This window comes from Rhipicephalus sanguineus, chromosome 8 (assembly GCF_013339695.2).
Source record: "Rhipicephalus sanguineus isolate Rsan-2018 chromosome 8, BIME_Rsan_1.4, whole genome shotgun sequence".
NCBI lineage: Eukaryota > Metazoa > Arthropoda > Arachnida > Ixodida > Ixodidae > Rhipicephalus > Rhipicephalus sanguineus.
The window spans coordinates 153,471,565-153,543,653 of NC_051183.1; the positions used below are offsets into that span (position 1 = coordinate 153,471,565).

General features: G+C 45.5%; 3 protein-coding genes across 3 annotated transcripts in view; 2 read left to right on the forward strand and 1 right to left on the reverse strand.

Annotated features, from left to right (window-relative positions):
* LOC119403602 (vacuolar protein sorting-associated protein 4A) overlaps window positions 1-4,351 on the reverse strand; it is a 9,393-nt gene extending 5,042 nt beyond the window's left edge. Inside the window, exon 1 of the mRNA XM_037670527.1 lies at window positions 4,095-4,351. Within this exon, the coding sequence (XP_037526455.1) occupies window positions 4,095-4,351 (257 nt within the window). The remainder of the gene's footprint in view (window positions 1-4,094) is intronic.
* An 11,252-nt stretch (window positions 4,352-15,603) lies between these two features.
* Window positions 15,604-42,955, forward strand: LOC119403603 (vacuolar protein sorting-associated protein 4B). Its single transcript, XM_037670529.2, has 5 exons — window positions 15,604-15,693; window positions 16,671-16,861; window positions 31,820-31,949; window positions 40,326-40,555; window positions 42,678-42,955. Exons 1-5 carry the CDS (start codon window positions 15,604-15,606, stop codon window positions 42,925-42,927), a joined length of 891 nt encoding a protein of 296 aa, XP_037526457.1. The 3' UTR covers window positions 42,928-42,955.
* Window positions 42,956-45,654: 2,699 nt separating this feature from the next.
* On the forward strand, window positions 45,655-46,344 carry LOC119402405 (achaete-scute homolog 2). Its single transcript, XM_037669546.2, has one exon. The coding sequence runs from the start codon at window positions 45,695-45,697 to the stop codon at window positions 46,307-46,309; it is 615 nt and encodes a 204-aa protein (XP_037525474.1). The 5' UTR covers window positions 45,655-45,694; the 3' UTR covers window positions 46,310-46,344.
* The last annotated feature ends 25,745 nt before the right edge of the window (window positions 46,345-72,089 follow it).

Genomic DNA, 72,089 nt, shown 5'->3' on the forward strand with positions numbered 1-72,089 from the left:
GCGAACATTTTTTTAACACGAGTGTGCTTTATGCCGGGGTCCACCAAGACTTTCATGACGTATTTCCGTCACGAAAGTACGTCAGCAAAATGAACGCCATCAGATGGCAAAGAAAAAACATACAGAAATAGTTCCGTTGACGGGAGCCGAACCCATGACCTTAAGGTCCGCGACGATGGCTGAGCCGACTGAGCTATCCCCAAACACATTACGGAGGCTACATGAACGCGCCTTTTATCTTTCACACTTTCCTGTCATAGTTCCCTTGGATGGACGGATGGATTCTATGAGCGTCCGCTTTATAACGGAGCGGTGACATCTGTGCCACCCGAATCGAAAAAAAACGAGAAAAAAAATCACAGCATATCCACGGAGTGAATGATGATGAGTGGGCGAAGCTGCGGAGGTTCATCGGTAAACCGTGAATCTTCCGTGAATTCTGCCCAGTACATCATCACCGACGTGAGATCGGGCGCGTTTATACTAAAGGTTCGATGAGTTATGACGACTTGCAGCTCACTTTAATTTTACATGTACGCTGTGAATTTTCATTGTTTAGAAAAGCATTGCTTTAGAAAAATCTGGCGTCTTTCGTTAAGCAGCTGGCGTCTTTTCGTTTTGCTTTAGAATCATCTGGCGTTCTTTCGTTCTGCTTTTACAAAACATCTGGCGTCTTTCGTTGGTTTATTTCACCAATCAACGGCGTTTTGAACAAAATTTTTATTGTTTAATCACGCACAGGAGAAATCTCACCAGGCACTACCTTGGAGGTAAACAATGGCTGCTAATGGGAATGAGAGACAGAAGAAGTCGGCTTTTAGCTAACACTTACACTTCTACTTCTACTAACGTTTCCTACTGGAACATGCCAATGGCTGCTAATGGGGAATGAGAGACAGAAGAATGCGGCTTTTAGTTAACGCGCACGCTGCGAATTTTTTATTGTTCAACAACGCACAGGAAAAATCTCCCACCGGCACCACCTTGGAGGTCAAAGCGTAAGACTTATTACGCACTACGACTACTACTACGACTACGAGGGACGAACGGGTGCCGCCTTAAGGAGCTTCGCCCCTAAAAACGCGCCGTTGCTACGACCGTCCCATTCGCTTGTTTCCAATACAAGTTTAATTTCGTCAACGCTTTAACACACCGTGAGGTGGCAGCTTTAGCCCAAGCCTCGCTCATAGCATTTATCGATATTGAAAAATAGCTCTCCGACGCTCGACTGGGTGTCGCACCGCGCTCCCCGCTCGCCCCATAAGAAGTAGCGGCCAGGCTAGAGGGAAGACACGACGCGCGTAGCGTTTCTCTTCGCATTTCACGACGCTTTGAAGGAGTGCATATTGAGGATCAGTTTTTATGATGTGCTTGTTGATGCCATCTTTGCGCGGGATTCACCATATGCGGTGTCCACATATATGCTAAAAATTTCAGCTACCGCAAGGGTTAAATCATGATCATGGGCGTTACTTGTCGGTATGGAGATGTGCCACTAGGCGTCAATGTTAGTGAGATGCGTCTACATCAAGCGGTGCTACATCTGTCCAAAAACAGTAGACAAGCTCTCATATACCAATGCATTATAAACAATAAACTACCTCTGTGACGACACGTTTCATTTTCGAGTAATACCGATTCCTATCACGGAGGGATCAGCCATCATTTCTTTTTCCTTATCTTGTAACCGAGCATAGGTTTTATTCATAGTATATCAAGTAAAGCTCTTGCTCCTAACGGCTATTTTGCATGGATGCCACGGCGCACGCTGAATATCATCGCAAGCACGTGAGAGGCGGCCACATGAATGCAAGACATGTAAGCGGAGACAGTGCTGGTCATTCACAGTCATTGTGAATTATGTAGCTATATGTTGTTCTCCCATAGGACACAAAGCTGTTTATTGCAAACATATGCACGTTGGAATGTAGCTAGAGTTTTATTTTACAAGAAAAATGTCTTCAACTGTGCTGCAGCTACACTACAAAACAGTTGTGCAATGTTTTGTTTTACGTTGTACAACAGAACGTTGTGAAGCAATGTGCACACTTTCTTTGAACAAAGCTCAGTTCGAGATCCCTGCTGGAGACGAAATTATATGCTTACTAGTCCGCGGAAGCAAAACGTTGCGTAATGTTGATAGAATTCTCAAGTAGCAAACAAAAAAAAACTTCGGCACGTTGAGAACATCCTATGCTATAGTTCCAAAAATATATCGTTTTGTGGCTATTAGAAATTAGTATCAATATGTCTGATTTTTATGTACATTTGTCATTTCGTTTATAAAGTACAATTTGGAGTGTTTCAGATCTCAAAGTTTTTCAGATGCGCCCAGAACACAGAAACGGATGCAGTCGTAAAAAGAAAAGGTGCTTGCTGCACCTTTGAGCTACGGCTATTCTTTCTCCCAAAATTAGTATTTGCAGTTCCATCTTTTCTCGGTCAGTATCAGCAAAGAGACGTTGGTTTCGATAGTTACGGTAAACAAGAAATGCGCGAAACATTGGAAAGTTTGAATGAATGAAACAACTTTATTGCGAGATCCGGCTAGTTGCTGGTCCGGGCCAGACCGCTCAAATGGAGGACGGAAGACCTTGTCTTCCACCAGCCTCCCTGGCCTGCTGGATAGCCTAGGTTCGGTCCTGTAGATCGGAGCTGAGCAGCGTTTTCCGCCATCGCTCCCGCAGGTTGCTGATTGAGACACCCCCATAGCATGTGGCTTAGGGAAGCCTTGTCTATTCTACATGCTTTACATATTGAGTCTGGCTAGATCTCTGGGAACATCCTGTGTAACTGAACAGGGTTGGGATAAGAATTGGTTTGCAATGTGCGCCACTCGGTCGCCTGTTTTCTATCTAATTTTGGGCGAGGTGGAGGGAAAATCCTCCTCAAGTCTCGATAGTACTTTGTGTATTCTCCATAGCTGGTTATTCTGTCTTTCATTAGTAGGTTTGGGCAACAGCATGTCCCGACGAGGGTACCCCTTGGGCTGCGCGGCGGGTTAGTTCTCGCGACAGCGCCGGGACCGTTTCGTTCGGGTTGTAGGTGGCTGTGTTTGTGTGTGGGGGGAACCAAATTAGATATCTACGTTCTTCCGAACACGTCAATTCCTGTCTCTGGGTTAGAATTCTCAGGGCATGTTGCGAAATACGTCCGTGCGCACAATTCCTGATCGCGACTTGTGAATGGCTCAGAATGAAGCTGTGCTTAGTGGAGGTGAGGGCCATGGCGATGGCCACCTCTTCAGCTTCCTCTATTTTTGTAGTTAGGACAGTACATGCGTTAATGCATATTCCGGTAGCGTCTACAGCCACTGCAGCATGTGCTCTCTGCTTGGCGTATGGGCTCGCGTCTACAAACAGGGATATTTCACTCGTGCCGTGTATCTTGAGCAACGCTTTTGCTCTGTGGCGTCTGCGTTCTACGTTGGTGGTGGGGTTCATGTTTCTAGGGAGTGGATTTATCCCGATTTTGTTACGGATTGGGTTGGGAATGTCTCGTTTCTCTCCGTACTGAACGTGGTATGTAATATCCAATTTTGTCAATATGTTCTGCCCGTTTTCATCGCGGACAGCCTTTCTAACTGCGAGACGCGCTGGGCTTCGGCAATCTCCTCTAGCGTGTTGTGAACGCCTAGTTTCAGAAATAGTTCCGTGTTCGCATATCCTGGAACACATAAGGCCTGTTTGTACACTTTCCTGATCAGGGCGTTGATTTTGTTGCTTTCCGCTTTGTACCAATTCTGGAAGGCCGCTACGTATGCAATGTGGCTAATTACAAACGCCTGTATTAGGCGCATGACGCTGCTTTCCCCCATGCCTCGGTGTCTATTTGTAACTCTGCGCACTAGCCTCATTGCGTTAGCGACTTTAGTTTCTAGCTTGTGGACGGTTTTCCCGTTGGTTCCCTTGGATTCAATGATTAGTCCTAGGACCCGTGTATGCGGGATTGTGGGTATAATTTTGCCATCGGCCATATAGACTATAATGTCTTCGTACTGGCGGCTGCCTACGCATGATTTGGGCGGCCTGCTTTTAGCGTTGGTCTATACAGAAGAAGTTCCAATTTTTCTGGCCAACATCGAAGACCCGTACCATCTAGGTATCTCTCCACATAGAGCAGAGGCTTCTTGCAGCCTCTGATCTATGTAGCCGTCGCTACCATCGCCTATCCAGATGGTGATATCATCTGCACAGATGGAGTGATGAATTCCGGGAATTTTGTCGAGTTCCTTCGGAAGACCTACCATTATCAAATTGAAAAGCATAGGCGAGATCACGGAGCCCTGTGGCGTTCCGTTGCTGCCCAGCTCGTAGAGATCTGATGTAAGATCCCCTATAGAGATCCTCATTTTCCTGTTTGACAGGAAGTTTCTGAGATAGTTGTACTGCTTTCTCTCCCATGTTGAGACTCGAGATTCGACCTAGAATCGCGCCATGTGCTGCGTTATCGAACGCCTTTTTGAGATCCAACCCGGGGATGGCGCGGGTGGATCTGGATTTATTGTCGAGGATTTGGTGTTTAAGCTGCAGCATGGCGTCCTACGTAGACAAATGCTGCCGGAAGCCTAGCATTGTATCTGGGTAGTGACCACCGTCATCTAGGTAGTTGTTTACTCTACTGAGAAAGGCGTGCTCCATTAGCTTCCCCACGCACGACGTGAGCGAGATGGGCCTGAGGTTTGCACTGTTGATTGGTTTTCCCGGCTTAGGTATCAGAATCGTTTTGGCTTCTTTCCATGCCTCGGGTATCTCTCCGCTGAGCCAACACTCATTGATATACTCAGTTAAGAATTCTATCGAATCCTCGTCCAGGTTTCGGAGCATGCGATTGGTTACGCCGTCTGGCCCCGGTGCCGATTTAAGATTTAGCTTGTGAAATACTGCCCTGATCTCTGCCGTGGTGAATTTCTGGTCTAGCTTTGGATTGGCGCCTCCCGAGTAATCTGGGTGTCGCACGGGCGGGCTCTGTGCAACGTATATGGCCTTTGGGTCTTCGAATAACTGGCCCTCGTTTCCCTTGTGATCGTGCGTTAATTTGCGAATGGTGTGCCTCTGTTCCGTTTTGGTGTTTGTCGGGTCGAGAAGGAATCTCAGCAACTTCCACGTCTAGGAAGCGCCGAGCTGCCTGTCCATGTCTCTGCATATCTCTTCCCATTGTTGCTCGTTTAGTTGCCTGCAATATGCCTCAATGTCCTTGTTTAGTTGGGCGATCTTTTTCCGTAGCCCTCTTTGGTGTCTCTGCTTCCTCCATCTCGCTTGGAGTGATTCTTTCGCCTGCCATAGGTGCATAAGCTTCCTGTCTAGCCTGTCGAGGAGAATGTCCGCCGCCATTACCTGCGTGGCCTCCCTGACGTTGCTTATTACGTTTTCACACCAGCTCTTAATGTTCGATGTGGGCGGGGAAGTCGACTGTCGTCTTATCTCCCTGAATTTGTCCCAGTCGACTAGGCGTTTTGTTTGATTGGATGACTGAATTTCGTCGTTTGCGCGCCGGATGTGCGTTACTAGAATTTTGTGGTCACTACCCAGATCGTCGAAGGTGCTATGCCACGTCGCTCCTGGGGCGTTTTCGGTCATAGTGAGATCCGGGGTCGCGTCCCTTTGGACTCTTGTACCTATGCGCGTGTGCGCATTGGGCTCGATGGTTAACGTTAAGTTCTCGTTTTGTATACACTGCCATTGATATTCACCCTTGGTAGAGGTGAAGCCGTAGCCCCAAGCTTTGTGTGGAGCGTTGAAGTTCCTTATTTCCGCAATGTTGATTAATATTTGCATTTTGTTTTGATACGTGTGATCTATGACAATTATTATAGCGCAAAGCAAGACGAAGACAAAAAAGGTTCACAAAGACTTCGTCTTGCTTTGCGCTATAATAATTGTCATGACCTACCAACTAGCCCAAGCCGCTACCCTTCTAAGTGTGATCTATAGTATGCACGCTGGATCAGTGTAGTAAAAATTCCGAAACACATGCTGTCATTGAAATATAGTCTTCGTTGCATTTGTACCAATTATTCCCTTTTAGGGCGCTATTTATTTGAGCTTCTTTACTGGATTATTAGAATACGTTACTTGCAGTCTTTTAGGGCGAAGACTTGAGCGCTACAAAGGACGAACCACAAACAAGAGAAGAGACTAGCACTGATGCTGACTAACAACTGCTTAAGTTATTAGTGTGAAGTAGTTGTCGGTCAGCGTCAGTGCTTGTCTCACCTCGGACCACCCACACACAAGCGCCGTGTGCGCAGCGACAAGTACGCAGCGCTTGTGTGTACGGGTCGTTTATTCTCTCCTGGGTGTCTGTTCGCGCTCGTAGCTCCTTGCTCCATAGTGAACGAACCCGCCCGAAAAGAAGTGTTGATGTCTCACATCTTCTTTGTGGTCCGTCGTGGTTTGCGCTGAAGTGTTCACCTTAAAATTTATATAGCAATTAGGCCCAAGCGAAGTTTTGTTGATGCCCCACTTCAGGGCTCCAACCACCGCAACGTACGTAAGCCCTCATGCCCTTTTAAGTGGTTTGCACCCGCTTCAGGAAACATCATGACTGCTCTCTCAAATGCGATAATTGATTGGTTTGTTTTTTTTTTCACTGATGGTAGATATCTTCAAATTGTGAAAGATTCTGTGAAGTATGAAGGCGCACTAGAAAACAGTTGAGCGTTTAGCTGAGTTTTAGCTGAGTTCAGGTTCGCAAGAGCTTTCGTTGACCGAGTTCCCCAATAGCGAAATATTATCGTACCGTGTTATCACTAAGGTAATTGCGCCAATTTATTGTGCTTTCCTGAGTGAAACCTGAGCAGGAAATCAGCACCGTCAATTCGCTCGCCTTCATCTTCTTTAGGTTATACCGAGTAGTTTTCACAATCTTTCAAGACAGGAAAGATGATTACGTAAATAGGAATCGGCTACTACCAGCTCCGGATTCGAGGAGCAGTTATGGGCAGTCCAACGGACCCGCGACGCAGCAGAGAGACTTGTTCCAGCGTGGGAGCGGCCCGCCACATGCTAGAGCGCGTTCCGAGAGAGACCAAAATAAAGTGTATTCATCCATCCATGGGCTGACGCAATACATTGTCACAGACTACATTGGATAGGGAATAGTCGCACAACAGGCTGATCTTAAATGGTGGCCACAAAGGTCCAACGCTTATTTCCCGGCGTTTTAACAGCGGGGCTGTTAAAGCTGGCCGTAAGAACGTTGGTGTCCGCCAAGAACCACAGGCCCTTGCACAGGCGAGTATGCGCCACATGAATTTGCCAAGCCCCACTTCCGAGTGCAGCAAGTGCGAGCGTTAAACGGAAACTGCTCGGCGAAGTGGAGCGCGTGAAAGAGACAGATAATGAGAGAGAGAAAGAAATAGAGAAAAAGAGAGAGAGAGAAAAAGAAAGCTATAGAAGAAAGACAAAAAAAGAGAGAAATACAGAGAAAGGCATAGGCAGAGAGAGAAAGAAACGTACACAAAAAAAAAGATAGAAAGAAATAGAGAGTAAGACAGGAATAGAAAGAAAAAGAGAAATAAAGAGAAAGAAAGAAAGAAAGAAAGAGAGAGGAAGAAGAGGAAATAGAAAGTAAGAAAGAAGGAAAGAAAGAAAGAAAGAAAGAAAGAAAGAAAGAAAGAAAGAAAGAAAGAAAGAAAGAAAGAAAGAAAGAAAGAAAGAAAGAAAGAAAGAAATAGAAAGCAACAGGTACAAAAGCAGGTACAAGAAACGGAGAGAAAAACAGAGAAAGAGAATAAATAAAGAGAAAAATAAAGAGAAACAAAGAAGGGCACCCAGCTGCGCTCTTACTTCAGGCTTGGCACCGCTAGTTCGAAGCTGCAGTTATTTTGTTATTTTATAATGTAATCCTTCATTCAAATGGTGTCACTTCTCAATTACACACTGCACTTTTCGCGGTTATATCTTTCGAGGTTTATTTTCTTGAAGCCGCTGTCTGCATGTAAAACCACAATCTGCAGCTGTCAGCCAGTGTTACATATTGATTACCATTGCCATCATCACAATCATGTTCCACGCGTTCTAGCAGCATCCAGGCGTTGAGGCACGCGAGTTCTCTTTGAAGAAGAAGACGCTAAACGCGGCGAAGATGGCGGAGCTGGAGTCCTTGATGCGGAAGGCCCAGGAGCAGGTCCAGCGGGCGGTGCGTGCCGAGGTGATGGAAGGCAACATCAGCAAGGCCGTCACCCTGTACGCGCTAGCCGGGGGAACCTACCTGGATGCACTCCGAGAGGTATACCACTATAAATGCCACAACCTAGTATTAGTGGCATTAGGAAAACATACCAGCAGAAACGATGCGGTGGATATCTTGGCTTGTTGATCATCCGTTGTTTCGGGAACAATAGGGCATGGTCCGAAAATTTTCAGACGGTTTGGACTAGTTGGTGTTCATTCATTACTGTTACAGTTACCAAAAACAACGGGGCGAGACGATGTAGGCACACGAAAAAATGGAGGCGATCCTCATGAATGACTAGAGTGTCGGGTAGTGGCACGTAAGCGTTCGCATGCTCTGGTGAATTTTTTCAGTTCGTGTTTCCTGGCACTGCCGAAGGTGATCTCAGACGCCACGTAGAAGGAAGCGCGTAGTTGAGGTCTGCTCCGCCAGGGGCCGCAACAATTCGAGCTGTTCATAAGAAAACCGTCTGCTACTTCAGTGAACTGGTTCAATTCATTTTCATAACTGACAGCTAATTGGCTCGTATCTTAAATAAACCTATGCTCCGATATCATAAGTACGCAACATTACTCTTAGCTTGAACCATAACCGTCAATTTCTCGCCCATTTTATATCTTAAATCACATTTTCTGAATATTCGTAAATCGGAAGTGTTCGGCCTGAAGCGCTTGAAAACCAAACAAGAGCGTCTCATTTTCCTCGCGCCACTTAAAAATGGAACGCATCTCATCGAAGTGAATGATGACGTGTGGGCGAAGCTACGTCCTAAGGTCCATAATGTCTACGTTGTAGTCGCCGACTAGTATAAAGTGTTTGTGCTTGTACGAGTATTGTATTGTCCTGTCACAAATATGATTCATATTAATGTACTGTTCAACCTTTTTTGTGTCTAACATATGTTTCCGAGTGTTGCCCCATATAATGTAAACTGAGTGACATAAACTGGCAAAGAGTCGACGACAATGCTCGGTCCTAAGGTCCATAATGTGTACGATGAAGCCGCCAACTAGTATAAAGGGTTTATGCTTGTAGGTGTTTTATATTGCTTTGTCATAATTAGGATTGTTGCTCGTCTATTGTAAACCTTTTTTATTCACATACACACATATGTTTCGAATATCGCAATGGTTTTCTAACCACCATGGCAGCAGACAGGGAGCGTCGACGACAAAGCTAGGTGCTAGGGTACCAAATGTCTATGTTAAAATTGCCGACTAGTATAAAGGGTTCGTGCTTCATATTGTTCTGTCACAATTGCGATTAATATTAGTCTATTGTTAATGCTTTTTAGGGGATATAACACTGTGCTGTGTGCGAGCACGGACACTACACAACGGACAAGCCTAGACTCTAAGGTGCTTCGCCCGTAAAAGTGGAGGCAACCAGAATTTTGGACTTAGGCGGGCACCCACACCTCGGCATTGGTATGCCCGGGTGTATTCCTGGGTTTAACCGGTTTAACTCTCCGTTTCTTCGCGCTGCAGAAGGGGATCGCAGGGCGCGTGCTTGAGATATGTTCCGGGTCAGCAGCCAAACACCGTAACCACAGTATACCCGAGGCGGACGCCATAGAAGGTTTGCGTAAGGCATATGTGCAATATTTTGTAAATACTTCGGCACGAATAGCGGGCTTTGGCCGGCCGGTGGTCGCCTGCGGTCACCGCTGTATCTTGACAGGGATCAGCAGACGGCACAAACTTTTTCATGTGCTGTGTTCTTATCGCAAAGTTTGTGCTGAAGCCGTCGACATCAAGGACTTCGCTTTGCTTGCTGCGTCGGCCACGTTTCATTACGCCAGTGTTTGGGCGAGTTACGCCAGATCAGATTCTGAACGAGTTAGCGGCCAGCCTTTCTTTGTTTAGCATTCCAGTTCTCTTGCTATATCGCACTGATTGCTTCGAATTTGTGGCCAAACTGCCTTTTGTTTTTTCTTTCGTATGCAGGTGCGAGCTCGCTGTACCAGCTGCATGAACCGGCTGCGTGAGCTGAAACGTTACGCGACGCCTCGTCGCCGTGGTCCTGCCGCGGTAGAAGCTGCCGCAGAAGGCGCTCCTCGCAAGACTGAGGAATCTGATTCTGGATCGGACGATGACGACGATGAGGCTGGCCTGGTCACCGGACCGGACTTGTGAGCGTCTTCGCAATACCGCTTGAGAACACTTTGTGTCATACAAGGCGCATAGGAACAGATAAGTTCAAGCCTCGCATATTTTCGAGCATTGTTCATAAACATTCCGGGCAAGTATGGCATGCGACGAAGAAAGACAACTATCATCCCCATCGGCCCGCGGGTTGTGGTCCGTGGGCTTGACTATTTGCGTCATGCGCGTACTCTTCAGAGAATGATCTCAAACCATAGCGAAACTTACCAATACTGCAGCGCGGTCTGCGCCGAGTATTGCTGACAGTTTTTGAGGGGCAAACCCAAGTACATCAAAATGAAGCAATAAACACGCGTGGCAATATATATATGTACAGTGGCGACAGTCAAAGGCCACGAACTCGCCGTCATGACTACTGGCGGCGCTGACTGACGCTCCCACGTTTAAATACACATGTATACCCCATAAAGTGGACGGGGAGATGGCCGCCGCGGTATCTCAGTTGGTAGAGCATCGAACGCGTTATTCGAAGGTCGCAGGTTCGGTCCCTGCCCGCGGCAAGGTATCTTTTCGTCCACTTTTCCTTCTTCACATTTACATTACACTTACTACTAATAACGTCCCCTATACTTTCCTTGGCATTATTGTCTGTTAGTGCTCATTAATATTCTGGCACATGTAACAGGCTAAAGAAATGTTCGGCTATTCCCTTTGGAGCATGTCCAACGTTGTCTGACTCCGTCATGCCACTGGGAACTTTAAAACAAAGCCAACAGAATTTTACAGCAAAGCTGGTATGCTGGAGGTTGGCCGTGGGTCGCAGATAGAGAATTATCATCATTATGAACCCGCACGTGCTCTCTTCTTCATTGTCGTTATCTTCTTCCTCTTCTGCTTCTCTCCTAAAACACGTACTCACAGTTCTCCGGCGTGCTAAGATTTGACAAATTTCTGTGGCACGTACGTTCTTGTCCGCGGAAGGCTTCTTCGTTTTTAGTTGCGATGTGGTGAGTAGGGAGGCTTGCTCAGCTTCTGTGGCACATATGAGCTAGGAGTTCTTACAGCAAAGCTCGAGGTTGGCCATGTGTCGTACACAGGAAATTATCTTCATTAGGAACCGGCACGCTATCTCTTGTTCATTGTCGTCTTCTGCTTCGCTCGCAGAACACGTGCGCCCATTTCCCTGGCGTGGGATGCAATAACTCTGGTGAGCGAGGGAACGAGTAGAGAAAGATATAAAGAAAGAGATAGAGAGAGAGAGAAGAAGAGAAAGAAATAGAAATAGAGATGGAGAAAAAGAGATATTCTTTCTTGGCGAGAGGAAGCATAGCCATGTGTAGTATAGTATACAAATGGGTGGGAAAGAGAGGTGAGAGGGTAAAAGCCTAGCCAAGCTAGGACCAGTTAGGTGGCCACCAGCTCTGTTGTGCCCCAGCCTTGCGCGACTTAGTGCAAGCTGCGCTAAGTTTTTATAGTTGGATACCGACTGTTCCGTGGACGACGTCTCTGCACAGGACGGCACTTCTTTCTTTGCTGCTCTATTCGGACCCGTGTTCTCTCCGAAAGGATCGTACAGTTTTTACTGACATGTCTGCCGACATCCAATCTCGCCACGAGGTTCTCCACGATATCTCTGCCACGCTTTTGAGAAATAAAAAAGACAGAAACTTCTAGGCGTGGCTTTACTGTCGCAAACGCCAATGGACAGCGGAGCAGAGCGAAAGCCTCATTGACGAATGTCCAACGCCGCTTTGCTATGCTTTACTCTCTCCTTACCAGCTCCGCTGCAAGAACAGCCTGTTCCCCTGCACGAGTGAGCGTTCTCGATGACTGTGCTCACTGTGCGATAGAAACTTTCGGCAATGTTTAACGCCATCACACGTGCCTCAACATGTTTCGGCGTCTTGCGGAAGCGTAAGGACGATTGCTGTTGTTGCTCTTGCAGTTGGCTCTGCTGGTACATGCTCGGGCTCTTCTCATATTAATGACAGCACATATAAACGACCACAGCACATCTTGCGCCCTGTACAGCTGTCGAATTGTAACGGGGAGACAACAAAGTAGAAAGGATAGGAATAACACGTTTTGAGCTAGTTGGTTGTTCATACCGAGGCGAAAACAGCGCGTACAGACCAGTACGAACAGACACAAGAAAAGGCACAGACACAGGCGCTGACTAACAACTGAAGTTTATTGCTCATACGCCACGAAAATAAATAGCACGTATCAACAAAAAAAGCAATACGAAGAGAGGCACAGCAACAGAAGCAAGGCTTGATAGGACACTCAAAGCAGTTAGCCAGTGGGATCGTGTTTATCTAGCCCCCGATAGGAAGGCTAGCTCTTTATCTAAAAGGATAGAACGCCTTAAAATGTGTACAAGGCAGATATACAGTAGTGCTGACCAGGGGTTGTGGCTATGGTAACATTTCCTTCGTCTTATACAGAAATGCTGTTAGGGTCGAGTTTTGCCGTGTGTCGTAGATAGAAAATTATCATCATCATGAACCGCCACGTGCTCTCTTCGTCCTCTTCTTCATACCCTTCCTCTTTCTCTTCTGCTTTGCTGCCAAAACAAGTGCGCCTATTTGTCCGGCGTGGTATGCAATGACCTTGGTGAGTAAGAAAACAAGTACACACAGAGTGAAATAAACAGAGAAAGAGAGAAAGAAAAAAGGCAGCTATAGAAAGCGAGACGTTCTTGGCGAAAAAAAGTTCTTGGCGAGGCGAGATGCGAACCCGCGTTCCCATGATGGGAAGGTGGGCGTCGTAACCACTCGGCTATCCAGGCACGCTAACAGAGCATACCATAGCCTTCCATAGTATACTATAGCAAGGGGGTGGGAAAGGGAAGTGATGATGATGAGGAGGGAAAGGAGGAGTTGAGAACGAGTACACACAGGGAGAAAGATATAGAAAGAGGAGAAACAGGAAAGAAGGATGGAAGGCGAGAGAACGACTACGGGTAGATAGAGAGAGAGAGACATAGCAAGAAAGAGAAAAGTATAGACAAGGAAAGGAAAGAAAGCGAGAAAAATATACAAAGACAGAGAAAGAAATAGACAAAAGATAGAAAGCAACAGACACAAAAAAGAGATAAAGAACAGTGAAAGCATAGCCATGTATATTTAGTATAGCAAGCATAGACTATTTTACGGATTGGTTTCGGAGCCGCAATATTGGGCTGTTTACTTCTGCATCTATAACAAACAAATGAACAGTGCTACGTTTTACGTATGCACATGAGAATGGTTGGGTTGATGCATTCGATATTTCTTAACCTTAGCAATTCACATCGCGAAATAAGAAAATAAGGAAACATTCGTTTAACAGCCCAATGTGGCGGCGGCCACATGTCTGACGTAAAGTAATGTATACATAGTTTGTCGTGTGGCGTAGAAGGAAAGAAATGATCATCAAGAAGCAGCACGCGCTCTCTTCTTCTTTTGTGATCCATGCAGGCTGCATGGATCACTGAATATCTTTCGCAAGCTTCTTGTGGGAAACACTTCGCCACATGAATGACATATAGAGGGTGCCCTTTTACATGTAAAAGAGCATTAAGTAGGAAAAGCCATAACTATACGCCTGCACTGTGCGAATTCATGGGTAAAAAAATCTCACTCTAGAGATGTTCATCTTAGGAGGCGGGGGGGGGGAGGGGGTAAGGAAATAATGAAATTATTGCTTTGTGGAATTACAGTTCTTGCTGCATAACGGGAGGTTTTATATTTACGATTTACAAAATACATCACCTACCAAACAAAGCTTCAGTTTGGGCTAGTTGGTACGGCATTGTAATGTAGATGCGCTGAGCGAAATGCACAAACGAGTAACGTAACAAGAGGACAGGACCAGTTGCGGACAGGACTAGTGGTGCGCACCACTAGTCCTGTACTCTTGTTACGTTACTCAATTGTGCATTTCGCTCAGCGCATCTACATTACATCGCCTACCAAACTGAACCATATGCACAAAAGATATAGCACGGGTTTAAAGTTGCAGACATTTTCAACTTTTATTGAACTACGCGTGTGGCTCGTATTTCCCAAGGTGAGCGTTTTAGGCGGTGTAGCACGCACAGACCGTGAAATAAACTGTACTGTTTATGGATTCTGAAAACGAATAGCTTCGCACTTCTTGAATTTTCAGCACATATATAACACAAATACTGCAATATAAATTTCCACCAATCGAAACATTATATTGTGAAAGTACACATATGAGGGCTGCCCAAAAATTTGCGCAGGTGCCGATGATTTTTTAATGCAAGGACACCTGTGTTCGTCCACTCTATACTTGTTCCGTTAAGCGTTTCTTTTTATTTGACACTGTGAGCTTCCTTACTCAGAGATAATTATTGATCTGTAGAGCGTGGCAAATAAATTAAATATTATTCCGAGGATATGGCAAAGAAAATATATGGCATTATGTCCTAGGGATCTCTTTATGTCGATATTAATTTTATACACCCATCCAACAACAAACATTGCTTCTTTAAACAACAATTTTTGTAGCTTATTGTAGGAGGATGTCATGGCGGCAGCTTGTGAAAAGGCCATGCGCGGTTGCACCACCTGCGATGTGGTATATTATTAGCTTATCCACCATTCCCAGTTCTTGAATCATAGTAATGACGAACAGAAATCGTCTTCGCACCTTAGACGCAATGGGAATGATTGGAATATGATGGTAAGCTCGTCGTGCTTATCTATTTAAATATATTGAACCACCTAGTAATCGATGCGATCGATGAGTGGAAGAGTGACGGCTGTCGGCCAAATGACAAAGGAGGAAAGAATCATTACTCATGCCACTGTAGCCACAATTTCCTTTCTCATGTGTGACAAAGCTGTTTTATTTCGCCGAGCAAGAGCAAGCTAACAAGGTTGGTTTTTCACAACCGTGGAGCGCGTCCTGCGGGGAACGCGTCCTGCGGCGCCTACAGACAAACACGCTGCTTTGTCCAGCGGTACTAAAACATTACGACCCAAAAATAAGTGGGCAGTGCCAGTACTGTGGTGCAGTGGCCGACACTTACCATATGGTCTGGGCCTGCCAACTCAACCCAAACTTAACCCCAATCCCCAACCCCACCAAACAGGACTGGGAGGCGACCCTGCTCAATTGCTCAGGACTAGAGGAACAGCGAACTCTGGTCCAGCGGGCTCGGGCGGCGGCTTCGACTAATGACGTCCCGGACTAGGGATGTCGACCAGTCCGGTGGGGATAAGGGGCATCACCTGCTTCAATAAAGGTTCCTCTCTCTCTCTCTCTCTCTCACACAACCGTCTCGCTGTAATTATTCTACCGCAGTGAGATGATCTGTCACCTGGAGGGCGTGCTCATTCTCGGCAAATCATCTTACGGCCCCTGCAGTGACACCGGGCTGGTCCAGCTTGTTCCCAAGGCAAGCTGTTCACCAATCACTTCAATTACGTTGTTGAATAGAATCAGTGTACATACGGCGAAGAGGAAAACAAACACCCTGGTTTGAATCGAACAGCTTGTGTTTAAAGTTTTGGCCATTAGGTTGTTAAACAACTATATAAAATACTGTTATAATGTGTTTTCAAGCCATTTGTCAGGTTTGGTAAAACTAATCATTCGGCGGATAAGATTCCTTGGAGATCTATAGTTGCGCGACTGGGGATGTTCTTCTCAAAGTGAAGCCTTCATGTATCCCACTCGTTCATACTGTCTTGTAATTTTCAAGGAGTTCAGAATATTATCTGAAACTTATTCTCACTGTCGCGGTACGCGTTATTCATATATTGGGGTGTCAATTAAATCGGATTTTGTTTAAAATAGACGGTGTACTCGAACTCTGAGTTATAACTTTAACAAAGCCTGTTTACTTAAAATTGAATGCTGTCCGTGAAACGAAAAGTTTGTACGCTTGACATGTTTTCAAATATAGATTTGGAAAAAGCAGAAACACTGTTTTACTATGCATGGACAAACCCCGCAATAAGGCTGAAGCATTATTCTGATTGCGTTACCAATAAGTACAACACAAAGCTGATTGTGAACACTCGCTTCCGATATTTTCTCTTTTAAGAAACGCAGTGGACACCTACAATTTGATAACGCTGCGCTTACAGTGTTAAATTGTAATTAGGAATTTTTAAAATCTGGTAACCTGGGATCGAGTTTCTCCTTGAGTTTCAAAGATCTTAAAAGAAGCCCCTAGAACTTTAAGAATTATTTTGGCTTTACATTATTAAAACTTGCAGGATTGCAATGACTTGAATTCAAACGCTATTTGTAGGCAGTGACGGAGTACATATCAATGTGTTGGTGCGACAGAACATGCGCGGGGAAATAATTTCACGTAATATGGTGTGCTACTAACTGCTGAAGTATCCTACACCCTACGTGGCCCAGGTGCTACGGTTGGCAGGCCTAGCGTCCACCCACTCGAAGCACCGTTGTCGGTCTCCCGACCGGCGCCCTGTGCGCAAGGTGCTTCTGTATGGGCCTTCTGTGACAGGCAAGACATGCTTGGCTAGCGCCATCGTTGCACGCAGCAGCAACGCCACCGTCTACTACGTGTCCACGCCCGTGCTGCTCAACAGGCAAGTGCCTCTCGTGCCGTCCGGGCAGGAAGGCAAGCCAACGTGGTTTATGTAGCAGGTTCTGCTCTCCCTTACACACGTAGCACACTCTTGTTCATTAGTCCTCTCTAATGCAGTGAGCTTCACGTAGATGGTCCCGCAAAAAAGATAAGAGGTATATAGCTAAGCGTACGGTTCGCATTCGTTATCATGTGCCACGAATATTCATGTTCCAGCAAAAAAGAGTTCATGATACTGCAAAAAATGATTACGCGTCATAGTGACACCATCTTGTGCCGTGATACTCTAACATACCGCAGCGGCGTAACCAGCGGATGGCACACAGAGCCCGTGCACCTCTCGCTCGCCCCCCCCCCCCCCCGCTCCCGAAATTTTTTTCTCCCATGGAATATAGAGCACAAACTGAAACTTGACCACACTTACCTGCCTGGACCCCATGTCGGATCAAGGGCGTGCAAGAAAGATTTAGTGCAAATAGAAAGTAATATTAGAACTATCCGTGACAAAACGACGCTATCGAGGAGCACGGCGTTGTGAAGGACCACTGGTTAATTTGATGTATTTTAACGTACACCTTTCTTAAATACATGGAGTGTTTTGCATTTTGCCTTCATTAAAATGTGGCCTCGACTAGAAATCGAATCTGGTGCCTTCTGCTCAGGAGGACAACGCCGGAGTCGTTAGGCCACTCCAAGTGCTAATAAAGAATTCAAGGTATTCTTTCGTTATTTAGCTCTTTACCTGCTGCTGTAGCTCGGTGGCTACAGCATTTTGCCTTATTTAGCTCGAAGTCACGAGAGCTAAGTAGCCGGAAGCGGCGGCCGCATTTTGATTAGAGCAAAATGGGAGGATATGCGAAAATGCTGGTCTATTTAGGTTTATGTGCGTCTTTAGGGAACTCCCGACGTTAAAAATTATGCCAAGCCTTCCACTAAATGGCGTCTCTCCCAACGCTGGAATTGCTTTATTATGTGAAGCAACAATAAGTCACATTTAGCCATCAAGCTTCTGCATCAAGATCGTGCAGCTCGTGTTAGCATTCTAGGTTGTCTATTGGCCGCGAGATCGAGCGGAGTCGCCGCCTGGCGGCTACTGGCTGAAGCGCGCCTAGTGTGGATTGCTCCCTGCGTCATCTGCTAGCCACGTCGTGTTTGCATGTGCGCGTACGTCCTGCACGTTCTCAAAGAGCGGTTTATTCTGTCATGTTAGCGCGAGTTTAACTGCTCATACGTATACCTAACATAGTGTACAGAAGCAAATGGGCTTGCTCGGCTCCATGCGCATTGTAATTAGATTAGTGAGTGCGACTTCCGAGAGGGCTGTGTATTGGTGTCGTACGCCAGAATCATTTCAGTGTTGATGCCGCTTTGTGGTTCAAGCACACCCTAAAGTGCGCTTGTCATAGTCCCAAACATGAGGGACATTAAATAGTGTGCGAATGCAGCGTTTCAGCGGCTCGGTGGTAAACAAAAACGAGGCTCATGCACTTTCGCGTTGTTGTTAAGTGTATAACCGCGGCACTCCAGTTCATGATGAGCTTTAGTTGTGCTTAAGATGTCATTTTATCGTACGGTCGTGGTCCTGCTACAGTGAAATACTTCTATCAAGTGAAGTCTGAGACTTCGGTACTCAAACTGTCCCTAATAAAAAAAAAAGAAAAGAAAAAACAGACAATGGAATGACACATACTGCAGTGTTAAAACGGAGTTGCCGCGCGCAATTTTAACTAGGGGCGAAATTTATGCAGAACCACCCGCGTGCTTAGATTTAGGTACCCTTTGAAGGACCCAGATGTTCAAAATTAATCCCGACGGCGTGCGTTACATTTATGTCGTGTAATTTCACGCAAAACCTCATTCTTTCTTTGTATATTATCTTGATCGTTTGTATGGAGTTGTTATAAATTGATGGAAGGCGGCGGACATTATTAGTTTGAAAAAAAAATACACACTTCTTCCACAAAATAACCGAACCTTTGTTGCATCACTGTCGTGCACGTAATCAATGGATGAAATCTCTGTGCTAAACTCCTACCTGTGTATATATGCGTATTCGCGTGAACAGTGCTATTGAACTGATTGCACAGGAATATGGGCTGGTATACAAATAAACAAGAAGTAAACACTTAAACAGTTCAGTCGTGCGTAGTACACAAAACACAAGCTAAACACGTACAGAGAAAACAACAAAAAACGTCATATAGTGCGTAAGCGCAGACTGTCATCCAGGGCGAGCATCCCTTTCATCGGCAGATTGCGCTTCTCTCACTAGTAATAGTAACGTTGGATGATCTTCATGCATCGATTCAACAATGAAGAGCGTGTATATTAGCAGTATGCTGCAATCAACGCATTTTATTCGCCTACAATCGGCTAAAACCGCTCACAACGAAGCGCCGCTGTGTGCATTTGTATACGCGCCTCCTACCGCCTCTCCACACTAACGCGGCGACGGTGCTGTCACTTATAGGTCGATCTCGCGGCGAATATCCTTTTTCATTCAATTTAACAACTTGTTTTTGTGTGACGTTCCAAAGGATAATTCTTTTAGCACGAGCAGCCCTGTCCACACGTGAAACGCCTAGCAGAAGCTTCATAATGGAGCTTCGATCTAAGCGCGGGGAAATCATTATATACAATATCTCGTGAGTTCTTCGTGAACAATAAATACTTAACATAACGCGTACAATAAAAAATGAAAAAGAAAAGCCTGACAGGATTTATTTGCGATGATTCCCATGTTATGTGAGAGCCCCATTCGCGCAGTACATACACCATTTCACTTGTATGAAAGTCGATTGAACGCAAAGGGGATATCTCTTTGGCCTCAGCAAAACGCACTTTGTGTCCGCATGAATACCTTTTAACCATCCAAGCGCAAGATGCATATACCGTTGCACCCGGTTCAGCAGAGAGGTGCGACGCGTTCAGTAGGCCAAGTCGATTCAGAAGCCTAATTCACTGCTTTTCTATAGATCTTCCATGGGCGAGCCCTGTATGTGTGTATATTGTCACGAAGTCGTGACGTCGACGAAGACAGCAGTCGCCGTGTTCAAAATGCAACTCTTTTATTTGGCCGAACTTGTGGCCGGGAAATGAAAACTCAAACTACAGCAATACACGCTGTACACTGATAGCGGCGAACATGGCGTCGGCCGTCGGTAAACTGCTCATGGCTGGGACGCGCCGTCTTTTATACATCACGCATCGAACTTTCCAGTATTACCACTGGTGGTCGCGCATGCTCTGGAATAATCTAGAGTATTCGTGTCCTGCGCGCAATCTTAACAAAGTGATCTACTAGAATCTCGAAGCTTCTCGAACACTGCGGCGCGGTCAGCGTCGAGCGTTGCTAACCGTCCTTGCTGGTCAAACCCGAATACATCAAAATAAAGCAAGAGGCGGGCGTGACAATATCGAGATGACATAACTGTGCCAATGGGCCGATTTTAAGTGTTCCATAAATCAGGCTTTTGTTCGTTGGTGCAAAGGACTGTACTTTCGCAACGTGCTACAGCGAGCTCTCAAAAAATATCAGTAGTTGTTTTAGGAGAGCGAAGGAGCTTATTTTGCAACCCATAAGGTGGTACGGCTCCTTGTCGTTAGGGGGAGCGGAATGAGAGCGAAAGCAGAGCGATAGAAAACGATGGATAATATTCTGATTGAATGTGGAGACATCCACCCAGGTGTACGTTAGGGCACGAGCCTACATGACGCCTTAGGTTTTAGGGACAACAATGGAAAGCTGAACACGTCCGCGACAGAAATATGTAAAAGACGGTTAGAGTATTGGTGGCAGAAAAGGAGAAAGGACAAAAATAAATAGTGGGAAAATGACTTTCTGCCGTAAGGGGCAAAGAACTGGGCAGTGACTCTGTTTTCTATAGTAACATCCATTTAATCGATGTAGACAAGACATTAGGCCAAAATAAGAAAAGTTTTTTTGTCGAGCCTTGTTGCAGACATGGCACAGCCCCATTATAAAGGGGACGCTCATACCATTCATCTAGGGGCGTGAAAAATTTTCTCTGGGGGGTGGGGGCACTTCTTTTATCTCAAGTGCGGGCCGGGCAGGTAGATATGGTCGAGTGTGGCAGTTTGTGCTCTGTATGCCATGGCAAAAAAAAATTGGGGGGAGTGGGGGGAGCACGTCTGGTGTGCCACACCCAGGCTACGCCATTGCATCCATCCATCCACCCAGTGGAGCGCGCAAAGCAGAACCCACCTTCTTGAGAATTCGACACCCACCAAAACGCGCGCCAGGCAGTGATACCTCCCTCCCCACTAGAAAAACCGGTAAGCGCCCGTCAGAACAGGAAACATTTTCAACTAGAAGCATGTGGCAACAAGTTTTCTGACCATGAGCAGCAGCGATGGGGTACCATATGACTTCTCAATGCTTACAGGCCTGCACTAAAGCCCCTTTTATGCCAACATCAAGGGTTATGGCTTGCACCGCCTGCGGCGCACCCGCAGGGCTGTATTTCACTGTGAACTGAATGCAAAGCAACACCGGCAGTGTTTCACTACAATACTCTTTCTGTAGTAATTAAAAGATTGCAACACTGCGTTCCTGAGTGGCTGTTGAGGGTAGAACTTCTGATGGGGCTCAAGCAAGTCGAAGTCGACGAATGCACCACATTCTAGAACAATTTAAAAGTGTTGATTGTTCTACGATAGTCGTGCTATCTGATCGGCCGATTTGTAGTTATCGACAACCCGTAATGATTATCGTATTGACGCTACCCGAAGGATATGTGGTGGTGAAATAATTTATTGACACACAATGTAGATATGCGCTGTGAAGGGAATCTTTAATCCGGGACTCCTTCGGAGAGAGTGGCTCCCTGGGCTATCTCGGTCACTCCTGGAAGCTGTCTCTAGATATCGGAGACAGACACGGCTGCCTAACGCCTGTCAACTTTTCGCCGGTTTATGGGAACTATTGTTCCCGGCAGGCCCGTACTATATTCTAAATGTCCGCACCTTCTCATAAAAATCAAGAATTTTAGTTTGTATGTAGACTTCTTACCGTTTACGTTTATGCAGGTTACCGGACCCGTTGACGGCGGTGGCAGTAGTAGCGGCATGTTGTGGCGTTTTGTCCAACCACAATACCTTTCCAAAAATTTTCGATTGTGTCAGTGTTCTTGTCAAAACAAAATAATGAAAGTATTGTGAGGCAATGATTATCTAACTAGCAGTGCCTTACACAAGTCGTAAAGCGCGCAAATCACCGCAATATTAGGTTTGTGTATCTCTAGTCAGGGTTTGCATCACAAGGTGTCTACCAGCATTGTTCATCTTGTATACTTCTCCGGAAACCCATAAAAATGTAAACCATAAGAAGTCTATGGACAAACTAAAGCTCGCAAATATTCGCAATTTGCACTGTAAAAGACTGCGCTTGCCATGTGGTTGGCCTCAGTTGAGATCTTCATAGGGGCTAGATTTCGTTAAGGTTGAAGATTTCGTTGTTTCTTTTATTTGTTATTTTTATCGCTCACAGTATGAAATCCAGACAACCATCCAAGACAATTAGAAAAAAAGAACAAGCATTTTATTCAGTCATTAAAATGTTACACAGCAACATAATATATACGGAGGTCCCAGAGCTTTGGGCTGCATGGGGACTTCTGTACTAATTAAAAAGAAAACAAATTAAGGTGAAGCAACTTGCTAACAAAAATGATGATGAGTGGGCGAAGCTGCGGAGGTTCATCGGTAAACCGTGAATCTTCCGTGAATTCTGCCCAGTACATCATTACCGACGTGAGATCGGGCGCGTTTATACTAAAGGTTCGATGAGTTATGACGACTTGCAGCTCACTTTAATTTTACATGTACGCTGTGAATTTTCATTGTTTAGAAAACCATTGCTTTAGAAAACATCTGGCGTCTTTCGTTAAGCAGCTGGCGTCTTTTCCTTTTGCTTTAGAAATATCTGGCGTTCTTTCGTTTTGCTTTTACAAAACATCTGGCGTCTTTCGTTGGTTTATTTCATCAATCAACGGCGTTTTGAACAAAATTTTTATTGTTTAATCACGCACAGGAGAAATCTCACCAGGCACTACCTTGGAGGTAAACAATGGCTGCTAATGGGAATGAGAGACAGAAGAAGTCGGCTTTTAGCTAACACTTACACTTCTACTTCTACTAACGTTTCCTACTGGAACATGCCAATGGCTGCTAATGGGGAATGAGAGACAGAAGAATTCGGCTTTTAGTTAACGCGCACGATGCGAATTTTTTCTTGTTCAACAACGCACAGGAAAAATCTCCCACCGGCACCACCTTGGAGGTCAAAGCGTAAGACTGGTTACGCACTACGACTACTACGACTACGACTACGAGGGACGAACGGGTGCCGCCTTAAGGAGCTTCGCCCTTAAAAGGAAAAGTCGTTTCGAACAAGCAATAACTCTAGAGAACAAATGAACTACAACATGATATCGAAATATACAGAAATTACATTTTGTGCGAATAAAATAAGTCAGGTTAATACGACTGCAAGTACAGCAAACAAGTCCAAGTACAGAGTGAGGAAAGCCGAACAAATGCATTCGTATTGATAAGTAAGCACTATCCAATGCCCTTTGGCCACTCTTTCACATCCGGTACCTTCTCGCAATTTTGTTTTAACACAAAAGTGTTTAATGCCGGGGTCCACCACAATTCCACTGACGTATTTCGGTCACGGATATGACGTTCTGAAACACATAGTAACAGATGGCAAAGAAAAAATAACCTGAAAAAGTTCCATCGCCGGGAGTCGAACCTACGCCCCCTCGCTCTGCAGCGCGAACCGCCTCGGCCACAGACGGCACGTTCTTCAGGTTACTAACGTCGAGCTATTTATATACACCATTTACAGATAGCGGTACTCGGAGATCGGTGGCACTTCGGCGTGTTTTCGTTATTACTAGTGAGATGGCGTGAAGGGTTCGAAGGCTGTAAAGTCATTGTGACGGGAAAAGTACTGCATTCGTTCTCTCTTCGCCTCCGCGCCCTTTCGGCGGCTTCGCCACATAAAGGGTCCAGCTCGCTCGCTTCGCTAGTGTCTCCCGGCCGCTGACGAACGGCGCTTTGAGGGCGATTGTTTTTATAGCCTCAGAAAAGCGTGCAGGAACATTACATCCCGTGTCGTTTTGACACTTTATCACGAGCCTGTAGAGGCATCGAAGAATCCCTGGGCGCTGCGCTTTTGGGTGCAACAGCTGGCGGGAAACGGGCAGAGCCCTCTTTGCTATTCCCAGAGGGAAAAAAGGATGCCAAGCGACGGGCTATGTGGCTGCGCAGAATACGGCGGGAATAATTTCTTCCCGCGACCGATACGCGCCTTTGTGAGGTAAGCGCTTCATCGAGAATTCGCGAATGTTATTTTGGGGAACCTTCGCACCTCCCCTGCACTAGTGCATCTTGTTTCGCGTGGTTGCCGAAGAAGGTTCATGCACAGTAACATTGCCGGGCAGCTTTTAATTATGTTTGGTGTAAAATTGACGCTTTGGGCTCACATACAACGATCAGCGCGCCATAAAATCTCACTGCTACAGAGTGGTATTGCGTGACGCGACTGTATGACAAATAAATAACAGGTGTGATAACATGAAAATAATGGCACGCATGTCATGTAAGGCTTGATTTACACGCCCAACCCATGGTGCACTCGCAGCCAGTTCGCTGGCTTGATATGCACCAAAATCGGTATTGCGTGACGTAACTGTGTGATGAACATAAATACCAGGTGGTAATATGAAAACAGTGGCCCGCATGTCATGTAAGGCATGATTTACATGTTACCTCTTGTCACTAACTTTCGTCGTTCAGAAATATCTCGTCATATCAGTTTGGTATATATGCATTTCATTAAACGACCGCGAGCGCCCCGAGACCATCTCATGTAAATCATGGTTTACATGGCATGCCTGTCCTAATTTGCAAGTTATAACCTGTAACTTATGTTCGTCATACTGTCTTGTCACGTTATACCAATTTTGGTGTGCATCAAGCCAGCGAAGCGGCCGCGAGCGCACTATGATCGTGGCATGTAAATCATGTCATCCATGGCATGCATATCATTATTTTCATGTTATTGCCTGTAATTTGTATTTGTCATACAGTCATGTTATTTCGTACCAAATTTGGTGTACATCCAATTAACGAAGCTGCCAGGAGAGCACAAAGTCATGGGCGGCTAGATAGATAGATAGATAGATAGATAGATAGATAGATAGATAGATAGATAGATAGATAGATAGATAGATAGATAGATAGATAGATAGATAGATAGATAGATAGATAGATAAAGTCGCAGTAGTTCGCTAAGAAATGCACCGCATTTTATAAATGCCGACAGCCGAGCGCGTAAATGCCGTGCAGTTCGCAGTTCTTTATCGCGTTAGTACGCGTGCGTGCGCGCGTAGGCAAGTGAAAACTGCCGCTATTTCTTTCCTAATCACTTAGAGAACAGCGGTATGCTTCGTTCGGGGTTGCAAAAGCGCATGGTATGCGTAAAACATACGTTACTCCGCGTGAAATCAACACCGCACTGCCGCAGCTTCGGCCACGCTGGACCAAATATGGCGGCGGGCAGGACGGTCGTGGCACTTTTCCCGTTCCAGTGACTTTAGAAGGGCGCGCTTTAAAGCTCGTGGCCCCGCGCATCGCGATGCGCGCGCCTCCAGTGGGCGTGGTGACTCGTGCGCGCGTACTTACCTCGTACTTAATCACGCACAGGAGAAATCTCACCAGGCACTACCTTGGAGGTAAACAATGGCTGCTAATGGGAATGTTATTTACATGTTACCTCTTGTACGTTTTTTTATTTACATGTTACCTTTGTACGTTTTATTGCGATAGCAATTATATGGACAGTCTCGGCTGAATTTTGCCGTCGCCGTCGCCGCCGTCATGCACCGTATATGTATGAGTATGTATATATATATATATATATAAAAGCCCCAAAGAAAAATAATTCAGGAAAATGTTTCCGAAGCACGGAATCGAACCAGGGACCTCTTGCTCCGCAGCGAGTGGCGCTAGCCACTACGCCACGAAACGCAGATCCTCCACGTAGCTAACGGCGAGCGTTATATACACACCCTTTAGCGCTGGACGGACTAGGAGACGGCAGGCGCTTATAAGCGTTTCTTCATTACCAGCGAGATGGCGCGAGGAGCGCGTCGGCGAGCTCGCTCGCTTCTTCTTATGTTTGCGCAGGGAGAGCCTTGCCCTTCCGCTGTCTGCTCGCGCGATTTTCTCGTGCTGAGGGGAAGAGGGATGTTTCAAGCTTTCACCGTGATGTCCGCGCTCATGTTACGGAGCGTACGAAAGCCACTCGAGCTCAAGGGACGCCGCTAAACGAACAAACAGAAGATGAGCTCGAACTATCAAGTGTCACAGCTCGACACTTGAAGCACGCTAGTTTCCGTCGCTGCTTCGGCCGCCTTTGTAACAGGAGAGCTGTTCAAACTGAGAGTATCCATTGGCGAGCCTCACTCCGTATAACATTAGTTTCTTGCTATCGCATTCATTGCTTCGCCCTTGCGGCGAAACTGTGACTTTTTGTGCTCTCCCCACAAGTTTGCGTTGAAGTTACAGAGAGCAAGAAGGTCACTTCGCTCACTGAAGCGGCCGCTTTTGCGAGAGGAGCGCGCTGCTCACACACAAATACGTTACACTTGTGACAGTTCGGGCTCATCCTGTGTATACTTGTGCGCTCGTTTCGTGCGTCCTCCTTTGTGTTTGAGCAGCGCGCTTTAACTGTCGAGCTGTGACAGTTGTTAGTTCGCGCTCATCATGTGTATGTTCTTTCCGTGCATCCTTTCTGCTTGAGTAGCGCGTTGCAAGTTTCGAGATGCTTGCCGTTCTTCGCGTGACATTACAATTTGTTGCTATAGCATTCATTCCTTCGCGCTTGTGGTGAAACAATGCAGAACAAACGCTCAACTACGTCTTCGAAGACACGTTTCACTTTCGTGTTATACCGATTCCCATGACAGAGGGATCAGCCATGTACAGCGCTAGTCCTGTGTTCTTTCTTGTGCGCGTCTTCATCGCGCTGTTTTTAACCATGTATTTTTGTCATAGCCATCGATGGCACTCCTCAGTGCCTCTAACACTGATTTCTTATATTAAAAAAAAAACTTTTTTATTTCGTGTCGTTGACGCGATAAACGTATACGTGAAATCGATAACCTAAACAATAAAATAATGAAGACACTCTGACTGAAGACATTGGTTCTCTTTTTCCTCAGTAATGACATTAATTTTCTGGCTGTTTGCGTGACAGGGAGACAGAAAGAGTTATTCGTCAAGGTAGCCCCGCTCAGCTGCCCGGTCAAGACAATCAGCACGGGTCCCGACAGAAATATTTGCTTTAAAGCACATGACGTAAAAGTGAGTTTCGCCGCAAGGGCGACGCAATGAATGCGATAGCAACAAATCAGAATGTCACATGAAGAACGGCAAGCGGCTCCATACTTGCAGCGAGCCGCTCAAGCGCAAAGGATTCACGAAATGAACACACAAAGGACGACCGTGAACTAACAACGGTCACAGCTCGACACTTGTAGCGCTCTGCTCAAACACAAGGAAGGACGCTCGGAAATAATGCAAAGGTATACACAGGACAAGCGCGAACGAACAACTGTCACAGTTGTTACTTCTTCGTATTTGAGCAGCGTGCTACAACCCAACGCTCTTAGATATTATTTTTTTTACAGCGAAAGCTGTTATGAGATCACAACAAGGGCCGTTTTTGGCGCCGTAGTTTTCCGTCGCCGCCGCCGCCGGTGTCCGTAACCACTATCGCTCCAAATAAGAAAAAAAACGAAATAAGAAAAAATTTCCAGGATGGAACGAGGTTCGAACCTGGGCCCTCTGCGTGGGGGGCCCAGTGGCCTACCTCAGAGCCATCCCGGTGCTTGAAACTGCTTTGGAAAAACACCCTATACCGGCTTCATGTCGGGAAGGAACCACATTAACATATGTAATGTATCGTGGTAGAAGAGTAAAACAACAACCAAGCGTCACACAACGCGAATTCTGCAACCAGGCGTCACACAATGCGAATTGCGCAACGAGTAGTTTGTTGAATGCTTCCAACCCATTACAAAGGGCTCTGCCATAATTGTTCATCGTCATCAGCCACAGCATCAACAAAGTGCACATAATGCCTTACAGGTGTTTAGCAGGTACCACGGTTCTCCGCAGAATGACGAAAAATTGCATAGGGTCTGCTTCTCTACTTCACAAAAATTATAATGATTTATAGCGTAGTGGGTTCCTCGCAAGTGCACTTCTATTGGTTACCAAGGAAGCCCATAAGGCTCATATGATCGATTTCCTTAGGGTCTCAATAAAGTTAGTTCTTTCTCTCTATCTCTATCTTTTTCTCACGTTAGCGTATGTTATAAAGCGTGGTGGGAGAGTGGCATACGGACCGGGCGTCACACAATGCGAATTAAGTAACTATTGGGTCCTTTAAAGCTTCCAACCCATTACAAAAGCTCAGTCGTAATTCTTCATCGTCATCAGCCATCGCATCAAGAAACTGCTCATAATGCCTTACAGATGGTACCTTGCTTCTCCGCAGAATGACGAGAAATGTCGTGGTGGGTGCTTCCCAAGTTCACAAAAATTGTGATTTGTGGCGTAGTGCATACGTTGCTAGTGTATTGCGTTAGTAGCCACAAGAGAGTTTATAACGGGCTCTAGAAATGTTGCTTTTCGAGCTTTCGCTGTGACTGTGTTGCGCTTTCCGCGCGGGCCTGCCGTTTTTTTTTTTTTTTTCTCGAAAACTGCGGTGCGTGGAGTGACACCCCGTGTCTCCTGCCGCGCGGTGGCATGTGAACCATTGTTTACTCGGCGTTCCACACCGCGAGTGGGTACAGAAATGGGCCAGTTTTTAGTGCGCGTCAAAGGCAGTTTTCAAACTGAAGCAAAAATCTACGAGCGGTGCTTTAAAGCGCGCCCTACGGGCAATCTCGTGGGTGATACTGCAGACGCTGAAGTACCTCCGAGCTCTGCCTACCGCCATTATTAAATGGTGTATATACAGAGCTCGCCGTTAGTATTCTAAACAAGCGGTGGCCCATGGCCGATTACTCCAAATGCAAAATCTTTCTTTCTTGAGTTACACAGGGAAACACTTCGAGTAAGAACCCTTTTAGGGGAGTGAAACACAGAGCGCAAAACTACGACGGGGACACGGGAAGGAAACACACACAGCGCTGACTTACAACAGTTTATTAGATGAATTTTCTTAGCAATTTTCTGTATATATGCTAAGAAAATTCATCGAATAAACTGTTGTAAGTCAGCGCTGCGTGTGTTTCCTTCCTGTGTCCCCGTCGTAGTTTTGCGCTGGGTGTTTCACTATGCCACACCAACATGCCCAAATTCGCTCTATTGCCTTTTAGAGGAGCCAGCTTTTTATATGCCATGGGGCTCCGACTGCTTAATCTGTAACCAACCTGAAACAATTGACCACGTCTTTCTGCACTGTTGGAAGGGAGTATACTTTTGGGACGTGTCGCAGAGGACAATAAAGAAAGGAGAATTTCCTTTAGACCCTCAATTCGGGACTTAGCAACTGACAATGACGACGGATTATTTGACGTAATCATGATGATTGGCCTTCCCAGTTCATGGCGCTCACGAATGACTAGATTTTACTGTGACCCAGGTAGAATAACAGCAAGACAGTATTTTCAAAAAAGTTTGGCCCAGTTTATCACGGTAGAAAAAAACTAAATGTATTCCTTCATGGTTGGCTAAGGTAAAGCTCCTGCTTACTATGAAGGAATTTTATATTGCAATGTTGTTCTGCGGTGACTGCCGGAAGATGCGTGCTTGCCTGTTCATTGTGTCTTGTAACATTATTGTGTTGTCCCCGTTTGTGTCGCGTTGTCACGTATGTGGCACAGAATGTACTTTCATGTTACTGTTGACAGTTGAAGCCCTGCAATAAGGCGAAAAAAATGTGTCGGGTGGCCGAGTTCGCTAAAGCGACGCGCTGTGGAGCGAAGGGTCGCAGGTTCAAATCTTGGTGGCGCGCTTCGAAAATTTTTTTGTTCTGAATTATTTTTTTGTGGCTTTTACTTATATATACATACATATACATATCCGGGACAAGACGACGACGGCAAAAACTCGTGGAGAGTGTCCATATAATTGCTATCGCAATGAAAGCAATTGCGAATGCACACACTTCACCACTGCTGAAGGTGATTTCTAGTGACCAATAGCGACATAAATAAACTAGAGTCTAGCATTACTAATAGATGTAAAAGCGTGCAGAGCTCAAGTACGTCTTAGTCAGTGCCCGGCATAGTCAGGCATAGTCAGTGCCCTGTAGAAATTCAAGATTTGTAACGTCAACTGCAATCTTAAAAGAGAAGATAGCACACAGAAGGAATGTTCGTAACAAAAAGGTGCAGTGAATCTTGTTACTAAACTTATCCTTAGTGAATACATTCAGCCTGTCCAACACTCTCCGTCTAAGCAAATATGTGGCTGGCTGGACGATCAAAATGGCTTTCAGCAAATAAAAACAAACTTAATGTACACAAGGCAAAGTTTTTATTATTCAGACCAAAAAACAAGAGGATATACAGTGAACCTTTCAACGGTTTTCGCAAGTGCTCTATCGCGTGTTGATTCAATACGATTTTGTGTTAGATAGGCTAACTTGAACAGATAACGTTGATCATGTATGTTCTAAAATATCTAGTTCAGTATGCATAATGTACAAAAGGAGAAACTTGTTGCCATTGTGTTTTAGGAAGCAAGTTTATTGTGCTCTTGTGAAGTTATACCTACATTACTGTCTATCGGTCTGGAGAAGCACAATGCTAGCTAACTTGCAATCAGTATTTGGTTTACAAAAAATGCCATTAAAGCCATTGGTAATATTAAATATCAGGACAGCACAAAAGAACGCTGGAACAAACTGGGTATGCTAACATACATAACTTGAAGATCATGCGGTTCGCTCTTGAGACACATCACTTACTTAACAATGACTCTGCCTTTTGACTCACCTTAAAATTTCCTACCTTATACATTTCAACGTGTTAGCTATAGGAATAGTAGGACCAGGACAACTATGGTTTACAAACGCTGCGCTACCAGATTACGACACTCTTGAACAACAACAAATGTATGGAGGAAATCATAACAAACCACAAATCCGGAAAATTATTAAAGCCCCAAATAAGTCAACTACTTCTTTCATAGTTTTTTATGACACCTATGACAATAGGACTCAGGGCTACATCTCTGTTATGTTAAGCCCAGTGTATTGCTTTTCATTTGTGCCTAATGATTTGCGTTTACAACAATGATGCATTTGCAATTTTATGTTTTCCTGCAAAATGTTATTTTATCTTTGTTTAAGCATTCTATATTGTAAGTGCACTTTTATTTCTTTTTATATTTCCTTATGTAAGTTTTCAATTACTTCCGTTTATGTTGCCAGTGCTTGTGTGCAAACTGCTGTCGCTGCAGGCGGAAATACCTCGTCAGTCGTTATTGCATTTTGTCCTCTCTTGCAAGTGTAATTTTGTACATTTGAATAAAAATAAATTCATTTCAATTCAGTACCCACCAGGTGGTATAGTGGTTATGGTGCTCGACTGCTGACCCGTAGTTCGCGGGATCGAATCCCGGCCACGGTGCCCGCATCTTCGGCGGAGGCGAAATGCTTGAGGCCCGCGTGCTTAGATTTAGGTGCACATTAAAGAACAGCAGATGGTCCAACTATCCAGATCCTCCACTACGGCGTCCATCATAACCATGTTGTGGTTTTGGGGCGGAAAATCCCAACAATTATTAATATTAACATTCTTGGTCCTCCTCGAAGTAGCGGATATAACTCAGCGCTGTCAGGATGTAGCGACTGTTCTTTGACGGATAGTGATGAGCAATGCTCATGCATGAGTGACTCTCGTCGCAGGTGCCGACTCCGGGGTGATGTCGTGCTGGTTCACTCGCTGTTCGACGATGCCCTGCGGAGATCTCCCTGCGTGCTTTGCTTCGACGACCTCGACGCACTGTGCAGCCTCCCGAAGTCGCCCAGGGACCAGGTGGGTATACACCTACCTGGATGCGCCGCTCGGAAGCACTACTACAAGTGCTGCACTCGTAGATACTGTGTCGTTCACATGCACACAGATTTCGAGGAAATGGGTTGGGCCGCCGTGCAGCAAACAGTAATCAGTCGTATTAATCCTGTCCGTTGCGCAACTTAATAGACATGTCTAGACACCGGATTTTAGGCAAATGCCTATTTTGTTCCTTGCACTCCTATCGCGCCACTATGATATATGAGTATGAATTAGAGGATAAGAAGGGCTTTTACAGTGTTCTTATAGTGCCTATAAATGCTTTTTTGGGCGTTTGTGCCTAAGTGGCTATACTGAAAATCGGCGCTATATGAACAATATTTCGCCTCAAATTTCACTTTGGAGTTCATTTTGAGACTGTTATTCATGTTACCGGGCAAGATTGACTGTTAGGAATTGTATGATGTTCAACCCAGCCGTATAGTTTAATCAACTTCTGCAAAACAACCGCTCACAACAGACGCCGCCGCGCTCACATGGCGCGAGCGGTTGGTGAACGCGAAGCCGCAGCTGTCAGGGGAGCGAAAGAGAAAGAAAAATGTGCTGTGCATGCGACTTTTGTTTAGCTTGTAATTTACTTTTTGAGCTGTTCACTGTCAGGGCAGCAATTGGCTTTACGCGTGTCGACCCCGCCACTATAGGAAGAATCGATTCCTTCTGGTATTTCAGCGATCTGGTTATCTGCTCCTGCTCTGCCTTTCTCAGTCATGCCGAAAAGAAAGACTCTCAGAAATGTGTTGTTTGGACAGTGGAAGCTTGACTCACCATGCCACAGAATAAGCGGAGTGGCCGGAAACCGTGCGGAACAAAGGACAACTGCACGGCTATGTTCAACTGTTGGCGCCTGTGTACCGCCTTAGACAATATTATTTTTACAGCAGAGCTCTTGTGATCGAATTTTGCCTGGAGTCGTAGATAGAAAATTACGATCATCATGAATAGCAAAGCTCTCAATCGCGTCGCCACGACCCGAAGGCGAGCGTCGTAACCACTGAGCAATCCAGGCACGCTAGGAGGTGAAGCGATATTTAGCGCAAAGTAACGGGGTGTGTTCAGGTAAAAACGGCGGTGCATGTCCGCGGACCCCCTTGCATTTCGCAGAAAAAAAATATATATCTAGTGTTTCGAGTCCCCAGGGTCAGGAAACCATATTTAGTTTTGCGAAAAAAAATTTTGCCTTAGTAAATAAAATTCGGAAATCTCCACTCGACAGAACCGCTTTTTGCGATTTGCGCGAAAATGGGATTTGACAAGGTCCTACAAAATAAATATTGTAGCTGTGAGTCTCGAGATTTTTCTTGGCATACTACGAATAACGTATGTTTAGCAAATATTGTTATCTTGCAGTTTTGTTGGCCGTATTTTGTGGGAAAAAAATCGCAAATACGGCACATTGCTCAATAGCGCCCTAGTTTCAGATTTTTTCGCTTCGCGTCTATAATACTCATAATTTCCAAATTTCCCAGAGTGTTGCCGTACAATAGTTTACAATAGTGTTAAATCTGATTTTCGAGGATGGTGTCAAACAGAATCCAGAAATGCATAAGTGAAGGCATTTCTATAAAAAAATCAATACCTTGAAATGCGATTAAAAAAAGCCATCTTCGACTTTTTTTAATCTCCCAAGAATTAAAGGCCAGTGCGTGCTCTAACTGAATCTGTAAAAACATGTGATATTAGTTTTGTTAGATCGGTGTTACAAAGCCACCACAGTGCCCAAATAGACGTTCCCGCGCAACCACTTATATGAGCGAGCGTGTAGCTATTGTTGCCATTGTCATGATTTTTAGGACCTAAATATGTTCTCTAGTGTTCACGAAACATCAAATTGACAGAAAAAAGTTGGAGCGTTGCTTTAAAGTGCGAATTGTACATATGCGTGTTTGTATACTCATCGTATAGTATTGTTCCTAGCGAAAGCAATTATGGGAAAATATTCGGCTAGATGCACACTCCGAGTCGGGTTTTCGCATGCAACAGTCTCTTCAGCCCTAATGCACACAATACGCAAGACAGGCGTTGAAGGAAGACTCGGTCCGCGCTGAAAGTGTCCTGGAGACGGCACCAACGATCTCCGCCTTGCGCCTGGCGTAAGACGTCCGACAATGACGTTTCCCTTCACCGCCAACTTCAGAGGAGAAATTTATGTTAAGTAAATTGCTAAGTTCAGCTCCTCAGCAGCATTTTGCTCAGGAACAAGATTTTTGACAGACACAGATGCATGTGTACATTTTAAGACGATCCGTTTGAAGAGGCTGGAGGAGTTTCCAAGACGGAGAGAGTTTCTTCTCGCAAAAAGCTCATGAACAAGGCGTTATCCAAATCTTTTATACTCCGAAAGTTGCGCTTATAGCTAATCTTTTGCTTGTGCTTGTCCAGATGGCGCTAAACGCTCGCTTTGAGCTGTGCAACGAGCCATAAATCTCAGAGGAGTACAAAAAGCCCATAAATACTCGCATATACGTTGCTCAGTAGCGGACTGCCGGGCAGTAGGCGACACGACTGACGGACGTGATAGCTGATTCGCTGTAGGGATTCCAACCTTTCTGAAGCGTATTGAGCTGTTTATTTTTATTGTCGTTTCGTTTTAATTTGTCGTCTCGTGAACACGAGGGGGCGTACTTACAGCCTAGAAATTGCGGCGGTACAGGCTCTGCTTTTGCAGGCTTAGTGCGCTGAAAAGAAGAAAAAACATAAAAAATAAACAAATAAAAATAAACAGCTCAGTACACTTCACAAAGGTTGAAATCGCTACAGCGAATCAGCTATCACGTCCGTCAGTCGTGTCGTCGATTGCCCGTCAGCGTATCTGAGTATGGCTATCTGAGTATTGTATTTACGGCTCAGTTAGACAGCTCAAAGCGAGCGTTTAGCACTATTTGAACACGCACAAGAAAAAAGATTACCTATAAGCGGAACTTTCGGAGTATAAAAGATTTGGATAACGCCTTGTTCGTGAGCTTTTTGCGAGAAAGACTCTCTCCGTCTTGGAAACTGCTTCAGCCTCTTGAAACAGATCGTCGTAAAATCTACAGATGCATCTGTGCCCGCCCAAATTATGTTCCTGATCAAAACGCTGTTCAGGAGCTAAACTTCGGCACTTACTCAACAGAAATTTCTCCTCGGAAGATGGCGGTGAAGGGAAACGTCATTGTCGGACGTCTTACGCCAGGCGCAAGGCGAAGGTCGTTGGTGTCGTCTCCAGGACCACAAGGTAATATGTTGGGCCAGTTGGTTTCTAGCTTCCATATTTCACAGCGCAAGACGACAACATAGTAAGGAACACAAGACACACGGAGCGCTGACTGACAACTGATATTTTATTGAAACCAGCCAGTCTTTTATACCACTGGTGGCGAGGAGAAACGGGCAAGGTACATGCGCGGAAGGGTCATTAGTGCCGGGAGAAAACAGACCTGCGTCAAACCTCACAGTCAAGATATTTGATTTCTTTTTGGGACAATGCTACTGAGGGTGCGCTTATACACTTATCTTGCAACTTCGCTATCACATGTGCCTCCTGTATTTCTCTTGTTAGAGCATCGCGATGCTTGTCTATTACTTTGCTGTCTCTGTACATCGGTTCACATGGTTCGCTGTCATTCTCGTCAGATCGACAATCTCTGCAGTGTTTGGCAACGTGACCACAAGTGGCCACGCGTGCGACATTGTCATGGTGCTCTTTTAGTCTTTGGTTTATGCATCGTCCAGTTTGTCCCACGTACTCTTTCCCACATGAAAACGGCAGGGAATAAATTACACCTTTCTTGCACTCGACAAACTGCTTGACATGCCTGACAGTACATCCACGTAATTCTCCATTCCTACGGTTAACCTTCTTGCACATGCCAGCCAATTTTTTGGGAGCCGAGAAGACGACTTCCACGCCCGCGCGTTTTCCAATTCTCTTGAGGTTGTGTGATACCTGCTGGAGGTAGGGCATGGCAACAACTTTTTTTCTTTTTTCTCTCAGTTGCAATGGCTCGCTGTCATCTCGAGTTCTAAGGCTATGCTTCAGTTTCTGTGCAACAGCGACCATAAGCTCGGAAGGGTAGCCAGCCTTCGTGAGGCGACTGACTTGTTCCTTAAGGCTTTGTTGCATGGTGTGTTCACAACACTTCTTTAAAACATTATTAAAAACAGAATGAATAATGGCTCTCTTAACAAGTTTCGAATGGGCTGAAGCGTAAGGAAGGATGGGTTTTTGAGCTCGGGGCTCGTAAGACCAGCAAACATGAGAGGGTGTGAAGTGAAGTGAAAGGTCTAAAAATCTAATGGTGTCATGAACTGGTGTTTCATGTGTTAGAACCAATGGTTGAAGGTGCTCAAGAATGATGGGGTGAACATTTGAAAACAGCCCCTCAAACTTGAGGTTGTCACAGTGTAAAAATGCAAAATAATCGTCAAAAACCTGACGTTCTGGCGCTCTTTGGGGGAGTGACACCTTCAGCTAGCCGCGGAAAAAGATTCTGCAAACTTCTCCGGTCGGAATGGCTCCAGCATGTGAGAGCGCTCAAGGAACACCTGAAAATCCTGGTGCGCTTCCGCGCGGGACCAGAATATTCAAAAATACAGTGGCACCAGTTATCACGGTGCATTGATCGCACCACTGAATTCCTTTGGCAACAGACGTTTCCAATGCTTCGTGCGCTCCTTCCCACGAAGACCCCATTGACTGGACAACAGATACACGTCGCAGAGGGCATCTCCCTGTGACAACCTCAAGTTTGAGGGGCTGTTTTCAAATGTTCACCCCATCTTTCTTGAGCAACTTCAACCATTGGTTCTAACACATGAAACACCAGTTCATGACACCATTAGATTTTTAGACCTTTCACTTCACTTCACACCCTCTCATGTTTGCTGGTCTTACGAGCCCCGAGCTCAAAAACCCATCCTTCCTTACGCTTCAGCCCATTCGAAACTTGTTAAGAGAGCCATTATTCATTCTGTTTTTAATAATGTTTTAAAGAAGTGTTGTGAACACACCATGCAACAAAGCCTTAAGGAACAAGTCAGTCGCCTCACGAAGGCTGGCTACCCTTCCGAGCTTATGGTCGCTGTTGCACAGAAACTGAAGCATAGCCTTAGAACTCGAGATGGCAGCGAGCCATTCCAACTGAGAGAAAAAAGAAAAAAAGTTGTTGCCATGCCCTACCTCCAGCAGGTATCACACAACCTCAAGAGAATTGGAAAACGCGCGGGCGTGGAAGTCGTCTTCTCGGCTCCCAAAAAATTGGCTGGCATGTGCAAGAAGGTTAACCGTAGGAATGGAGAATTACGTGGATGTACTGTCAGGCATGTCAAGCAGTTTGTCGAGTGCAAGAAAGGTGTAATTTATTCCCTGCCGTTTTCATGTGGGAAAGAGTACGTGGGACAAACTGGACGATGCATAAAGCAAAGACTAAAAGAGCACCATGACAATGTCGCACGCGTGGCCACTTGTGGTCACGTTGCCAAACACTGCAGAGATTGTCGATCTCACGAGAATGACAGCGAACCATGTGAACCGATGTACAGAGACAGCAAAGTAATAGGCAAGCATCGTGATGCTCTAACAAGAGAAATACAGGAGGCACATGTGATAGCGAAGTTGCAAGATAAGTGTATAAGCGCACCCTCAGTAGCATTGTCCCAAAAAGAAATCAAATATCTTGACTGTGAAGTTTGACGCAGGTCTGTTTTCTCCCGGCACTAATGACCCTTCCGCGCATGTACCTTGCCCGTTTCTCCTCGCCACCAGTGGTATAAAAGACTGGCTGGTTTCAATAAAATATCAGTTGTCAGTCAGCGCTCCGTGTGTCTTGTGTTCCTTACTGTGTTGTCGTCTTGCGCTGTGAAATATGGAAGTCTCCAGGACACTTTTTGCGTAGACCGATCGAGTCTTCCTTCAACGCCTTTCTGGCGTATTGTGTGCATTAGGGCTGAAGAGACTGTTGCATGCAAAAACACGACTCGGAGTGTGCATCTAGCCGAACATTTTTCCATAATTGATTTCGTCAGAAATAATACTACGATGACTACAAACACGCATATGTACCAATTCGCACTTTGAAGGAACAATTTGTCTCTTTCTCCGTGAATTTGATGTTTCGTGAACACGAGAGAACATATTTAAGACCTAAAAATCATGACAATGGCAACAATAGCTACACGCTCACTCATATAAGTGGTTGCGCGGGAACGTCTATTTGGGCTCTGTGGCGGCTTTGTAACACCGATCTAACAAAAATAAGGTTACATGTTTTTACAGATTCAGTTAGAGCACACACTGGGCTTTAATTCTGGGGAGATCAAAGAAAAACTAAAATTGCTTTACTTTTTAAATTGCATTTCAAAATATTGAATTTTTATAGACATGCCTCCACTTATGCATTTTTGGTTTGCGTTTGACACCATTCTCGGTAATCATATTTAACAAAATTGTTGAACTAATGTGTGACGACACTCTAGGAAATTTTGGAAATTCTGCGTATTGTAGACGCGAAGCAAGAAGCTCTGAAACTAGAGCGTTAATGAGCACTGTGTCGTATCTGCAATTTTTTTCATAAAATACGGGCAACAATACTGTAAGATAACAATATTTGGCAAACGTACGTTACTCGTAGTATCGCAAGAGAAATTTTGAGACTCACAGCTACAATATTTATCTTGTAGGACCTCGTCAAGTCCCATTTTCGCGCAATTCGCAAAATGCTGTTCTGCTGAGTGCAGATTTCCGAATTTTTGTCTACTAAGGCAAATTTTTTTTTGCACAAGACTATGAGTGGTTCCGTGGGTCTGGGGAGCCGAACCTCAAAATGCATTTTTTCAGCGAAATTAAAGGGGGTCCACGGACATGCACCGACGTTCTTATCTGAACATTGCCAACACGAGGACGAAATGGAGGACACAACACGTGCGCTAAATTTCAACAATGGTGAGGACGAGGGAAAGGAGACCGAGGAGAAAGAGCAGAGAGAGAGAAAGAAAAAAAGAGAAAATTAGAAATAAAGAGAAAAAGAGAGAAAAAGATCAAAGGCGAGAGAACGACTGCAGAAAGAAAGACATAAAAATAGAAGTATAGAGAGATAAAAGGGCAGAAAGGGTCAAAGATAGAAAGAGAAAGAAATGGGCAGAGACATAAAGAGATAGAACGAAACAGGCACAAGAGAAACAAAGAAAGAGCAAGCAAAGCCATGGTATCGCAAGAGGTGGGATAAAGAAAGAGGTGAGGGTAAGAGCCTAGCCAAGCCAGGACAAGCCCTGCTGTGACCAAGCCTCGCGCGACTTAGTGAAAGCTGCGCTATTTCTTTTTTGTGCTGTCGTAGATAGTGGTCGCGCACGTCTGCCTTTGAAATTATTTGGATGTCTGTTAAAATTTATTTTGCCTATATTTACAATATTGGAGGCCTAAAACGTCGTTTTGCCTGCCTATCTTCGGCGCCTAAAACGCGCTTTTCTGATGCCTAAAAATCCCGCCTCTAGAGATGACCTTCGCTTCATGTGAAACGTTCCACTGACACTCGCACTGTTTTATTCAGAGTTGCATTGCCATTTTTTAGCTTAACAGAAAATAATATGTAGGGTGAAAATAGGAAAAATAATTTAAGATGTAAAGTACTGTCTGAAATTGTCCTGGTGCGTTAAAAGAAGCCGTGTTCATTAACTTATTAGTAAATATTAGCAGTCTTCACGTAAAATGTGTAAAATATTGGAAAGTCCCACACTTTGCGCCTTGCGTAAACTAACCTCATTCTTCGTTCTGAAGTTTAGCGTATTCGACGTAATAAGTCCTCCACTGTCTTGTTTACAATAAAAATGTGTAATAAGGCCGTCGTGGTTCACATAAGAAAGTTGGAACGAAATAAGGCTATCTCATTTTGGTCGGAGCTGGAGAACAACTGTCGCATAAACACACCAGGGAAACATGGGCGCACGCTAAATTTCAATTCACCATTCTTATTCTTTCAAAGAACTGGAAGCGCGGGACCAAAGACGACGGCCCAAGAAGGCCTCACACAACACGTTGTTGTGTGATTCTTCCTCGTCCGTCCGCCTACAACGTCGGTTTGCCACCCTGTGGATATACACATACATCGACACGGCGGTGAACAGACGTTATGCGATGATTAGACACCGCAGTGGTTATTGTTAAAATAAATGGGTGCCATTTTGTGCAACCTAGCAGGAATCGGAGCCTCCGGGCGCATATTAGGGGACTAGATGAATAGGAGAGAGGTGTCGGAGCGGGTGTCCGTTACTCCACCGACCATGCAAAGAAGGTCTGTTCTGGCACGTGTGAGCTTTATGCGTGCGCCTTCCTTCCTGGTGTTCAAACCTCACACTGGCATGCAGGAGCGCCTGCGGGCCCTGAAGTGCGCGTGGCTCGAGCGCGTGTCCCGGCTGCCGACCAAGGCGGGCCCGGTGCTCGTCATGGGTGTTATCAACAACCCGTGGCTCTTGGACGACGATGTGCGTTCGCAGTTCGAGCGCATCCTGTTCGCTCCGTTGCCCCCAGAGTCCGACCGGCTGCGTCTGCTCAAGCAGCTCGTGCGCAGTCCCGCGCTCACTGACGAGGACTACAGGTACATCGCATGACTTAGTAGGATTTTCTCCTGAGGCCGTGTGACATCGGGGAGTCACATGCAACAATTATTCATTTTATCAATAAAATTGGCATTGGGTTGCAAGAATACAAAGGCAGTAATCGTCGTACATAACGCTACGCCGGAGCAGTAGGAGGCTGCGCTGTCGAGCTGGGACATGGACTACCACACGTTGGTTAAATGTGGCTAAAACACGTTGGCGAGTAATTAGGTCATGATTTATTTGTCAGAGATAGCGACATTTAATCGACAGTGCTGATGCCGCTCCTCGATGTGATATAAACTTTGAGCCATCGTGCGAGTGCTGTGCGCGAACTTTTTTTGTTGCGAATTCCCACATGTATATACTTCTTGCAGTTTCCTTTTCTGATTTCATATTTGCTTTCAGCACTCACTGGAAGCAAAAGTACTCTCATTGATCTGACAGTGGAATTCAGGTTGTGTTATTATTACCTTGCCGCTGAATCGGCAATTGTAAAGGTACATCTTCGGGATACCTTCGACGTGAAGTGTATTATCCAAATTTTAGATGATCGTGTGCATCTCTGTCAAAAAAAATAGTGCTAAAACCCTCAGCTATACTCCAACCCTCATTGTTCACGAGGGGCCGCTCGCCGGCCTGTTAAGAACCTGCTTGCAACTCGATCTGTGCACGCACTGATCAAGTGAGCACGATATCCGTGGCGTTAGAACTCAACACCACACAAGTTTTGTAAGATTTTAAGCCAGTTATGACATTCAATACTAATCGAAACGAGCGAGGCACAAGAGTCTGCGATGCCGAAAAGGCAGATCGGGCAAAGATAGCTTACGCTCGAACGTGCGCGGGCGCTCTGAGTTAGCAGACGACAGTTGAAACTGTCGCAACCACCGAAAGTGAGTCATCTTTTTGAAAACTTGCAGAGAAGTATTTCCATATTTCAGCCTGTTTATCGACAACTATTATACACAGTGTCAACGGGAACATGCGCATCTGATCCAAACACCGTTCTTGATTTATGTCGGCTATTGGCCAATAAGGATGCTATGTCTCTTGCGACACGGAGAAATAGATCCGTCACGTCAACTGACAGGCGCCCCGCCCACCGACGAGAGTGAGAACCGGCCTCTGTTTGAAAAGAGGGCGCCTGAGGAAACGGCAACTTCGCGCTCCGCTTGTAGCCTTCACACGGCGCGCACGACTGCAATATTTGGCTGAGTAGTTCATAGCCGTGTCAGCTTTCCGCAGGATATGTTTTTGCAACAAGCCCCATAGGTGCTTCATGACCCCTTTGGGAAATCAACCGCGATTTATACATTTTCTTCACATCTTTCAGCACTGCAGTCCAAAGCATATGACGGTTAGCCTGTCTTACAGTGTTACGGCTATTTGAGAGTCATTATTCTACAGAAATAACTTATGGAAAGCGAGAGAAATCTCTTCGTGCGATGGCGATTCTTCTTTAAAGCATGTATACCACCTAAATGCAAGCAATTTTGTTCTTACGTCGATTCCTAGATTGGGTCGCTGTTGTCGTAAATAGTGCGGTAAGAACAACTTGACTAGTTAGTAGCAGTGTTCATTTCACTAGCAGAAATTTAATTAGGTGAGGAGCTAGGTTGCAACTACGTAAGTGCAACAACTCAGCCTTCAAAGTATAGCCCTCGCTTTCGAGTCACTTGCAAAATATTCCACGTGTGGTTATTGTGCTCGGCCTCTGACCCGAAAGACGCGGATTCGATCCCGACTGTGGCGGTCGCATTTGGATGGAGGCGAAATGATGAATGTACTGTGCGATGTTAGTGCACGTTAAACAACTGCAGCTGTTCGAAACTACCACTCAGGTTCCTCATAATTCGCGTCGCTTTTGGGCGTTAGACCCAATAAGCCAAAGAAACCTTCAAGGAACGTTTCTGACTTACGGCCGTACATGCGGGAGATATATTTTGGAGATTATTCTGCGCTCGTTTTCATCGCCACAACTTGCTCACAAATATGTGTAACCCTCGGTGGTGCTGTATAAGGATATCCGCACTCGGCTGACAGGGTCACGTTAAATGGTTCCGATATTGTGTTGATGCAACTGAAGTTGTAATATCGCTATCACTCTGTGCTACACAGACACCTGGCGAAGCGCACCGAAGGATTTACCAGCACGTTCCTGGCCATGTTGGCGGCGGAGGCGCAGCGCAACGCACGTGCCGTGTGCGAGCACGTGTACGACCGGGCCGTGGACACGTCGGGCGCGTTGAAGGTGACGCTGAGCGACATTCTCACCGCCATGGAGAAGGTCGAACTCCCCGAGTCTGTGAGCCGCAGGAGCAGCGTCACCAGCTCCAAGACAGAGTCCACCACCGCCGCGCTGCCGTAGCTGCCAGCGAAGGGGCCGGATCCGGAAACATGTCGCTGAGAGGGGCGATACCGCCATCTCTCTCGTCTGCTGTCTTGTTTTGTCTTTCATTAAAGTTTCTTGAAAAGCAGTAATTGTCCATAAATGTACGCATTTAAGAAAAAAAAACGATGGAAAATAACTGGTGCTAATTGTCTACGCGACTTGCATGACGACACTCAGCATTGTGGAACGCGCTTCACAGGGACGTTCTTATAGGTCTTATGAGGGATGGGCGTGTTGTGCAGTGATTTGAATATCAGGTTTCACTACGAGTGGCGCAGACTCAAAATACACGCTGAATATGGTTAGTAATATCCATTGGCAATATCACGTTACTTGCGCACGTGTGTGGGAGACACCAGCGTTCACTTACGTAGCCCATGACAAAACTGTTGGTCTATCTATAAAGAAACGCCATTTACAATTACATGGTTGGTACATATATACATAGCGTGCGTTATGGCCACGCTTTTCCGCCGTCCTATGAACAACTTTGTCTGCGATAGCGTCATCCCTTTCACTACTAAATCTGGGCGCGCGGGTTCTCGGCCATTGATTCCCGATGGCCGAGAACCCGCGGCCATCGATGAGTTTAGCGGAGAAGCTTAACTCATCGGATCCTGAAGTAGTTGCCTGGCAACTAGCGGTTGAGCGCATGAAGAATGAACAGAAGAAGGCTAAACGTGCTGCGGAGACACGAAAAGCTAAGAATAATCAGCTGAACCTTTTCTAACGCTACGATATCATGGCATAGCCGAACTAAGCCACTGCAACATTTTTTTTCTTATAGTTAGTTTTCTGTGTCACCTGATGGCGTTCATTTTGCTGACGTGCTTCCGTGGCGGAAATACAGAGTCTTGGTGGAACCCGGCATAAAACATTTTCGTGTTAAATAAACAGAGAACAATAATGTCATAAACGACACTGCTTAAAGTCTGTCTCTAAGACCAGTTGACCGCAAGTAACGCAACAGGGCTCTGACGGCCTTCCGTGCCGAGGACGGTCTCGGCCAGTGTCCTAAGACCCTTTCCTCCGACAATGGGCGAGTGTCAAGTCTATCTAACAATTTTTAAAGTTCTTTTCTTGGCGCACTAAAGCGAGGGTACTGTTTGAGGCCTGCACTTTTAACTAAATATTGTTACCGGTCGAGTTTGCTGACAGCAAGGTAATGTAAAATGAAAACAGAAGAGAGTAGGTAGAGAAAAGAAACGCTTGCGAACTAGGATACGTTCTGTCTACGTGCTCTTCTGTAAGTTCATGTACCTCAGCTCTATTAACGCGATAGCGTTAACGAGGTCGTTTCGCTGAATTCCGGTATCGGCGTTGTCCGTGAGCGAACAAATAAGACATGTAAATAAATAGATATTAATTAAAGATTTCAGTTCGAGCGGCAATCGAACCCAAGCCTGCTCTGAAGCGTGTGCTCAACCAGAGAGCTACGCCAGTCCTTTAAACTGTTTCGGAAAAAGACCCTATAAGGATGTCGTGTAGTGCGAGGAGTCTCCTTAACGCATGTGACACGAACGTGGAGTCGCACCATGGGACACACCATCTGAATTTTGACAATGAGTGGCTGGTTTAAAGGCCCACCTCCTACATAGCTCTCAGGCATAATTACTCATCATCGTCAGTATTAACAAACTATGCAGCTGCGCGGGTGAGCACGTGTGGGTACTTCGTCAATTCACAAAAGGAAGAATTATCGAGTAGTGGGCATCTTGCAACTTTACTTGCAGTAGGCATTGTTGGATAGTTTGAAACGGTCAGTGTTACATGCACAGACGTTCCTTTCCTTGCAGCGCAGTTGAGGTTTGTGTCGAGCAGAAAAGCTATGCTAGAGATTTAGAAGGCGAGGCGAACGGGTTCCAATTACCTGTCGCGTTCTACTTTTTTTTCACCTTTACACAAATATACACGTGCCGCCGACTTCTTTACTTGCTGCCTTTCGTCCTTCTGGTGTCTTCAGTGACACGTGCTCACTGGTCCATTATGGGGAAATGGCCAACAAAGTTCAAATACCCCGTGGCAAATGGTCAGTCAACCACTGTCTAGTCAAGTTGTCTATTCGGGCAGCGCGAGTATCCAGTAGCACTCGCAGCACATGTCCCATGGCACATCGTTCAACGACGGAGGAAGCGGCGCAGCCGGCATCTGCGACGATGTTCGTCTCCCTGCGCACAAGTCATTTTCTCGAACATGTTCCTCGCAAAGAGCGTATGCGGACGCCTGCTGCCATCTGTGGGCGCGTTACGCTGACTACCAACACGTGAACGCTCGCCCATGAAAGCGGCACCAAGCGCGCAGGCTTCACGGAGCCTTCACGAAGGCGGTGGGACGGGCCTCACGGAAAGGAGGCCCCTATTGTGGAGGCTCACGGGCGAACCCTCAGATGTTCGCCGCCATTGGACAAATCCAGGCGGCGGCCCACTTCCTCTACGCGAGCGGAAAAGATGGAGAGGGGCAGGAGGAGAGACAGGCTAGCCATTGTACACTTAACCCCCACAGAGCAGTCGCGTGCGTAAGCGTGCGCCACAACAAGGAGCGGGAGCGTTGATGGCGACGAAAAGAAGATCAAGAAGAATTGAATAAAAAAGGAAAAGTCGGAAACCAGCCCACGGCAGCGCGTGACTCCCTCGCCCGCGTAACAGCCACCACTCTCGCCCGTCCCTCCTCCCCGCTTGCGAGAAGCCGCATGGTCCGTTCCCGGTGATCAGTACGCGCGCAACTGCCTTCGCAGAGAGGTGTCATGAAGCCCGAACGTGTGGCGCTCTTTCAGCACACCCACCATCACCAGCATGATGTCGTTCACAGCGCGGAGAGTCGCCACCACTCCAACCAGTGCCCGCCCGCGAGTCCGAAGCCCGCGCGGATGACTTCTTGCGTCGCAGCCGCGGCTCCGTACACCGTGGCCGTGGCCCGCCGGAATGAACGCGAGCGAAACCGGGTGCGACTGGTGAACCATGGTTTCAACGCGCTTCGGCAGCACGTTCCCCAGACGGGCCAGAAGAAGCTGAGTAAAGTGGAAACACTCCGCTCTGCGGTCGAGTACATTCGCGAGCTGCAGCAGCTGCTGGAACTTACCAGACGCCAAACGGGATCGCTCCCCGAAGAACAGTACAGTTCTCCGAAGGAGAACAGGGTTCCTGATGGTGGCTACCTAAGTTCTTCGCCACCCTCGATAGTGGAGTCAGCGTCGTCTCCTGGCAGCAATAACAGCAATGAGTGCGGCACGCCTGTTCCCCGCGTTGATCGGGCGGCCAGTTTTGAGGACCACTGTGCTCCACCGAAGAAGGTTTCCTGCGGTGTCGACGAGGAACAGGAGGTTCTGTGGGAACTCGCTTCCTGGTGGCCGGCAGCGTAGTCAAGCTATACACTCTTGTTCGTGGTTTTGTTGAACACTTCCTGGACTTCGCGGATGGTCGCCTTGCGTAAGTCCACTTATGCTTTTGCCGAATGCATATTGTCAGTTTTAGCATTCGCATCTTCCTTACTTTGACATACTGCAACCCGGGAGAGTTATTGCCGGAATAGTGGCATGTAAAGCTTACAAAGAAAGAGTCACGAGTCAGACGATTAGGTACTATTTAAAAAAAACCGTATACAGGAACTCGTGGTATGTTGTAATCAGAGTTAGTGCTGTGGAAAATGCTTTTAACGTGATGGAATGCTTGTCGGCAGTTAAAATAACTTCAGCGGACATCAGTGCGTAGAAAAAAAACTGTATTTAGATGTGCCAGAGCGAGCAAGAAGGTTACTGGTTAAATTCACCATATTTAAGGGTGCGTCACTGCTTAGCAACAGAAAAGTAGTACTTTTTCAGAGCCTGAAACAAGAGTTAGTGGTATAGCTTAACAGAATTCGTTGCTGGGGTAGTTGGTTCATAATCTTTAATACTTCATAGCGCGAATTCGATACAGGACTAGGAAAAAACAAAGAAGCACAGGACAAGCGCTACTCGCAACTAGGCTTTATTAAGAAAAGTGTTCCTACATATATACACATCTGTTTATATCTAGGGAAACGTTTCTGAATAAAACTTAGTTGCAAGTAGCGCTTGTCCTGTGCTTCTGTGTTCTTTCCTAGTCCAGTATCGAATTCGCGCTATGCAGTATTTAAGTTAGTGGTATTGTGCATAAATTTTAATGACTTAATTTCACAGCGGACAGATAGTATATTAATTTTAATACAGGCAGGAGAGAGGATAGATAGGAGTATTTGCCATACCTTTGGCGCATGCAGCTAGCAGCCTTTTCTTGTACTGTTTGAACTTTTTCTTTTATATACTGGATGATGGATGGTGCTGGCCCCAGACAGATTGCCATTGAGTTTTCGGTAAATCATGTTCTCGCATCCACAGAAAACAGTCGTGTAAGGACGCCTCCTCCGTTCTATCTTTCATTCTATTTGATAGGTACGCATGCGCCACAAAGAAACTTTTGATGCACTACAAAATATGAAATACGTAGAACGGGAAAGGATTTGTATAGCTTAGCATCGGCTGTCAGGGAAGATTTTGAAATACTGTGAAGATGTAAAAGAGAAAATGTGTCGCGGGAGCGGGAAAGAGCACTTTTCCCTTAAAAATGCATATATACTACGGTTCTCTATAACTTTTGAGACATCAGGTCAAAGCACCATACGCGTCATCGCACTTTTCTTTACCGCAGTTAATCTGTGGCAACCATTCTCGTTCACAACATCTAAGCAAGCTGGACTCTCATAAATGATATGCTAGCAATTGAAACATCAAAGGAGGAAAATATGCGGCACCCTGTGCTCGCTGTACTCTTATTTATTGGAAGATGTCTGATAGTGTCTTTAGCGTAGATTATGACCAATGGCAAAAGAAATCGGTAGTGCGCAACCACTTATGTGGATTTTTAGAAACAGGGGAAACATTTACTCGCCATGCCGTCTAGCATTGTTTGGCAACATTTTCTGTTCAGATACTAGATATTATAGACCCTATTCACTCCATGCACACCACCGTATTCAGAACTCAGAAAAACCAAACCGATATTTATGGGATGACTGCGCTTTTGGAATTCACTTTCCTTTATCACTCGCAACTTTCTCCTGCAAGCTTCTGTACACTGAGGCTCTTGCCCACAAAGTGGTCTTTAAGATTCACGGCATGACTGCTCCGTAAGCGGATAACGATGGAAATAGGCAGCTAAAAATTCTACACAGTAAGTTGATATGCGCAGCGTGTGGATCGATTCTCATTAGCTCCCCACTCACTGATAGAAGCCTCTGCCGAGTTGCTTTTACCGTATAATACATCAGCTACTGTCTTGTGACGCATTAGTAGTTCACACGCAGTTCAAGAAACGCGGTTATGAAACGAAGGAAGGGCCTGTGGCGTCGATTGAGAGAAATCTTTATGTAACGTGCAGCCGAAGCAATTGGATCACATTTCTCCTCTCTCGCATCTTTCTACACTTTCTTAGTCTGAAAAAGGCGAGTACGCTACGCCGCTTCCATCTACATTGTCCAAAATCTACCGATCCTCGTAAGGTAAGGTCACTTTGTAGCGAGAACGACATTGCTGAATGTTGATGCAGTTTGTTCACCACTGTTTAAAAATGATAAAAGCTTATGCTGCAAGGAATTCTACTGCAAAGGCTCAAGCGGTACGCAAGGAAACTACGTATAAAACGGCGATCGGCTCTTAATGGCCCTGCACTCGTTTGATCGTACAAATGGTGTATCGTAAAGAAGTGCACTCTTGAGGAAATATCAATATCAAAGAATAATTTCGTGCATCGCTCAATAATGGCTTATGCAATGTGGCAGTGCATTCTTAAAGCATTTTAAATAAATATTTTAGAGATAAAAGTGGGAATCGCAATTCCTGGCAATTCCTAATTTAGAACAACACCGTAGTAATATTCTGATGGATTTGCAGAGATCTGGTTATCTTGCAGTTCCTAAACAAATAATTGCTTTACTCTCTTTGTGAACGCTTTGTCGACTAAGGGCTTATACGTAAACATAAACTGTCCATCTCCTTTTTATTTTGTACCAAAGCTTTCGCGCAATCACTATGCAGTATTGCTACCGAGGAAATATCGCCCCTAAGGAATCTAGAAGAAGTACTAAGTGGTTCAGTAAGGGTTGTCCCGGTATCTAACGATGTACAACGTTGCTCATACATTACCACTTGTGCTCTAAAAGGTGAGTTTCGTCATTAAGCAGTGCTTTGGTAATAGTACTTGATGCCCGTAACGAAAAAAATAGCCGGTGATATTTATGTTGTGGTTGTGTGGCGCATGTGTATGGAGTATTTATTTTTTTCCTTGAGAAGTCTGACTGAAACGCGCAGCAGCAAAACGTTTTTCTTCTAGCAGTAGTTCCAGTATACACAGGAGCGTTTATCAGTATCCTTATTCGTTTATTGCGATGCTTTGTTATGAAGACATATTGAACAATGCTGCATTCTATCCAAGTATACAATGAAGCGTGTACAGGAAGGAAATAAATGTTTCGCGTAAGATATCTGAATATTGGAACGTCGCCTCTCAGTGTAGGAAAGGGAGTAATAACAGAGCGAACACGCAACCACAAGAGAGACGACACGGACACACAAGCGCTTGTGTGTCCGTGTCGTCTCTCTTATGGGTATCGGGATGTGTTCGCGCTGTTACTCCCTTGCTCTACAATGAACCAGCTCGTCAAAAAGAAGTATTTATGTACTGCAGGAAAGATGCCGCTAAACATTTTAGGCAATCATGAACAGTCCGTCGGAGGCCATTTGCTAATAGAAGTAAAGATGTACTCTAAACGATGTTGTTTATTTTCAAGTCTATTTCGAGACTGTCCATTTACTACCGATTTTCGTTTGTTTGCTCAACGTCACTTCTTTCGTTCTCAAGGGAGTAACACGTGCCCGTGAAGTTGTTTCTTATGTAGACTATCCTACTCACTACGAGAGGGAAAAGTTTGTCGCCAAATTTCAAGGGTGTTCTTCCGAACATGCACTTTGTCGTCCTATAGTATTTTGGCTCTGATGTGCAGCGCAAGTTAGGCTTTGTGTTCTCCTCCTCTTGTTTACTAGAGAACGCACTACGTTTGCATGTTGTAGCCACAGCGGATGTTCGTACGCATGATATTATTTACATAACAGGGCTTACGTAGCAAAACTACTAGGCACGCAGCCTAGTATTCGGCTCATGGGGCTTACCCAATACAGCTATAGTGACCACACTGCGATGAACTTGGCGTATTTGCGCGCAGTTCACAAAATGGCTGGATACCTGGCAGTGGGAAAATTCGGAAAACAGAGAGATCGCCTGGAATAGGGCACCTCAGGTCACGGAAACACGGCGGGATGTCGTCATGATTATGCAATGGACAGTCATGAGAGTATTGTTGTACCCTAACCAGCATAAGACCAAAGATACATTATGAGTACGTCATGTCCACTGCATACTTGTCGGTAGCTGCGTACAAATGACAGTAATTTAATGTTAAAATAAAACAAATTCTTAAATAACGGAGTGCGATTAGCACGACCAGTTGTAGTGGCTGCATGTAAGTGTTTGCTTAATGCATAGTACTCGGAGAGGAAGCCTTGTTAATCGGAACTACAGCGCTTAGAACCGCATATATATCTCACAGAACGTTTTGAAATTACCGCGTCATCTCCATGATAACTAATTTACTCATGAGCAAGGCTATCATAAAAGAATTGAAGTGTTACAAAGAGTGTTATGCCCCTTAAAATGCGATTTCCTGCCTGAAACCTGCAAAATATTCTCGGGCGCGGCAATGTTTATTCTAGCTTTACATTTTTTTTTACTCTATGACATTGTAAGCTTGCGCAGAGAACTCCTTAGTCTTGTTTGCTCTAAACAGATGTGTCCTTCTGAGAAACAGACTGCGGCCGAATACCATACTTAAAGCAACAAATTACTTAACTTACACAACAACAGCCTTTTGCCTCCTGTCGCCTAAAATACGAGTTGAATTCGGCATTTTCTACAACCACACTGCACATTTCTTTCTCTTGAACGTATACATATGAGTTGTAATTTCCTTGGCTGTCTTAGAAACATCAGCTTCGCAAAAATTACCTTTCTTGTTGTCAAAATATCAGTGCTAGGGTTCCACACTGGCGTAATGTACGCTGTCACAGGTTCCTCCTCTCAATTGTTTCCATAAGAAAAATACAGTTGCGAATAAATGAAGGCGGTAAATGAATATCCAGTCAACATCATTTTAAACTCGCAATGGTACTAATCCACGACATTTACTTGCGCTCATTACCCCAGACCACTGCAAAAAAATGCAACTAAATCACATAATCCTACATAATCACATAATCCAAACATAAGGTCGGCAAAAAATGTGGAGCTCACTGAGACTCACTCATGAAATATATTTTGCTCTTTGGGCACATCCGGACTCAAACCGACCAAAATTTTCCTCGACAGGGGTCACTCGGATTCGGACTCACTAAAATTTTTCTCAACCGAACTCATTGAGACTTAGACTCACGGTCCGATCTGAGTCTGAGGGAGTCGGCCCATAAGTGAGTTTGCCGACCTATGCAGATAATACAGAATTTTGCCGCAAGCAATGCTCACGAATTAGTCCGTATTCGTACGGAATTACACAAACGAGTCCTTATAGGCTAAGACAATGAAATGAAGACAGGCTAAATCTGAGTTACCGCAATATCTAAATAAGGCAATGTGATATGTTAACCCCAGTTTCTTCGTAAAAGTTTGCACGTTCATAGGTGTAGTTATTTATTTATTCATTCATTCATTTTTAATTTGACCATAACAGAGCAGACACATATATTGGCCATCGATCTGATCAAACCGTGTATACATTATCGAAACTATTTAAAGCTATCGCACAATGCCTAGCCGAAGAGACTAATTGGGCATACGACTTGTACATGAATGATGGCACTTGTCTATAACGCGCTCATGACGAAGTAGTGCGCAGAGCATGAGCTGATGAGGACGGCGAAAGGAAAGATACTGAAGTAAGGAGTGTTGCTGGGCTAGTCGGTTCATGGTTTCAAAAAGGTTGCAAACTGTGCGAAGAAGACGGGACGAAAACAGGAACACACACACACGCTGCACTTGTGTGTGTGTATGTGTTCCTGTGTTCGTCCCGTCCGCAGTTCAAAACCTTTTAGGGGCGAAGCACCTTAAGGCCGAGGCTTGTCGTCCGTGCGGACGGCACAGCACCGTGTTAAATCGAAACATCAGGTTTAACAATAGAATCATAATTGTGACAGAATAATATAAATACCTACAAGCGCGAACCCTTTATACTAGGCGGCGACTTCAACGTAGGCGTTATGGACCTTAGGACGTAGCTTTGTCGTCGACTCTTCATGTCATTTTATGTCACTTTATGCCACTTTATGTCACACGGTTACTCACCCATACGATACCCAGAGCTTCGCCCACTCGTCATGATTCACTTCGTGGAGATGCGTGGTTTTTTTAAAAAGAAAGGTCTCGCACACATAGCGCCGCTCATGTCTAAGACCCCTCTCACAAGGTGTCCTCATTAAACGTCGCCAGAGCTGCCTAAGGCGCGCCGCTCGCGCGTTCGCGATAAATGCCTTTATGTGTACCTGTCTGTTTACACGTGCACGCAAGCACCAGACAATAGTCTGTATCAGTGCATGGCAATTAGCAGTTAGATAAATATTCTATGACATGCGGCGGTAATCGCTGTCATTGTTGGGATTTTAGTTTAACTGGCCTACGTGGGCTATAGTCCACCGTCAAGTCAATGAAATCACAAATCACTTGCTATGACCTAACAGTTGTTCGTGTTAAAGTTATTCGTGTTGCTATAACTTGACAGTGCCGTCGCAATATATTATGAAACGCATGTTAAAGGCAGGTTACCCGAAATCAAGAAGAAATAATGAGCATGGGCGGGACATAGCCGCTGGGCATTAAGAGGTAAAGACTGGATTCCAAGAGAAAGAGAACGCGCGAGGAGGAGGCAAAATGATGAGATTATGAGGTCAGAGGGGGCCGTAGTGAAGCTGATGGCGATGATTTTCTAACACAACGCCACAGATACTTCCTCCTAAATCGCAATAGAAGTGTCGGTTTTCTGTCTCCTTTTTTTTTCGTTTCTCTACAAAATCAAAGGAGCTATGGGCATCCACGAAAGGCGTAGATACAGACCCTTATTTTTCATAGCCTTCATAGCGAAGTCGATACGTGGCTGAATACTTTACAATGCTTTAGACGCAGTATATACCCTTGGCTTACTGGCATCTTGCATTTATTGCTGAAAGTTTTGTTGCGTTTCTAAAGGTTACACACCTTGCTCATTTATAATGCTCTGCTGCATTCGCGTTACTCTAAAAGGTGTCGACCTGTGCGTTATGTATTGTTTTATTATGAGCTTGCGCGTGATTAGTACATTCAATAATATGCGAGCGCGGTCATTGCGCCAAATCCACTGAACGTAATCTCGATTGGCCCTCGGGCCAAACGCTTATATTATAACACGCATTCCGTTAGCATTGTATCGACGCTCATGTATCGATTTTGCCAACACATATACATACATGCATACATAAATGCGTGCATAAGTATGCATTGATATAAATGAATTACTTCAAGCGAGAAACTTCAAGAAGATTGCTCATTACCTTCTCAATTACTTCTGACTAAAATATAGCATGCCCGCTTCCCTTATGGCATAAAAAGTGACCACAAAACGAAAGAACAGTAACGAAGAGAAGATAATTTGAGTGCCAAACCTCAAACTGAACAAGCGGTGAAAGGCGGGCTAGTTGGTACATGATTTTAAAGGAGGAATAAACAGCGCAGATACGGGACGAAGCGAAAGAATCGCTGCAGTACGGCCGCTGACTGCCCTGGTTCCCTTCAATAAACTTTCAGTTGGCGGTCAGCGCCCATCCTCGCGTGCTTCTTTCGCTTCGTCCCTTATCTGCGCTGTTTATTCATTCTTTAAAGCTAAACCTCAAGCGTGGCAGCGAGACAGACCCACAGAAAAGATGCGTAGTATGCGAACTAAACGAAAGTAACTTCGAAGTAATTTTACGGCTTTTAAAGAGTATTAGTAATGTAACCTCATTACTATCCGCCAGCTGTGATTTCTCATGTAAATTAATTATATATAAAAATGGCAAAAAAAGCGGTTCGTGATGTAATTTAATTGCATTTTAGACCTACTTTTGCCATCTCTGCCCGGAGATATGTGAACACGATATATGTTCATAATAGAACCACAATGTTTGCGACAAACGCTGCATTGTCTTAAAATGTACTGATGGGCTAGTTGGTGAGCCATGATTCTCGAATAGGCAGCGCAAAGGCAACGAACACGGACACAAAAAAAGACGCAAACACAGCGCTTGTGTTTGCGTCTTTTTTTTGTGTCCGTGTTCGTTGCCTTTGCGCTGCCTATTCGAGAAGCTGCATTGTCAGTGCCCATGAGTTTAACAAAGTGTTCATGTTATCCATCCGCAGGTTCCTGCCGAGGTCGCTGATCAGGCCCAGCCCATGATAGCCAAGGGAAGGCTCGTTGCATCCATCAAGAAGGAGTTAAAGACCGCGCCTGTCTCCGCTGGGCCAAACTGCTTCCATTTGCTTCAAGGAATGCCTTATGTTGTGCTGCGAAATCTTGCTGATGTGATCCGCATTCTGCCTGAAGAGCGGAGGGCGTGCTTCGCGCTGGCAATGAAATTTACAGTATTACTAGACACATCGCATGTCGAAGATTTTTTGAAACGCAGCGTGGTTGTGATGCCTTTGCTTCTGCCAAACTTAGGTTTCCTATTGTTTCTTCAGGTTCGAACACCCTGTACATACAGCTTGCGTTGTTTCGAAGTTACTGTAACGAGGACCCCTGTACATAGACATTTTTCATTGCGTCCGAATATTTATACTTATATATTTTCGATACTGTTTTTACTACCTCAGAGTGCCATAGCCTATACATTTGTTGATCCTCAGGAACAGAATCAGCGAAGCAAACGTTTCAACTCATTGAAAATGACCTCATTGCGTTGTACGCATATATTGTTCTGTTCAAGGAAAACGTTGTTAAATAAAAAATTTTCTGCATTTTACTGCTTGTGCTTACTGCCGCCTTGAAAATCCATATCGTGAACACCCGAACGCCCGCCACGGTGGTCTAGTGGTTAACGTGCTCGACTGCTGACCCGAAGATCGCGGGATCGAATCCCGGCCGCGGCGGCCGCATTTTCGATGGTGGCGGAAATGCTTGAGGCCGTGTGCTTAGATTTAGGTGCACGTTAAAGAACCCCAGGTGGTCGAATTTCCGGAGCCCTCAACTAAGGCGTCCCACATAATCATATCGTGGTTTTCAGACGTAAAACCTCATTACACTGTAAAAAAAAATGTCTCAGTTCACGGCAGAAGCTGCTGGTAAATCGGTGCCAGAGGCATTCTGTTAATAAGGAACAGCAAGCTCCGTATCACAGAGACTCCGTTATTTATTTTTCTGTATCCTCGTTCACAGCATCCTTCTGTTATTACGTGCGCGTCATATCTCTGTCATCCGAAACACTGCAGATCTGTCATCCGAAACACTGCAGATCTGTCATCCCAAACACAGCAAATCTGTCATCCCAAACACGGCAAATCTGTCATCCCAAACACACCATGACCCTGTAACTAGGAATACAGCAAATCTGTTACTTCAAACACACCATGACCCTGTTACTAGGAATACAGCATTTGCGTTATTCATAAAAGAGAAAAACGAAGGTTGCCGTATAACGGTCTGCCAGTGAATTATTCTGTTATTGTGAACGAAAACTGAAGCTCTCGTAAAACGGTTGGTTCAATTTAATGGCTTTTCTGTGCTGGATTAAGGTTTTGTGTCCTGAAGGATTAAGTTTTAGCTTGAAGGAAAGAGTTGTTTCACTGAGCATTAAGTAAACTTGGGTTCGCTAGTAACTTAGTTTGTGAAAAATTAACACAAGCCCTTGTTGAATTGTGGAGAGGTGTGAAACGACAGTACACTGTAGAAAAGCCGACGTTTCATAGGAATGTTTATGGAGCTGCTTAAATTCTCACAGTAGGGTGTTTTATCATATTCAATTACACATCACTATTTCTACACCACATGCGTGTACATTTGACAGCACTATTTTAACCTACACTAGTGCTGTCTTCATGTACTGTGCATGCGTGCACCACCTCTGCTGCAGCATGCCATATGAATAATAATGCACCTTTAACAAAACATGGATGAATTTATTTACACAAAATTTATTTACAAGTGTCACAAACCAGCTAGTGACATTTCCACAGACTGCCACTTCAGCACGTTGTTTATGTCTGAAAGGAATGTTAAAAACAAGTGATCAAAACACATCCGAGAAGCAACAACGTACACTCTTTATAATGCCTTCTCTGCACGTGTATATGGCCTTTGATGCGCATATCCAAAAAGTAGGGGCAGTGCACTTAAGACATTTCCCAACTGGCTCTGATCACGCTCAGAGTGAGCAGCAAGATTTTCAGAAATACTATATATACTGATCTCCAACTGTACGTTCTGCTGTTAAGCTCTATGTGCCACACACAGCTACAAAATATGGCTGAGCTTTGCTTAGCAGTGTTCATTGATCATAGAATGTGTTTTTCTTTATGCCGGAGGGGTGTTTGAGGAACCCTTTAAAAACTGAAAAAGCTTGACCTCAACTAAGAAACATATGTGAATATAGACTACATTTAGTGGTTTAGATCAGTAGCGAAGCTAAGGGGTGGCACACCGGGCCCGTCGAAATTTTTTTTCTCCATGACATGCATACATAGCGCAAAATGACCATTTGCCTGCCCGGCCCCCACCTTCAGATCAAGGAGGTGCCCCCCCCCCCCCCCCCCACAAAATTTCTGCCTACGCCCCTGATTAGGTGGATGAATTTCCCAACCCCATGTAACATAAGCATCAGTGAGATTGATTACTAGGAGAAAATTAAGGTCGAACTTTCAATTTTTCTCTTTTCACTTCATGCTATATCCTTCGCACAATACACAGTATCTCGATTGAGAGTAGAACAAGAACTTCGCCTTCATGTGTCGACTCTTGTGAAATAAGAGGAGTATGTATTGACAACAACCAGAAATATACTTAATAGTCCTGATCATGCATGAACAAAGCCACGTGACAGTTGCTGCCTCTGCGGTCTCCTTCACCTTATTTTGTAGTACAGTACGTACGACTTGCAAGCTATGCAAGCATGGAAAGCGCTGTCTGCCCTCGATAAGACAACAAAGACACACGTACATGCTTGGTGCATGTGACTTGCGGTTCAGGCTTGCGAGTGCACCTTATGACAGCCATATGTTTGCGTATTAGTGAAATTACTAATGACTGCGTGCCAAAACTGAGCTGTGACATGCTCAAACTACAGAGATGCAGCCCAGCATCAGGCTTCACCGCAATACGTTTGTGTAAAACGGTTACGTGACGTGTGAAATCACGTTATCGCTGAGCGCAAGCAACGCGTCATTGAATTCAGAAAAATTCAACTGCTCGCTACACTCCTTCTTGAATGTGCAGCTCAATAAAGAAGACGCAACACAGCGTGCGAGCACAATGGTCGTGCCTCAAGGCAGTCACTCCGAATCAACAGAATGCATTGAAATATGCCTATGCACAGTAAAATTACAGCTATTATTACTGCCTCTACCGTTTCCTGCACCTAATTTAGTAATAAGATATGTATGAGCAATGCATGCATGGCGAACACGTGTTTAATCTTATCCCTAATGCAAGCATGGCAAACACGTGTTTAATCTTTATGACCTGCGGCATGCGAGTGCGCCTTATAACTAGCTGCTTATGAGACTATTGGTGAGATAGGTAATGATCGAAACAGTGAAGTATTGCTTACCTGATTGTGATGTGTGCGAGGTGACAGACTTGGCAAGCAGTTGCGAGAGCGCTGACGAAAACCACGTACGGTGCCGGAGAACACGAACAACTATGTGAACACGGTGAACAGCGCGCCAACAAACTTTGCGCAGTGCGCGCCCCTGTGGTGGTATGCGATGCACGTACTAAACCGATGGATGGACGAAAAGTTCATGTACGCAAAGTAACCAGCGGCCCCTCAGACGCACACGTTTTCTATGTCGATTTTGAAAATTGCGACCGAGCTCGAGCCATAACCGAGCTACCATCACTACCATTGCGGTGGCAAAAGTAGCGGCGGCGCTGTGATCGGCGGCGATGGGAAGCGTGCAGCGAAGGCGGCACCGGCGGCGCGGCTTTTAATCGCACTCGCGACGCACTACGTAAGTCAAACTAACTTCTTTAGCGCCTGCCTTTCACTCTTTCTGTATTCTAGCCTATACTGCGATGCACCACTTCTATGGGGCGGTGACGGCCGTACACACCACAGCAGTAGTATTAATTGATATGTCGTTACAAATCTGCGCAATGGACAGGTAAGAATAAAACAACCATTATAACAGAAACACACATCTTACCGTTTATTACGCATTTCTATGGTACGATGATGAATTTTTCAAGCGTATTATGTGTGGCCATCTGCGCGCTTTTTTCTTTTTGCCTGTTGTGAAGAGTTATGGTGGTGGAAAAACTTTATTGGTTATTCAGGGGAAGCGGTAGAATGGTAAATAGTTCTCAAGAATGGATGTTCTTGTCGCAGGTAGTGAGAACATTTCAACAACCAACGAATTCTTCGGTGAAGAAGTGTATTCCTTGTGAATGTTCACCGAGCCGACTGATTAATACATAAAAGAACAAACATTTGCACGAGCCTTCAGAAGAATATTGTTCTCGCCTTATAGTTCAGAGTATTTCATTATTGTACTAACTTACGTAAGTTAATCGCGCGTGCCTTCGTTACTGCGTTTCATTGATGGCGTGTTGATTAGTGTGCTAAATACGCAACGCACCTGCGATACTAAGAACGTTCTCACAAAAGAAGTAAAGGCGTGCAAGCACGGATAAAAGGGATGAAAACAGGAGAACGCGTACACTGTCTGTTCTCCTGTGGGTCGTGCATTCTCACGATGTGATGAAGAAAAGAAACGTAAACTATTATACGCACAATCAAGATTCACATAAGCGGGGATCCTCGGACGGGTATGTTTTTTTCTTTTTGTTGTTTTTTTTTGTCAATAAGGGCTCGTAGACGCTGTACAAGTACCTGTTCGTTTTCAATCTTGCAGGTGTTTGCTAAGTGCAGCCCTTCGACGAAGACCATAGATCTAGGTGTAGTGCGGGTTTTACCTCTTCTTAACGACGTATCCGCTGCTATTTAGAGGCTAAAATTACGTGTACCATCTTTCCCGAGTGGCATGTTTGAACTATCCCTTTCTATAATTCTCTGGTGTAAGTATGCTAGTTGCATTTCCATGCAAAATACCTAATCACTGAAACATATTGCTCACACCAAATCTCTTGCGCTTAATTGTCAAGGGGTGCATGGTGTTGGATGGAATTCAGGATGCATGTATGGATGGATATTATAAGCTTCCCCTTTGTAACAGACACGCTGACCTGTTAGCCATAAATCTTTTTTTTTAATTCTGTCTAATTATTTGTGTATACCTAAGGAAAAATTTTCTTTCTGTGGAAAAACAGCTCCTTGGTTTTCATGCCATTTAATTGTCCTTTTTCCCCACTTTTCCGCCTTAGAGTTTCCTAAGGCGGAACCCTAACCCTATGCGGGACACCTCAGCGTAGTCGGCGACTACAGTGCTGCCGCTATACGTTTGCCACCCGCCACGACAGCTCTCTCAAGGCGCTGCACACGGCTGTTGCTTAACTGTTCTAGTTCAATGTATCATTGTCGAACGGAGTCGATGGTCCAAGTTCAGACAGTGTGTCCGCCATGCACACAAATTACGGAAGCACACTACATGCGTGTTCTTGAATTACAGAAGACATACGTTTTTCTGATGTTTTACGGAAAGAGCGACGGAACGGAAACATCGACTACTCCTTTACGTCCAGTCCCGCTGTTTCGTAAAAGACGCAGCACAGTTTTTGCTGTAAACGTCCACTTCCGCCATTTTTCAGGAAACAAATCATACTCTGTGTTTCTTACGGTCTGTTCCGACGTTGAAATACGATATATTTTTTTCAGTGTAGTTATTATAATACCAGACGATTTCGGCATGGGCGTGCTATCGGCGTGAAATGAAGCGCGAACAGCGGCGCGAATTGGAAACGCCGTCCAGCCATCACCATTGACAGGCGCGCAGCGCTCCAGTTTGGCAGCACTGCGCATGTCCGTGATGATGACTGGATATCGTGCACTATACCATTTCTAATTCTCGCCGGTATTCGCGTTTCATTTGACGCCGATGGTAACTTTATTGGAAAAAGGTGGAAAGTTCTGTAACTGAGTAAATACGCATGCTCCAGATTACCTTAAATAAAGAAAACTATCATGTTTGCATTTTTCCTATTGTTGTTTGCGCCGCGCACATGACCGAATAAATGATGACATAACCCTTACGGAACAGTGCTTTCTTCATTGATGTAGATAACTTGCGAGTAGCTAGCAATGTCTACCGTTCGATTGACTCTCCCCGGAGTGGATGAAAATGCAATTTGCTCAATAAATATTGCGCTAGCTATCGTATCGCACGGTATCGCGCGTTACATTATAATAGAAAATTCGAGACTGAATTTTTGGCAATCGTACCAAGGGTGGCAAGGGCAAGGAATTTTAGCCAAGGGGATTTTTGGCACGAGATTTTGGGACTACTTCGGCTGTTGGCGAAGTCGCAACACGTCTCCTCAGTTATGCGTCGTATGAAATTTATCGGTATATTTCTGACTAACAAGCATCGCCAAAAGCTGCACAGCCACAGACCTGCTTGCTGCTTATACGAAGCAACTTCAGTAGGGTATAGAGTTAAACATACGTAGCAAACAAATATACAAAGGAAATAAATCGTAAATAGTTACTACGTTTGCGACATTTTTTTATCGATCGTCACGCAAGACACAATAGCTTTTAAAAGCGAATGAATTACTACGCTTGCGGTCTGGCAATTTCTGCACATGATGTTCGGCTGCTGTATTTTGCGCTCGGGCCTAATTACTGAAGAGTAACGGTCATAGCGTAGTCCACACGCTTCGATGGAATATGCGCAGTGGTACCACAGAGAAGACACTGTAGCGTACTACGATGGAATGACAAATTCACGTCAGACACTACGGTGCAGTGTTGCGGTGCAATGAACAACGTGTACGGTCGGATACTTGTCGGTGCTTGTAGCCAGGTAACTTGCCTTCATTGTTTGAACGTCTTCATTGTTTGAAAGAATGCACACTGTATTAGACTGAAAAAAAAAAGAGTGTTTTGAGGTGGGCACGTTTTTTGCACCACATAATAATGCACCAGTGATATTCTGCGGCGCTATCATCAGCGTTGCAAATAAAGACGCCATATTCATGAAAAATTAGCGTCTGTCGCAAGCTTTTTAGGAGCGTAGTAGTACGTTGCTGGCGAAATTAAGTGAATTAAATGTAATGCTGTCTTGAACAACTTTAATATAGTTGCAGTAGTCAGCATCACCACAAAATTGCGAAAGATGACTATTTGCCACACTTTTCTGTGTGCATGATTTTTAGTAATTTAACGTGGCACAATTGCGTGCACCGCCTTCAGTTATTTACATTAGGAAAATCGACGTTTTTTTTTTTTATTCAAAATACCCCTAAAGGCCCTCACCCAGGGTATTACATAGGGGGACATTTTACAATAAATTGTGAAAAATAACAGAGTGAGAAAAACGGTAAAAAGTAAAATCTTGACAATTGGCTGGTATACATAGTCAGTTATTATTAACAACAGCTGTGCCACCCACGAACGTCTAGTCAGCGTTTGGAGAACATGGTACGTACCTGCTTTCCAAGGAATAAAATTGCTGAAAATACACGCTAAGCAAATGGTTAAAACGGTGTGCAACTTTTCACACTCCACCAGAATAATATCACCGACTAATTTTAGAAGAACCTGTTGTTGGGCGAGTTGGTTTATCTTAGCAAACAGTCTTGAACTGGGCGAGCTAACAACCACATATATGACATCAGACAAGGAGAAGCGCAGAATTGCGGTAAACTTTTATTCCGAACTGCTATCCCAAAGTAGATCCTCGAAAACAACCTCTGCGCGTGCGCTGCACGCAGCCTATATAACAACGCTCCTCAATAAACCTTATCTCACGGTTGTGGAGGTGAACAGAGGTGTAATTGACGCAATTATGTCTTACTTAATTCTCTGTATTGGGCGCCTCTCCCATCGCACTCGCTCTGCTATACCGGACAGATGAGACAAGCTTCTGCCAATGCCATGCTCTACTTGTGGTCGCTCACTCACGCATTTAAGCATGTTTGCTAAAAAGCTTGAAGGACGCTTAAGCTTTGCCTTACGATCGCTCAATCGAGCACCGTTCGCATCGCCTTCTCATTTCTTTTTTGCCGTGATTTGCTTCTCGGCGGAAACCTCAACCATGCACGAGGAATAGAACGCCTGTGCGTATGACATTGGCCGTGTCTACTGCAAGTACAGTTGCGTCCACTACGGCCTAATTCATCACTTAGCGAAGGAATAACTGCGCGTCCGTAAGGCAATACGCGCACCTATGCAGCTGATGACTAGGATAATTAGGAATTATGGCTGAGCCCTTTGTAACGGGTGAGCAGCTTTAAACCACTCACTCACTGACTCATTACGCCATTCGTTAACGCCACGCATCAGTTGACGAGGCTCCTTGCCCCATGCGCATTATGCCTGTACAGGCTCTTTTTCCAAAGCATGCTCTGAGACAGAACACTTGAGAGCCTCGCAGAACGCTTGGGTTCTATTCCGGTTTAACACCTAGAGCGCACAAACGAACAAGACACAGAGGTACCGCGCGGACACAGCACGAACTTCCGACAGATAATTTACGAAGCAGTACAAGTTTAATATAGAAACCAGGCAGCAGTGCACGCAAGTGCATACGTACGAGATTATAACATTTAAAGCCTCAATATTAATGGGAACTGACAGACTGACTGCCTGTTCTCATTAATATTGTGACTAACAGCGAAAAAACGAGCCCTTAAAAGTCGCCTTCTTTCCTTAAAACCTCAATGATACACGTGAAAGATAAGACATGAAGTCGAAGATAACATAAATGTATAGCGAAAAGTTATAGGGAAAAATTGTTCTAAGATTACTAGGGCAAGCTTGTTCCTTTGTGCGCTATAGGTGTTGATATGGAGTAGCAGCATGCCCAAGCCCAGGCTCTTCCATTCCGGCTCGAGAGCCTGACTTCTATTCTTCGCACCCATCGCTATTTTTCACTCACGGTGCATGCCGATTCTTTGCTCACAACCAATGCCTCCGATCTGCGACGCTGACACCGCACTTTCTGCGAAACGGGCTAATTAACGCTATTTCGCCATAATGTCGCCACACGCGGTCGAAGTATTATCAGCGTTCGTGAGAAGAAGATCCAAGATGGTGAACGGGTCTTCGGAGTAAACATTAGATGCCACTTTGAATAAAAAACGAAAAAAAGTCAGCAGGGGCGTAGCTGGGAAATGTGAAGCGGTGACTCTAGCAACAAGGATAGTCTGATAAATCAGATCACTGTAAGGGCTCCAGTGTTTACTACTTCTCCGTTATTTGAACAATCATGATGGCTTCGAATGCACAAATTTCACAATTATTACAATATTATTTTCAATCATTTGTTTCATATAGCCGAAAAATTTTATAAATACCCTTGCTATAATACCTGGAGGGGAATCAGGAGCTAGTGTCTATGCGGGCTACTTCAGCGGCGCTTGTGCCACCATGCGAGTGATGGGAAGTACAGGCTTTGGATCTGCTTCTGATGGCTTTCGTTTCTGAGATTCGCGCGGCCCTCGTTTGCCGAGTGTAAAACAAAGTGATATAAAGTTATTTCCAATTCAAACTTGTTTCATTATTTTGTACGTAAAAGTTATTGCAAAAACGTTTGCGTGACCGTAAGATGGAAGTGAAACCTGGGCAAATTCAACCACCTGGGTATGCATTGCTCTGCAGTTGTGTTCCAGGTTCGGCATCATGATATAATGAATAATTTTTTTATAACACTTCAGCTTGTTTTTCCTTCGAAACTACACATTATTCATTTATAGGAATAACAGTACTGTATTAAGCGGGAAACGTTTATACACGTATCGTCTGCTGCGATTACAGGTGCGTCTGTCCAAGTTGCCTGCCCCCAAAGCATCTCTCGTTTTGTTCTGAAGTCGAGTCAGAGGAGCGTGACGGTGCGTCTACTTAGCTTCCCCATTGTTTTGCAGCCGATTTGAACGAGTTTTAGCAAGACGAGCTTATCAAACAAACGTGAACTCGATGCAATTTCCGGCACTGACATCTGACGCTACAAGGCAGAAAACTGGGCGAGTTGGTAGGTATAGATCTTCGCAGGATAGCGCGCACTTACTACGGAAACAAAGGGAGAAGAACACGACAACTCAAGCGCTGTGTTGTCGTGCTCTTCTCCCTTTATCCCCGTAGTAAGTGCGCGCTATTCTGTGAAGATGTGACGCTACATCTATGCGCGCCCCGCCACGGTGGTCTAGTGGTTATGGCGCTCGACTGCTGACCCGAAGGTCGCGGGATCGAATCCCAGCCGCGGCGGCTGCATTTTCGATGGAGGCGAAAATGTCTGAGGCCCGTGTACTTAGATTTAGGTGCACGTTAAAGATCCCCAGGTGGTCGAAATTTCCGGAGACGGCGTCTCTCATAATCATATCGTGGTTTTGGGACGTTAAACCCCAGATATTATTATTACATCTATGCGCAGCGGTGAGTGCACGACGCTTTGCTAAAACTGTCAAATACAACCTGTAAAGCTGCAACCTTGCAGCAAACCGAGATCTAGAGGTCTTCAGCCTCATTGAACAACAAGCACATTGCTTGAGTGCTTTGCAACGCACCCCGCTAGCCACGCCTCGCGAAGAACGAAACTGAGACTTTAGAAAAAGATCCGTAGATAGTTCGCTAACTAACGCTATCCAATCCGAAGCCTGTACTTCCTATTGCAACGCCAGTTTCCTCTCTAGGTTATTGTATGACACTCTATGCCCTGCATAAAACTAGAGAATTTAAAAAAAAAGGCACATCAGAATTTATGCGTTCCTATATGGAAGGTTTGACGCTGCATAGCTTAAAAATTGATAACGCATGCACTGCGATTCATGATGAAGGTAATGTGCGCATCTTCAGGAAAACTAGCTTAAATACTGTAATTGTGTTATCGTACACGGGGAAGTGTACAAAGTACGTATAGCCTAAAGAAAATATCACCTAGACGCGAGCAATATAAATTAACCTAATGACAAAGGATAAATTTGTAAAAAAACTTGGAGGACCCTTGGGCTTGGACGAGAACCGGCACATTCTCGTCCTCGTTTCTTTCTCGTTTTTTACAAAGTTCGTTTTTTCGTTTGTAAATTTCCTTTGCAAAGAAAAACGCAGCTGTCTATGCTGCATTTTTTTTTGCTTTGAGGCAAGCGTTGAATCGATGTGTGTCGTAAGTGTAGTAGTTGTGTGCACATCGTGTGCTTATCAGGCACGTCGACAACAGCGGCTTTTGAAGGGTAACCTATGGTTTAACGTAACGTGAGCACTCACGTTAGAGCACTTATGTCAGTATTATCGAAACTAAGTGCACTGTGCGGTGCGATGATGTGAATATCATACCTAACTTTCGTTACCATACTCCTGCGGTGTCCAGCAACACTTGAATATAGCTTGTTGTGTCATAGGAATACAAATGCAATGTTTATTAGACTGCTATAAAAGCGTAGCCAACACTGAAACCACAGACGTAAACCTGACATGACGCCTGTGTCGTAGGAGTACATATGTAGTGTTTATTGCTTTGTTATAAAATTAGATCGCCAGCACCACAACCTCAATTGACGTTGCACCGAGATTACACCTGCATAGGGCGTTTTTCGAAGGAAGCTTCTAGACCAGGCATTGCCTTGTGGTATACTACCTGACTGCCACGTAGAATATACGGGTTCGATTCCTGCTGGGATCCTAATTTCTGTTCTCTCAAGCTGCTGATGCTCAACGGGTCAACGCTGCTGATGTCGGTTGCTTTTAGGAGCTCGCTCCCTTAGCTGGGGGGTTGTCTCTCGTGCCTCCTGCCGTGTACGCTAGTTCTATCAGAGCGGAGCACGCGCTCAAGTGCGCGATTCAAGGGCGCGTGCTCCGCTCTCGGCGGAGCACGCCGAGAAGAAGAAGCCGAAGAAGCCGAGGCAGTAGCGCGGAGGGCTCACAATGCAGCAGCAGTGCGGGCTCGCCGCCAAGACCTTGCGGTGAGAGCTCGCGAGTCCGAAGAGAGACGCCAGCGCCGACAGCAAGCACAAGCCACTACCAGCACCGAGGCGGCGGCAGCAGCGAGGGCTCGCGATGCCGAAGCTAAACGGGCTCGTCGACAAACGGACCCGGCGGCGGCACGCGACCGCGAGGTCGCGGCGAAGCGGGCGCAAAGACAAGCGGACCCCGAGCTGAGAGCCTGCGAAGCAGAAGAAGCCATTATACTGAAAGGACAACGTTCCGCCGAGCTTATCTGATCCGTAAATAAGCTCTTGAACAAAATGTATATACTGCATCATATGCAATTTTATGTATATAGTGCACCGATATGTAACATATAAACATTGTGTATATGACATTGTGTTATAATATTGTGTTATAAACATTGTCTATATACAATCACACCACAACTCTCGTGTCACTTCTTTATATGATGATGATTGAGCAGATGTACAGAGGATTCATGGTTTACCGGATTTAACCTCGGGAACAAGCTCCTTCATCATCATTCACTTCGTGGATATGCTGTGATTTTTTTTAATGACATACACGCCAGGGTCGTCGCGTGACTTTTTCTGTGTACGCACCTGATTAATGCCAAGGTTACCGTAGTATAGCAAGTACGCAGCGGTCCACCGTACAAGGGAAAATCGGAGCGCGTGTCGCCCACTGGGTGTCATCGCGGGCCGTCGGCTGAAACGAGTTTGGCGCAGCCGCAGTCATCACTGTAGGTTGTGCTCTTTCGTCGTCTGCTACCATTTGCTGCAGCACACCGAATCGTCGCGAAACACGCTGTATACGCGACGAAAAAGCACCGCGTCCGGCTCTCATTGCGACTGCGTGGAAGTCGTTGCAGCCGTCGGCCGGCAGTGGCGCCGAGTGGGCGACACGCGCTCCGATGTTCCCTTTAGCAGTACATGTATTTCAATCTTTCGCGATATGTGTCGCAGATGTAAGGGTTTGAAGTTCGCTGTCTGAAGCAGAGCACTAACTGACGTACGGCGACTGTGCGAGCGGAAGCTAAATCGAGCCGATTTTCTTTATAGGCTTTCTAGCTTATCAACATTTTTCTTAGTGTATGGGTCCCACACGACGGAGGTATATTCCAAAAGCCTACTAATGTAGGTTTTATCAGCCAATAATTTTATTTCGTGTGTTGACTGCCCATTCCGCAAGACTTGGAAGGTTGCATGCGCTGTACGTAGCTCAAGCTCTGTAACGAAGGCATGGATAGCTTGTTCATATCTTACGACGAAGAGAACGATTCATTGGCGACAACGTAACGGAGGGCACATTCATGGTAGATGCCGATCCCGGACTACAGAAACTACGAAAGGCAATAACCGGCATACAGTAAACGGGAGGACCAGTGGTAGAGCTATAAAAGTTATCGGGGTACCATCTCGTAGTCAATCAGCTGTGTTGCAGTGAAACAACGGACATTTTTTCTTTGCCTTGCACCCGAGGAAATGACGGTCATAGTGCACGTGTCAATAAATAAATAACAGCTGAATTTGGGTGCGAAACTGTGGAAACCTTTAATAAACTCTTTGGTGCTCTCCGCAGTAGCAGTAAAAAAAGTATTAGTGGTGCGCAAAATGATAATGCGTGATGCAGACATCCATGCAAAGGGAAATAAATGACGGACGCCAAAGTCCCCGACTATCCAGAGTGTGAAGGCGTGCTGCCTCCCCGACTTGTTCTTTTTTCCCGCCGCTGGAGAGGTCAGGCCTCCGCGACCCCCGGATAAAGCCGTCAGAGGCAGCCCGGTGGGTCACGACCCCTGGCGGCCGCCCTGGGAGATAAACGCCCTCGGGGCGAGGCGGCTCCTTTCAAGTGGCCGGCAGTCGTGTGGCACCCAAATTACGGCCGCCTCGGCTCCCACACACACCCGGCTACGCTATCCTTCGCAGGAGCCAGATTGGGTTTGGCGGCAGTGTACATCGGAGACTTGCAGATATTTGCTAATATCACGGGGCCTGCCTTTGGCGCCGGCCTCCGTGCGAAGCTTATACACACACTCGAATAAGCCGGCGAGGAGGCGGCGTAATTGAACTCCGTGCCTCTATCCATCGATATATCCGGGCCTGGGATCAGGGTTCCCGGAGAAAATCCGGAACTCGTGAGTTCACACGTGACGCTGGTAACGAAAGATCGTGCCCCGCGCGGCGCTGCGATGAGGCCAAGAACGCATTGCTCTCTTGCAGCTAAGCCGGCGTTTGGTGCTCATTTGGGGCGGAATCACGGGTGCGCGGCTGGCAGCGAGCTCCTGGTGCTGGGCAGAGCTCAAGTTTAGTTCCTGCACCCTGGCCTTACTTTCATACGGCACCAGCTGCAGTTTACGTACATTATCCAACAGCTGTGTCGGCTGACCGCTTAGTTCATGACGTAAATCTTTTTTAAGGACTCAATTTTTCTATATGATCGCAGTGGCTCTAATAAACGCTACTTGCCGAGGAACTTCGCGACGCAACCTTGGTATGAAAAGTAGGGCTGTGAAAATAAAGTGAAAATCGCTGCCACTTTCGGTTCGTAATGCAGATGTTCCATAGCCGCATCGGCGATGACATACTGTCCACGACAGCATTTACAGAGAAAATTGTTCCTCATGCGCTTGCCGAAGAGCACAATGTGTTCGGTTAGCACTGTCCCATGCGTTTAGATGTTTACGCAGTGGATAGAAAGAATAAACATTTTTGCTATGATACGAGCACCATTCGCAAGATATGATTGAACAGCCCCACCACGGTGGTCTAGTGGTTATGACACTCGACAGCTGACCCGAAGGTCGCGGGATCGGATCCCGGCCGCGGCGGCTACATTTTCGATGGAGGCGAAAATGCCTGAGGCCCGTGTACTTAGATTTAGGTGCACGTTAAAGAACCCCACGTGGTGTCAAAATTTCCGGAGCCCTCCACTACGGCGTCTCTCATAATCATATCGTGGGTTTGGGACGTTAAACCCCAGATATTATCATTAAGATATGATCAAACTGAGGATAACTTATGCGCTTCAGAAAATACGACGTACATTACCGCTAATCAGCGTCGTTTTCTGTTCAACGGGAAATTCATTACAGCAGAACAATGATACGGACAGCCAACAGCACATTTTGCAGCTTATTTACAAAAACTTTGGTCAACGTAATTTCTAAATTAAATATTTAGTAAGCCATAGTAACTGGGGGCAATACGTCAATAACTCTAGAAGAACTTGTTCCTGGGCAAATTGGTGCAAATGTTTGCTGAACATGTTGTTCCGGCGCAACGGTTGAAGAAAGGAAAAGAGGAAGAGGAGCACCCTTTTCTCTCTTCTCATTCCTTCATTTTTATGTTTGAAGCCTTGCATCAGGAATGACATGTTTAGCAGAATAGGCCAATAAGTAAGGTGTTTCGTAGTAACAGAAGGCTTTCGTTTTTTTTTTTCAAATATCTTTATTGGACAAGTCCGAAGGGCAAAAACGCAGGACGTGGAAAACCAATACCTTACCAAGGATGTGTGTCTACTGTGACGTCGTAATAAACGAGCGAAGCAAGTTATGGAATATAGGCTCGACGAATGTAAAACCAAGCAGAATCACCTCGTTCGGAAGCATGACACCTAGATGACACCCAACTTGACACCCAGCTTGGGAGACGCTTAAGCTTCGCCCTGTTCACATCGCTTTCTCATTCGCTTGCCACACATTGCTTCTCGGTAGGCACCTGAACCGTGGCGTGACAGAGGAAACATCCGTGCGCGTAACATTTATTTATTTATTTATTTATTTATTTATTTATTTATTTATTTATTTATTTATTTATTTATTTATTTATTTATTTATTTATTTATTTATTTATTTATACTGGAGGCCATTATGCTGGCTCGTAAAGTAGGGGAAATAGAGTGACGAGAGAAACGGGGAACGGGGAGGTGCGCTAATGACCGCATGCGCGAGCATTCGAACAAGGTTCAGAAACAAGCTACAGATAGTCAGTTATCTCTCCACTGTAACAGTTGCGGTTGCCATCCATCTTTTAAAGATACCACTTTCTTGTCAAAATACCATGACGAGCGCGCGCGTCTCATTTCAGAGGCTTATCACATCCACAATAGCGGCGAGGCATGTGTAAGCCTCCCCTCGATTTCCCTCCTTCCGAAGGAGATAGCATTCATGTCCCATTGATCGCCTTACTGCCTCTGCGCAGGCTGAGTCTTCAATTTCCTGTAGTTTCATTGCGATAGTGGTGAAGTATATTTATGCTGACTGAAGGAATAAATACACATTTGGTTGTTAGTCAGCGCCGTGGTCCCGTGTCCTTTCTCTATCTCTTTCTCTTTCTATTCCCCGTTCCCTTATCCCCAGTGCAGGGTAGCAAACCGGACGTTCTTCTGGTTAATCTCCCTGCCTTTCCTCTTCTCTTTCTCTCTCTCTCTCTCTCTTGCCCCGTATTTTAAGCGCTGTTTTTCACTCGTGACAAGAGAAAGACAGTCCAAGAAAAAATAGCCGTTCTAACCTGTCCTAGGGCTACCACTACAAGCACAGCTGCGGAGTACCGACTGTATACGCCATAATTCAACATTTTGCGAAAATGCGAAGCAGGCGCTACGGGGCTGTATGGCAACACGGGCAGCTGCACTACAGAGAGCTAGAAAGGGTAGCTGCACACTTTGTTGATGATGCGGTTGATGATGATGGTAATGAATTATGGCTGAGCACATTGTAATGGGTGAGTAGTAAAAGGTAAAAGAAAGACGCCAACCAAATATAAAACTGTCTTTAAAATAATGACGTTTCGGCTGCCCTAAGGGGGCCTTGTTCAGAATGAAGCAATGAAAGAACGAGGGGTGACTAAGGGCGTGCAAACAGATGGCGCAAACAGCGTGCACAAACAGAAGGAAGGGCGCCGCCATTGCCGTTCAGCGTGGTATCAGTAGTTTGGATTAGTAACGACTCGAGATGAAGGCACGAGCTTATATTTCTTTCAGTAGCTAGCACATGCACACTGGCCCAGTCAATAACGGGTCCCTTTGTTACAGAATGTACGGCAAGCGCATCACAAGAGACTTTCTCTTTTTTTAACGTCGTAACAGTGTTCCTTCAGGCGCCTTTGAAAACCACCAGTCTCGCCGATGTACACATGGGTACAGTCTCTACAGAGAATATTGTACACGACTGCAGGGAACTTGTCTTTCGGAAGCTTGTCCTCACGTTTGTGAGCACGTTTGCCAGCTTTAAAACTGGCACATGTGACACGTGTACATCAAAGGAACAAAGCACTCGTGCTAAGGCCTCACTGGCTCCAGGAGCATATGGTATAGCGGCACGTTTACGATTAGCAGACGCGGAGGAGGCAGCTATAGGCGGGCGGGGTAATTGGCGCTGAACTGAATTCACAAACGAAGCAGCGTAATACAATAATAATATGTATGGTTTAACGTCCCAAAACCACGATATGATTATGAGAGACGCCGTAGTGGAGGGCTCCGGAAATTTCGACCACCTGGGGTTCTTTAACGTGCACCTAAAGCTAAGTACACGGGCCTCAAACATTTTCGCCTCCATCGAAAATGCAGCCGCCGCGGCCGGGATTCGATCCCGCGACCTTCGGGTCAGCAGTCGAGCGCCATAACCACTAGACCACCGTGGCGGGGCGCGAAGCAGCGTAGCCGTTGCTTGACAGTTCAGCATTCCGGGTCTCGTTGCAAGTGTTGTGGGGAGCTACATGTTTGTTGCGCACGTGGTACGAGTGAAGAGACGACGGAGCATTTGTGGCAAGCCGGAGGAATCAACTAAAGTTAAGGAAGC

What these genes read in the sequence shown, in the direction of transcription:
- LOC119402405 (XM_037669546.2), top strand. Translation starts at nt 45,695, where the DNA reads ATGAAGCCCGAACGTGTGGCGCTCTTTCAGCACACCCACCATCACCAG.
- LOC119403603 (XM_037670529.2), top strand. Translation starts at nt 15,604, where the DNA reads ATGATCTGTCACCTGGAGGGCGTGCTCATTCTCGGCAAATCATCTTAC. An exon ending in ACGCCCGTGCTGCTCAACAG is followed by an intron (nt 16,862 to 31,819) that starts GCAAGTGCCTCT and finishes CTCTCGTCGCAG; the next exon opens with GTGCCGACTCCGGGGTGATG. An exon ending in CGAAGTCGCCCAGGGACCAG is followed by an intron (nt 31,950 to 40,325) that starts GTGGGTATACAC and finishes ACTGGCATGCAG; the next exon opens with GAGCGCCTGCGGGCCCTGAA.